This window comes from Narcine bancroftii, chromosome 5, assembly GCF_036971445.1.
Source record: "Narcine bancroftii isolate sNarBan1 chromosome 5, sNarBan1.hap1, whole genome shotgun sequence".
NCBI lineage: Eukaryota > Metazoa > Chordata > Chondrichthyes > Torpediniformes > Narcinidae > Narcine > Narcine bancroftii.
This window is the reverse complement of record NC_091473.1, coordinates 196,637,072-196,708,278: the sequence shown is the minus strand read 5'-3', so window position 1 is coordinate 196,708,278 and position 71,207 is coordinate 196,637,072.

Genomic DNA, 71,207 nt, shown 5'->3' with positions numbered 1-71,207 from the left:
GAAACAGAACTGCAAACCCAGGCCCACCTTAGGTCTCAGGACTCCAGTTAAAAAAGGAGCAGGCAGCAGGAATCAGAACAGCAATGAAAGGCCCACCTCAGGGCTCAGGTCTCAGGTCTCCAGGAAAACAAAGAGCAGGCAGAAGGAAACAGAATAACAATGCCAGGCCTGCCTCAGGGCTCAGGTCTCCAGGAAAACAAAGAGCAGGCAGAAGGAAACAGAATAACAATGACAGGCCCGTCTCAGGGCTCAGGACTCCAGGCAAAGAAGGAGCAGGCAGCAGGAAACAGAACTGCAATGCCAGGCCCGTCTCAGGGCTCAAGACTCCAGGCAAACAAGGAGCACGCAGCAGGAAACAGAACTGCAAACCCAGGCCCACCTTAGGTTCAGGACTCCAGTTAAAGAAGGAGCAGGCAGCAGGAATAAGAAGAGCAATGCCAGGCCCACCTCAGGGCTCAGGTCTCCAGGAAAACAAAGAGCAGGCAGAAGGAAACGGAATAACAATGCCAGGCCTGCCTCAGGGCTCAGGACTCCAGGCAAACAAGTAGCAGGCAGCAGGAAACATAACGGTAATGCCAGGCCCACATCAGGTCTTAGGACTCCAGTCAAACAAGGAGCAGGCGGCAGTAAGCAGAACAGCAATGCGAGGCCCACCTCAGGGCTGAGGACTCCAGGCAAACAAGGAGCAGGCATCAGGAAACAGAACAGCAATGCCAGGCCCACCTCAGGGATCGGGACTCCAGGCAAATAAGGAGCAGGCAACAGGAAAGAAAACATCAAAGCCACGCCCACCTCAGGTCTCAGGACTTCAGGGAAACAAGGAGCAGGCAGCAGGAAGCAGAACAGCAATGCCAGGCCCACCTCAGGTCTGAGGATTCCAGGCAAACATGGAGCAGGCAGCAGGAAACAGATCAGCAATGCCAGGCCCACCTCAGGGATCAGGACTACAGGCAAAGAAGGAGCAGGCAGCAGGAAACAGTACTGCAATGCGAGGCCCACCTCAGGGCTCAGGTCTCCAGGCAAACAAAGTGCAGGAAGCAGGAAACAGAACTGTAATGCGAGGCCCACCTCAGGTCTCAGGTCTCCAGGCAAACAAAGTGCAGGCAGCAGGAAACAGAACAGCAATGGCATGCCACCTCAGGGCTCAGGACTCCGGCAAACAAGGAGCAGGGAGCAGGAAACAGACAGCAATGCCAGGCTCACTTGAGGGCTCAGGAATCCAGGCCAACAAAGTGCAGGCAGCAGGAAACACAACAGCAATGCCAGTCCCACCTCAGGGATCAGGACTCCAGGCTAACAAGGAACACGCAGCAGAAAACAGAACAGCTATGCCAGGCCGACCTTAGGGCTCAAGACTCCAGTCAAACTAGGAGCAGGCAGCAGGAAACAGAACTGCAATGCAAGGCCCGTCTCAGGGGTCAGGACTCCAGGCAAAGAATAGCAGGCACCAGGAAACAGAACTGCAATGCCAGGCCCGTCTCAGAGCTCAAGACTCCAGGCAAACAAGGAGCACGCAGCAGGAAACAGAACTTCAAACCCAGGCCCACCTTAGGTCTCAGGACTCCAGTTAAAGAAGGAGCAGGCAGCAGGAAACAGAACAGCAATGCCAGGCCTGCCTCATGGCTCAGGACTCCAGGCAAACAAGGAGCAGGCAGCAGGAATCGGAAGAGCAATGCCAGGCCCACCTCAGGGCTCAGTTCTCCAGGCAGATGAGGAGCAGGCAGCAGGAAACATAACTGTAATGCCAGGCACACCTCAGGTCTCAGGACTCCAGGAAAACAAGGAGCAGGCAGCAGGAAGCAGAATAACAATGCCAGGCCTGCCTCATGGCTCAGGAGTCCAGGAAAACAAGGAGCAGGCAGCAGGAATCAGAACAGCAATGCCAGGCCCGACTCAGGGCTTAGGTCTTCAGGCAAACATAGAGCAGGTAGAAGGAAACAGAATAAAAATGCCAGGCCTTCCTCAGGGCTCAGGACTCCAGGCAAACAAGTAGCACGCAGCAGGAAACAGAACTGTAAACCCAGGCCCACCTTAGGTCTCAGGACTCCAGTTAAAGAAGGAGCAGGCAGCAGGAAACAGAACAGCAATGCCAGGCCTGCCTCATTGCTCAGGACTCCAGGCAAACAAGGAGCAGGCAGCAGGTTCAGAAAAGCAATGCCAGGCCCAACTCAGGGCCCTCTACTCCAGGCAAACAAGGAGCAGGCAGCAGGAAACAGAACAACAATGCCAGGCCCACCGCAGGGCTCAGGACTCCAGAAAACAAAGATTAGGCAGCAGGAAGCAGAACAACAATGCCAGGCCCACCTCAGGGCTTGGGACTCCAGGCAAACAAGGAGCAGGCAGCAGGAATCAGAACAGCAATGCCAGGCCCACCTCAGGGCTCGGGACTCCAGGCAAACAAGGAGCACGCAGCAGGAAACATAACAACAACGCGAGGCCCACCACAGGGCTCAGGACTCCGGAAAGCAAAGAGTAGACAGCAGGAAGCAGAACAGCAATGCCAGGCCCACCTCAGGGCTGAGGATTCCAGGCAAACATGGAGCAGGCAGCAGGAAACAGAACAGCAATGCCAGGCCCACCTCAGTGATCAGGACTACAGGCAAAGAAGGAGCAGGCAGCAGGAAACAGAACTGCAATGCGAGGCACACCTCAGGGCTCAGGTCTCCAGGCAAACAAAGTGCAGGAAGCAGGAAACAGAACAGCTATTCCAGTCCGACCTCAGGGCTCAGGACTCCAGTCACACAAGGAACAGGCAGCAGGAAACAGAACTGCAATGCCAGGCCCACCTTAGGTATCAGGACTCCACTTAAAGAAGGAGCAGGCAGCAGGAAACAGAACAGCAATGCCAGGCCTGCCTCATGGCTCCGGACTCCAGGCAAACAAGGAGCAGGCAGCAGGAATCAGAACAGGAATGCCAGGCCTACCTCAGGGCTCAGGTCTCCAGGTCAATGAGGAACAGGCAGCAGGAAACATAACAGTAATGCCAGGCCCACCTCAGGGCACTGGACTCCAGGCAAACAAGGAGCAGGCAGCAGGAAACAGAACAACAATGCCAGGCTCACTTGAGGGCTCAGGAATCCAGGCCAACAAAGTGCAGGCAGCAAGATACAACAGCAATGCCAGGCCTGCCTCAGGGCTCAGGGATCTAGACAAACAAGGAGCAGGCATTAGGAAACAGAACAGGATCGCCAGGCCCACCTCAGGGCTGAGGACTCCAGGCAAACATGGAGCAGGCAGCAGGAAACACAACAGCAATGCCAGGCCCACCTCAGGGCTCAGGACTCCAGGCTAGCAAGGAACAGGCAGCAGGAAACAGAACAGCTATGCCAGGCCGACCTCAGGGCTAAAGACTCCAGTCAAACAAGGAGCAGGCAGCAGGAAACAGAACTGCAATGCAAGGCCCGTCTCAGGGTTCAGGACTCCAGGCAAAGAAGGAGCAGGAGCAGGAAACAGAACTGCAATGCCAGGCCCGTCTCAGGGCTCAAGACTCCAGGCAAACAAGGAGCACGCAGCAGGAAACAGAACTGCAAACCCAGGCCCACCTTAGGTCTCAGGACTCCAGTTAAAGAAGGAGCAGGCAGCAGGAATCAAAACAGCAATGAAAGGCCCACCTCAGGGCTCAGGTCTCCAGGAAAACAAAGAGCAGGCAGAAGCAAACAGAATAACAATGCCAGGCCTGCCTCAGGGCTCAGGTCTGCAGGAAAACAAAGAGCAGGCGGAAGGAAACAGAATAACAATGCCAGGCCTGCCTCAGGGCTCAGGACTCCAGGCAAACAAGTAGGACGCATCAGGAATCAGAAATGCAATGCAAGGCCCGTCTCAGGGCTCAGGACTCCAGGCAAAGAAGGAGCAGGCAGCAGGAAACAGAAATGCAATGCCAGGCCCGTCTCAGGGCTCAGGACTCCAGGCAAAGAAGGAGCAGGCAGCAGGAAACAGAACTGCAATGCCAGGCCCGTCTCAGGGCTCAAGACTCCAGGCAAACAAGGAGCACGCACCAGGAAACAGAACTGCAAACCCAGGCACACCTTAGGTTCAGGACTCCAGTTAAAGAAGGAGCAGGCAGCAGGAAAGAGAACAGCAATGCCAGGCCTGCCTCATAGTTCAGGTCTCCAGGAAAACAAAGAGCAGGCAGAAGGAAACAGAATAACAATGCCAGGCCTGCCTCAGGGCTCAGCACTCCAGGCAAACAAGTAGCACGCATCAGGAATCAGAACAGCAATGCCAGGCCCACCTCAGGTCTCAGGTCTCCAGGCAGACAAGGAGCAGGCAGCAGGAAACATAACGGTAATGCCATGCCCACATCAGGTCTTAGGACTCCAGTCAAACAAGGAGCAGGCAGCAGTAAGCAGAACAGCAATGCCAGGCCCATCTCAGGGCTGTGACTCCAGGCAAACAAGGAGCAGGCAGCAGGAAACAGAACAGCAATGCCAGGCCCACCTCAGGGATCGGGACTCCAGGCAAATAAGGAGCAGGCAACAGGAAAGAAAACATCAAAGCCACGCCCACCTCAGGTCTCAGGACTCCAGGGAAACAAGGAGCAGGCAGCAGGAAGCAGAACAGCAATGCCAGGCCCACCTCAGGTCTGAGGATTCCAGGCAAACATGGAGCAGGCAGCAGGAAACATAACGGTAATGCCAGGCCCACATCAGGTCTTAGGACTCCAGTCAAACAAGGAGCAGGCAGCAGTAAGCAGAACAGCAATGCCAGGCCCACCTCAGGGCTGTGACTCCAGGCAAACAAGGAGCAGGCAGCAGGAAACAGAACAGCAATGCCAGGCCCACCTCAGGGATCGGGACTCCAGGCAAATAAGGAGCAGGCAACAGGAAAGAAAACATCAAAGCCACGCCCACCTCAGGTCTCAGGACTCCAGGCAAACAAGGAGCAGGCAGCAGGAAGCAGAACAGCAATGCCAGGCCCACCTCAGGTCTGAGGATTCCAGGCAAACATGGAGCAGGCAGCAGGAAACAGAACAGCAATGCCAGGCCCACCTCATGGATCAGGACTACAGGCAAAGAAGGAGCAGGCAGCAGGAAACAGTACTGCAATGCGAGGCCCACCTCAGGGCTCAGGTCTCCAGGCAAACAAAGTGCAGGAAGCAGGAAACAGAACTGTAATGCGAGGCCCACCTCAGGTCTCAGGTCTCCAGGCAAACAAAGTGCAGGCAGCAGGAAACAGAACAGCAATGGCATGCCACCTCAGGGCTCAAGACTCCGGCAAACAAGGAGCAGGGTGCAGGAAACAGACAGCAACGCCAGGCTCACTTGAGGGCTCAGGAATCCAGGCCAACAAAGTGCAGGCAGCAGGAAACACAACAGCAATGCCAGTCCCACCTCAGGGCTCAGGACTCCAGGCTAACAAGGAACACGCAGCAGGAAACAGAACAGCTATGCCAGGCCGACCTTAGGGCTCAAGACTCCAGTCAAACTAGGAGCAGGCAGCAGGAAACAGAACTGCAATGCAAGGCCCGTCTCAGGGGTCAGGACTCCAGGCAAAGAATAGCAGGCACCAGGAAACAGAACTGCAATGCCAGGCCCGTCTCAGAGCTCAAGACTCCAGGCAAACAAGGAGCACGCAGCAGGAAACAGAACTTCAAACCCAGGCCCACCTTAGGTCTCAGGACTCCAGTTAAAGAAGGAGCAGGCAGCAGGAAACAGAACAGCAATGCCAGGCCTGCCTCATGGCTCAGGACTCCAGGCAAACAAGGAGCAGGCAGCAGGAATCGGAAGAGCAATGCCAGGCCCACCTCAGGGCTCAGGTCTCCAGGCAGATGAGGAGCAGGCAGCAGGAAACATAACTGTAATGCCAGGCACACCTCAGGTCTCAGGACTCCAGGAAAACAAGGAGCAGGCAGCAGGAAGCAGAATAACAATGCCAGGCCTGCCTCATGGCTCAGGAGTCCAGGAAAACAAGGAGCAGGCAGCAGGAATCAGAACAGCAATGCCAGGCCCGACTCAGGGCTTAGGTCTTCAGGCAAACATAGAGCAGGTAGAAGGAAACAGAATAAAAATGCCAGTCCTTCCTCAGGGCTCAGGACTCCAGGCAAACAAGTAGCACGCAGCAGGAAACAGAACTGTAAACCCAGGCCCACCTTAGGTCTCAGGACTCCAGTTAAAGAAGGAGCAGGCAGCAGGAAACAGAACAGCAATGCCAGGCCTGCCTCATTGCTCAGGACTCCAGGCAAACAAGGAGCAGGCAGCAGGTTCAGAAAAGCAATGCCAGGCCCAACTCAGAGCCCTCTACTCCAGGCAAACAAGGAGCAGGCAGCAGGAAACAGAACAACAATGCCAGGCCCACCGCAGGGCTCAGGACTCCGGAAAACAAAGATTAGGCAGCAGGAAGCAGAACAACAATGCCAGGCCCACCTCAGGGCTTGGGACTCCAGGCAAACAAGGAGCAGGCAGCAGGAATCAGAACAGCAATGCCAGGCCCACCTCAGGGCTCGGGACTCCAGGCAAACAAGGAGCACGCAGCAGGAAACATAACAACAACGCGAGGCCCACCACAGGGCTCAGGACTCCGGAAAGCAAAGAGTAGACAGCAGGAAGCAGAACAGCAATGCCAGGCCCACCTCAGGGCTGAGGATTCCAGGCAAACATGGAGCAGGCAGCAGGAAACAGAACAGCAATGCCAGGCCCACCTCAGTGATCAGGACTACAGGCAAAGAAGGAGCAGGCAGCAGGAAACAGAACTGCAATGCGAGGCACACCTCAGGGCTCAGGTCTCCAGGCAAACAAAGTGCAGGAAGCAGGAAACAGAACAGCTATTCCAGTCCGACCTCAGGGCTCAGGACTCCAGTCACACAAGGAACAGGCAGCAGGAAACAGAACTGCAATGCCAGGCCCACCTTAGGTATCAGGACTCCACTTAAAGAAGGAGCAGGCAGCAGGAAACAGAACAGCAATGCCAGGCCTGCCTCATGGCTCCGGACTCCAGGCAAACAAGGAGCAGGCAGCAGGAATCAGAACAGGAATGCCAGGCCTACCTCAGGGCTCAGGTCTCCAGGTCAATGAGGAACAGGCAGCAGGAAACATAACAGTAATGCCAGGCCCACCTCAGGGCACTGGACTCCAGGCAAACAAGGAGCAGGCAGCAGGAAACAGAACAACAATGCCAGGCTCACTTGAGGGCTCAGGAATCCAGGCCAACAAAGTGCAGGCAGCAAGATACAACAGCAATGCCAGGCCTGCCTCAGGGCTCAGGGATCTAGACAAACAAGGAGCAGGCATTAGGAAACAGAACAGGATCGCCAGGCCCACCTCAGGGCTGAGGACTCCAGGCAAACATGGAGCAGGCAGCAGGAAACACAACAGCAATGCCAGGCCCACCTCAGGTCTCAGGACTCCAGGCTAGCAAGGAACAGGCAGCAGGAAACAGAACAGCTATGCCAGGCCGACCTCAGGGCTAAAGACTCCAGTCAAACAAGGAGCAGGCAGCAGGAAACAGAACTGCAATGCAAGGCCCGTCTCAGGGTTCAGGACTCCAGGCAAAGAAGGAGCAGGAGCAGGAAACAGAACTGCAATGCCAGGCCCGTCTCAGGGCTCAAGACTCCAGGCAAACAAGGAGCACGCAGCAGGAAACAGAACTGCAAACCCAGGCCCACCTTAGGTCTCAGGACTCCAGTTAAAGAAGGAGCAGGCAGCAGGAATCAAAACAGCAATGAAAGGCCCACCTCAGGGCTCAGGTCTCCAGGAAAACAAAGAGCAGGCAGAAGCAAACAGAATAACAATGCCAGGCCTGCCTCAGGGCTCAGGTCTGCAGGAAAACAAAGAGCAGGCGGAAGGAAACAGAATAACAATGCCAGGCCTGCCTCAGGGCTCAGGACTCCAGGCAAACAAGTAGGACGCATCAGGAATCAGAAATGCAATGCAAGGCCCGTCTCAGGGCTCAGGACTCCAGGCAAAGAAGGAGCAGGCAGCAGGAAACAGAAATGCAATGCCAGGCCCGTCTCAGGGCTCAGGACTCCAGGCAAAGAAGGAGCAGGCAGCAGGAAACAGAACTGCAATGCCAGGCCCGTCTCAGGGCTCAAGACTCCAGGCAAACAAGGAGCACGCACCAGGAAACAGAACTGCAAACCCAGGCACACCTTAGGTTCAGGACTCCAGTTAAAGAAGGAGCAGGCAGCAGGAAAGAGAACAGCAATGCCAGGCCTGCCTCATAGTTCAGGTCTCCAGGAAAACAAAGAGCAGGCAGAAGGAAACAGAATAACAATGCCAGGCCTGCCTCAGGGCTCAGCACTCCAGGCAAACAAGTAGCACGCATCAGGAATCAGAACAGCAATGCCAGGCCCACCTCAGGTCTCAGGTCTCCAGGCAGACAAGGAGCAGGCAGCAGGAAACATAACGGTAATGCCATGCCCACATCAGGTCTTAGGACTCCAGTCAAACAAGGAGCAGGCAGCAGTAAGCAGAACAGCAATGCCAGGCCCATCTCAGGGCTGTGACTCCAGGCAAACAAGGAGCAGGCAGCAGGAAACAGAACAGCAATGCCAGGCCCACCTCAGGGATCGGGACTCCAGGCAAATAAGGAGCAGGCAACAGGAAAGAAAACATCAAAGCCACGCCCACCTCAGGTCTCAGGACTCCAGGGAAACAAGGAGCAGGCAGCAGGAAGCAGAACAGCAATGCCAGGCCCACCTCAGGTCTGAGGATTCCAGGCAAACATGGAGCAGGCAGCAGGAAACATAACGGTAATGCCAGGCCCACATCAGGTCTTAGGACTCCAGTCAAACAAGGAGCAGGCAGCAGTAAGCAGAACAGCAATGCCAGGCCCACCTCAGGGCTGTGACTCCAGGCAAACAAGGAGCAGGCAGCAGGAAACAGAACAGCAATGCCAGGCCCACCTCAGGGATCGGGACTCCAGGCAAATAAGGAGCAGGCAACAGGAAAGAAAACATCAAAGCCACGCCCACCTCAGGTCTCAGGACTCCAGGCAAACAAGGAGCAGGCAGCAGGAAGCAGAACAGCAATGCCAGGCCCACCTCAGGTCTGAGGATTCCAGGCAAACATGGAGCAGGCAGCAGGAAACAGAACAGCAATGCCAGGCCCACCTCATGGATCAGGACTACAGGCAAAGAAGGAGCAGGCAGCAGGAAACAGTACTGCAATGCGAGGCCCACCTCAGGGCTCAGGTCTCCAGGCAAACAAAGTGCAGGAAGCAGGAAACAGAACTGTAATGCGAGGCCCACCTCAGGTCTCAGGTCTCCAGGCAAACAAAGTGCAGGCAGCAGGAAACAGAACAGCAATGGCATGCCACCTCAGGGCTCAAGACTCCGGCAAACAAGGAGCAGGGTGCAGGAAACAGACAGCAACGCCAGGCTCACTTGAGGGCTCAGGAATCCAGGCCAACAAAGTGCAGGCAGCAGGAAACACAACAGCAATGCCAGTCCCACCTCAGGGCTCAGGACTCCAGGCTAACAAGGAACACGCAGCAGGAAACAGAACAGCTATGCCAGGCCGACCTTAGGGCTCAAGACTCCAGTCAAACTAGGAGCAGGCAGCAGGAAACAGAACTGCAATGCAAGGCCCGTCTCAGGGGTCAGGACTCCAGGCAAAGAATAGCAGGCACCAGGAAACAGAACTGCAATGCCAGGCCCGTCTCAGAGCTCAAGACTCCAGGCAAACAAGGAGCACGCAGCAGGAAACAGAACTTCAAACCCAGGCCCACCTTAGGTCTCAGGACTCCAGTTAAAGAAGGAGCAGGCAGCAGGAAACAGAACAGCAATGCCAGGCCTGCCTCATGGCTCAGGACTCCAGGCAAACAAGGAGCAGGCAGCAGGAATCGGAAGAGCAATGCCAGGCCCACCTCAGGGCTCAGGTCTCCAGGCAGATGAGGAGCAGGCAGCAGGAAACATAACTGTAATGCCAGGCACACCTCAGGTCTCAGGACTCCAGGAAAACAAGGAGCAGGCAGCAGGAAGCAGAATAACAATGCCAGGCCTGCCTCATGGCTCAGGAGTCCAGGAAAACAAGGAGCAGGCAGCAGGAATCAGAACAGCAATGCCAGGCCCGACTCAGGGCTTAGGTCTTCAGGCAAACATAGAGCAGGTAGAAGGAAACAGAATAAAAATGCCAGTCCTTCCTCAGGGCTCAGGACTCCAGGCAAACAAGTAGCACGCAGCAGGAAACAGAACTGTAAACCCAGGCCCACCTTAGGTCTCAGGACTCCAGTTAAAGAAGGAGCAGGCAGCAGGAAACAGAACAGCAATGCCAGGCCTGCCTCATTGCTCAGGACTCCAGGCAAACAAGGAGCAGGCAGCAGGTTCAGAAAAGCAATGCCAGGCCCAACTCAGAGCCCTCTACTCCAGGCAAACAAGGAGCAGGCAGCAGGAAACAGAACAACAATGCCAGGCCCACCGCAGGGCTCAGGACTCCGGAAAACAAAGATTAGGCAGCAGGAAGCAGAACAACAATGCCAGGCCCACCTCAGGGCTTGGGACTCCAGGCAAACAAGGAGCAGGCAGCAGGAATCAGAACAGCAATGCCAGGCCCACCTCAGGGCTCGGGACTCCAGGCAAACAAGGAGCACGCAGCAGGAAACATAACAACAACGCGAGGCCCACCACAGGGCTCAGGACTCCGGAAAGCAAAGAGTAGACAGCAGGAAGCAGAACAGCAATGCCAGGCCCACCTCAGGGCTGAGGATTCCAGGCAAACATGGAGCAGGCAGCAGGAAACAGAACAGCAATGCCAGGCCCACCTCAGTGATCAGGACTACAGGCAAAGAAGGAGCAGGCAGCAGGAAACAGAACTGCAATGCGAGGCACACCTCAGGGCTCAGGTCTCCAGGCAAACAAAGTGCAGGAAGCAGGAAACAGAACAGCTATTCCAGTCCGACCTCAGGGCTCAGGACTCCAGTCACACAAGGAACAGGCAGCAGGAAACAGAACTGCAATGCCAGGCCCACCTTAGGTATCAGGACTCCACTTAAAGAAGGAGCAGGCAGCAGGAAACAGAACAGCAATGCCAGGCCTGCCTCATGGCTCCGGACTCCAGGCAAACAAGGAGCAGGCAGCAGGAATCAGAACAGGAATGCCAGGCCTACCTCAGGGCTCAGGTCTCCAGGTCAATGAGGAACAGGCAGCAGGAAACATAACAGTAATGCCAGGCCCACCTCAGGGCACTGGACTCCAGGCAAACAAGGAGCAGGCAGCAGGAAACAGAACAACAATGCCAGGCTCACTTGAGGGCTCAGGAATCCAGGCCAACAAAGTGCAGGCAGCAAGATACAACAGCAATGCCAGGCCTGCCTCAGGGCTCAGGGATCTAGACAAACAAGGAGCAGGCATTAGGAAACAGAACAGGATCGCCAGGCCCACCTCAGGGCTGAGGACTCCAGGCAAACATGGAGCAGGCAGCAGGAAACACAACAGCAATGCCAGGCCCACCTCAGGTCTCAGGACTCCAGGCTAGCAAGGAACAGGCAGCAGGAAACAGAACAGCTATGCCAGGCCGACCTCAGGGCTAAAGACTCCAGTCAAACAAGGAGCAGGCAGCAGGAAACAGAACTGCAATGCAAGGCCCGTCTCAGGGTTCAGGACTCCAGGCAAAGAAGGAGCAGGAGCAGGAAACAGAACTGCAATGCCAGGCCCGTCTCAGGGCTCAGGACTCCAGGCAAACAAGTAGGACGCATCAGGAATCAGAAATGCAATGCAAGGCCCGTCTCAGGGCTCAGGACTCCAGGCAAAGAAGGAGCAGGCAGCAGGAAACAGAAATGCAATGCCAGGCCCGTCTCAGGGCTCAGGACTCCAGGCAAAGAAGGAGCAGGCAGCAGGAAACAGAACTGCAATGCCAGGCCCGTCTCAGGGCTCAAGACTCCAGGCAAACAAGGAGCACGCACCAGGAAACAGAACTGCAAACCCAGGCACACCTTAGGTTCAGGACTCCAGTTAAAGAAGGAGCAGGCAGCAGGAAAGAGAACAGCAATGCCAGGCCTGCCTCATAGTTCAGGTCTCCAGGAAAACAAAGAGCAGGCAGAAGGAAACAGAATAACAATGCCAGGCCTGCCTCAGGGCTCAGCACTCCAGGCAAACAAGTAGCACGCATCAGGAATCAGAACAGCAATGCCAGGCCCACCTCAGGTCTCAGGTCTCCAGGCAGACAAGGAGCAGGCAGCAGGAAACATAACGGTAATGCCAGGCCCACATCAGGTCTTAGGACTCCAGTCAAACAAGGAGCAGCAGCAGTAAGCAGAACAGCAATGCCAGGCCCACCTCAGGGCTGTGACTCCAGGCAAACAAGGAGCAGGCAGCAGGAAACAGAACAGCAATGCCAGGCCCACCTCAGGGATCGGGACTCCAGGCAAATAAGGAGGAGGCAACAGGAAAGAAAACATCAAAGCCACGCCCACCTCAGGTCTCAGGACTCCAGGGAAACAAGGAGCAGGCAGCAGGAAGCAGAACAGCAATGCCAGGCCCACCTCAGGTCTGAGGATTCCAGGCAAACATGGAGCAGGCAGCAGGAAACATAACGGTAATGCCAGGCCCACATCAGGTCTTAGGACTCCAGTCAAACAAGGAGCAGGCAGCAGTAAGCAGAACAGCAATGCCAGGCCCACCTCAGGGCTGTGACTAAAGGCAAGCAAGGAGCAGGCAGCAGGAAACAGAACAGCAATGCCAGGCCCACCTCAGGGATCGGGACTCCAGGCAAATAAGGAGCAGGCAACAGGAAAGAAAACATCAAAGCCACGCCCACCTCAGGTCTCAGGACTCCAGGCAAACAAAGTGCAGGCAGCAGGAAACAGAACAGCAATGGCATGCCACCTCAGGGCTCAGGAATCCGGCAAACAAGGAGCAGGGAGCAGGAAACAGACAGCAATGCCAGGCTCACTTGAGGGCTCAGGAATCCAGGCCAACAAAGTGCAGGCAGTAAGATACAACAGCAATGCCAGGCCTTCCTCAGGGCTCAGGGATCTAGACAAACAAGGAGCAGGCATTAGGAAACAAAACTGGATCGCCAGGCCCACCTCAGGGCTGAGGACTCCAGGCAAACATGGAGCAGGCAGCAGGAAACACAACAGCAATGCCAGGCCCACCTCAGGTCTCAGGAGTCCAGGCTAACAAGGAACACGCAGCGGGAAACAGAACAGCTATGCCAGGCCGACCTCAGGGCTCAAGACTCCTATCAAACTAGGAGCAGGCAGCAGGAAACAGAACTGCAATGCAAGGCCCGTCTCAGGGGTCAGGACTCCAGGCAAAGAATAGCAGGCAGCAGGAAACATAACTGCAATGCTAGGCCCGTCTCAGGGCTCAAGACTCCAGGCAAACAAGGAGCACGCAGCAGGAAACACAACTGCAAACCCAGGCCCACCTTAGGTCTCAGGACTCCAGTTAAAGAAGGAGCAGGCAGCAGGAATCAGAAGAGCAATGCCAGGCCCACCTCAGGGCTCAGGTCTCCAGGAAAACAAAGAGCAGGCAGAAGGAAACAGAATAACAATGCCAGGCCTGCCTCAGGGCTCAGCACTCCAGGCAAACAAGTAGCACGCATCAGGAATCAGAACAGCAATGCCAGGCCCACCTCAGGTCTCAGGTCTCCAGGCAGACAAGGAGCAAGCAGCAGGAAACATAACGGTAATGCCAGGCCCACATCAGGTCTTAGGGCTCCAGTCAAACAAGGAGCAGGCAGCAGTAATCAGAACAGCAATGCCAGGCCCACCTCAGAGCTGAGGACTCCAGGCAAACAAGGAGCAGGCAGCAGGAAACAGAACAGCAATGCCAGGCCCACCTCAGGGATCGGGACTCCAGGCAAATAAGGAGCAGGCAACAGGAAAGGAAACATCAAAGCCACGCCCACCTCAGGTCTCAGGACTCCAGGCAAACAAGGAGCAGGCAGCAGGAAGCAGAACAGCAATGCCAGGCCCACCTCAGGGCTGAGGATTCCAGGCAAACATGGAGCAGGCAGCAGGAAACAGAACACCAATGCCAGGCCCACTTCAGGGATCAGGACTACAGGCAAAGGAGGAGCAGGCAGCAGGAAACAGAACTGCAATGCGAGGCCCACCTCAGGGCTCAGGTCTCCAGGCAAACAAAGTGCAGGAAGCAGGAAACAGAACTGTAATGCGAGGCCCACCTCAGGTCTCAGGTCTCCAGGCAAACAAAGTGCAGGCAGCAGGAAACAGAACAGCAATGGCATGCCACCTCAGGGCTCAGGAATCCGGCAAACAAGGAGCAGGGAGCAGGAAACAGACAGCAATGCCAGGCTCACTTGAGGGCTCAGGAATCCAGGCCAACAAAGTGCAGGCAGTAAGATACAACAGCAATGCCAGGCCTTCCTCAGGGCTCAGGGATCTAGACAAACAAGGAGCAGGCATTAGGAAACAAAACTGGATCGCCAGGCCCACCTCGGGGCTCAAGACTACTGTCAAACTAGGAGCAGGCAGCAGGAAACAAAACTGCAATGCAAGACCCGTCTCAGGGGTCAGGACTCCAGGCAAAGAATAGCAGGCAGCAGGAAACAGAACTGCAATGCCAGGCCCGTCTCAGGGCTCAAGACTCCAGGCAAACAGGAGCACGCAGCAGGAAACACAACTGCAAACCCAGGCCCACCTTAGGTCTCAGGACTCCAGTTAAACAAGGAGCAGGCAGCAGGAAACAGAACACCAATGCCAGGCCTGCCTCATGGCTCAGGACTCCAGGCAAACAAGGAGCAGGCAGCAGGAATCAGAAGAGCAATGCCAGGCCCACCTCAGGGCTCAGGACTCCAGTCAAACAAGGAGCAGGCAGCAGGAAACTGAACTGCAATGCAAGGCCCGTCTCAGGGCTCAGGACTCCAGGCAAAGAAGGTGCAGGCAGCAGGAAACAGAACTGCAATGCCAGGCCCGTCTCAGGGCTCAAGACTCCAGGCAAATAAGGAGCACGCAGCAGGAAACAGAACTGCAAACCCAGCCCCACCTCCTGGCTCAGGTCTCCAGGCAAACAAAGAGCAGGCAGAAGGAAACAGAATGACAATGCCAGGCCTGCCTCAGGGCTCAGGACTCCAGGCAAACAAGTAGCACGCAGCAGGAAACAGAACTGCAAACCCAGGCCCACCTTAGGTCTCAGGTCTCCATGTAAAGAAGGAGTAGGCAGCAGGAAAGAGAACAGCAATGCCAGGCCTGCCTCATGGTTCAGGACTCCAGGCAAATAAGGAGCAGGCAGCAGGAAAGAAAACATCAAAGCCACGCCCACCTCAGGTCTCAGGAGTCCAGGCAAACAAGGAGCAGGCAGCAGGAAGCAGAACAGCAATGCCAGGCCCACCTCAGGGCTGAGGACTCCAGGCAAACATGCAGCAGGCAGCAGGAAACATAACAGCAATGCCAGGCCCACCTCAGGGCTCAGGACTCCAGGCAAACAAGGAACAGGCAGCAGGAATCAGAACAGCAATGCCAGGCCCACCTCAGGGATCAGGACTACAGGCAAAGAAGGAGCAGGAAGCAGGAAACAGTAATGTAATGCGAGGCCCACCTCAGGTCTCACGTCTCCAGGCAAACAAAGTGCAGGCAGCAGGAAACAGAACAGCAATGGCATGCCACCTCAGGGCTCAGGACTCCGGCAAACAAGGAGCAGGGAGCAGGAAACAGAACAGCAATGCCAGGTCACTTGAGCGCTCAGGAATCCAGGCCAACAAAGTGCAGGCAGTAAGATACAACAGCAATGCCAGGCCCACCTCAGGGCTCAGGACTCCAGGCTAACAAGAAACAGGCAGCAGGAAACAGAACAGCTATGCCAGGCCGACCTCAGGGCTCAAGACTCCAGTCAAACAAGGAGCAGGCAGCAGGAAACAGAACTGCAATGCAAGGCCCGTCTCAGGGTTCAGGACTCCAGGCAAAGAAGGAGCAGGAGCAGGAAACAGAACTGCAATGCCAGGCCCGTCTCAGGCCTCAAGACTCCAGGCAAACAAGGAGCACGCAGCAGGAAACAGAACTGCAAACCCAGGCCCACCTTAGGTCTCAGGACTCCAGTTAAAGAAGGAGCAGGCAGCAGGAATCAGAACAGCAATGAAATGCCCACCTCAGGGCTCAGGTCTCCAGGAAAACAAAGAGCAGGCAGAAGCAAACAGAATAACAATGCCAGGCCTTCCTCAGGGCTCAGGTCTCCAGGAAAACAAAGAGCAGGCAGAAGGAAACAGAATAACAATGCCAGGCCTGCCTCAGGGCTCAGGACTCCAGGCAAACAAGTAGCACGCATCAGGAATCAGAAATGCAATGCAAGGCCCGTCTCAGGGCTCAGGACACCAGACAAAGAAGGAGCAGGCAGCAGGAAACAGAACTGCAATGCCAGGCCCGTCTCAGGGCTCAAGACTCCAGGCAAACAAGGAGCACGCAGCAGGAAACAGAACAGCAAACCCAGGCCCACCTTAGGTTCAGGACTCCAGTTAAAGAAGGAGCAGGCAGCAGGAAAGAGAACAGCAATGCCAGGCCTGCCTCATGGTTCAGGACTCCAGTTAAAGAAGGAGCAGGCAGCAGGAAACAGAACACCAATGCCAGGCCTGCCTCATGGCTCAGGACTCCAGGCAAACAAGGAGCAGGCAGCAGGAATCAGAAGAGCAATGCCAGGCCCACCTCAGGGCTCAGGTCTCCAGGCAGATGAGGAGCAGGCAGCAGGAAACATAACTGTAATGCCAGACCCACCTCAGGTCTCAGGACTCCAGGCAAAGAAGGAGCAGGCAGCAGGAAGCAGAATAACAATGCCAGGCCTGCCTCATTGCTCAGGAGTCCAGGAAAACAAGGAGCAGCAGCAGGAATCAGAACAGCAATGCCAGGCCCAACTCAGGGCTTAATCTTCAGGCAAACAAAGAGCAGGTAGAAGGAAACAAAATAAAAATGCCAGGCCTTCCTCAGGGCTCAGGACTCCAGGCAAACAAGGAGCAGCAGCAGGAATCAGAAAAGCAATGCCAGGCCCAACTCATGGCCCTCTACTCCAGGCAATCAAGGAACAGGCAGCAGGAAACAGAACAACAATGCCAGGCCCACCACAGGGCTCAGGACTCCGGAAAACAAAGATTAGGCAGCAGGAAGCAGAACAGCAATGCCAGGCCCACCTCAGGGCTGAGGATTCCAGTCAAGCATGGAGCAGGCAGCAGGAAACAGAACAGCAATGCGAGGCCCACCTCAGTGCTCAGGTCTCCAGGCAAACAAAGTGCAGGAAGCCAGAATCAGAACAGCTATGCCAGGCCGACCTCAGGGCTCAGGACTCCAGTCAAACAAGGAGCAGGCAGCAGGAAACTGAACTGCAATGCAAGGCCCGTCTCAGGGCTCAGGACTCCAGCCAAAGAAGGTGCAGGCAGCAGGAAACACAACTGCAATGCCAGGCCCGTCTCAGGGCTCAAGACTCCAGGCAAACAAGGAGCACGCAGCAGGAAACAGAACTGCAAACCCAGGCCCACCTTAGGTCTCAGGACTCCAGTTAAAGAAGGAGCAGGCAACAGGAAAGAGAACAGCAATGCCAGGCCTGCCTCATGGTTCAGGACTCCAGGAAAACAAGGAGCAGCCAGCAGGAATCAGAACAGCAATGCCAGGCCCACCTCAGGGCTTAATCTTCAGGCAAACAAAGAGCAGGTAGAAGGAAACAGAATAAAAATGCCAGGCCTTCCTCAGGGCTCAGGACTCCAGGCAAAAAAGTAGCACGCAGCAGGAAACAGAACAACTATGCCAGGCCGACCTCAGGGCTCAAGACACCAGACAAACTAGGAGCAGTCAGCAGGAAACAGAACTGCAATGAAAGGCCCGTCTCAGGGGTCAGGACTCCAGGCAAAGAATAGCAGGCAGCTGGAAACAGAACTGCAATGCCAGGCCCGTCTCAGGGCTCAAGACTCCAGGCAAACAAGGAGCATGCAGCAGGAAACAGAACTGCAAACCCAGGCCCACCTTAGGTCTCAGGACTCCAGTTAAAGAAGGAGCAGGCAGCAGGAATCAGAAGAGCAATGCGAGGCCCACCTCAGGGCTCAGGTCTCCAGGCAGATGAGGAGCAGGCAGCAGGAAACATAACTGTAATGCCAGGCACACCTCAGGTCTCAGAACTCCAGGCAAACAAGGAGCAGGCAGCTGGAAGCAGAATAACAATGCCAGGCCTGCCTCATGGCTCAGGAGTCCAGGAAAACAAGGAGCAGGCAGCAGGAATCAGAACAGCAATGCCAGGCCCAACTCAGGGCTTAGGTCTTCAGGCAAACAAAGATCAGGTAGAAGGAAACAGAATAAAAATGCCAGGCCTTCCTCAGGGCTCAGGACTCCAGGCAAACAAGTAGCACGCAGCAGGAAACAGAACTGTAAACCCCGGCCCACCTTAGGTCTCAGGACTCCAGTTAAAGAAGGAGAAGGCAGCAGGAAACAGAACAGCAATGCCAGGCCTGCCTCATTGCTCAGGACTCCAGGCAAACAAGGAGCAGGCAGCAGGTACAGAAAAGCAATGCCAGGCCCAACTCAGGGGCCTCTACTCCAGGCAAACAAGGAGCAGGCAGCAGGAAACAGAACAACAATGCCATGCCCACCACAGGGCTCAGGACTCCGGAAAACAAAGATTAGGCAGCAGGAAGCAGAACAGCAATGCCAGGCCCACCTCAGGGCTAAGGATTCCAGGCAAACATGGAGCAGGCAGCAGGATACAGAACAGCAATGCCAGGCCCACCTCAGGGATCAGGACTACAGGCAAAGAAGGAGCAGGCAGCAGGAAACAGAACTGCAATGCGAGGCCCACCTCAGGGCTCAGGTCTCCAGGCAAACAAAGTGCAGGAAGAAGGAAACAGAACAGCTATGCCAGGCTGACCTCAGGGCTCAGGACTCCAGTCAAACAAGGAGCAGGCAGCAGGAAACTGAACTGCAATGCAAGGCTCGTCTCAGGGCTCAGGACTCCAGGCAAAGAAGGAGCAGGCAGCAGGAAACAGAACTGCAATGCCAGGCCCGTCTCAGGGCTCAAGACTCCAGGCAAATATGGAGCACGCAGCAGGAAACAGAACTGCAAACCCAGGCCCACCTCAGGGCTCAGGTCTCCAGGCAAACAAAAAGCAGGCAGAAGGAAAGAGAATAACAATGCCAGGCCTGCCTCAGGGCTCAGGACTCCAGGCAAACAAGTAGGACGCAGCAGGAAACAGAACTGCAAACCCAGGCCCACCTTAGGTCTCAGGACTCCACGTAAAGAAGGAGCAGGCATCAGGAAAGAAAACAGCAATGCCAGGCCTGCCTCATGTTTCAGGACTCCAGGCAAATAAGGAGCAGGCAGCAGGAAAGAAAACATCAAAGCCACGCCCACCTCAGGTCTCAGGACTCCAGGCAAACAAGGAACAGGCAGCAGGAAACAGAACAGCAATGCCAGGCCCACCTCAGGGATCAGGATTATAGGCAAAGAAGGAGCAGGAAGCAGGAAACAGAACTGTAATGCGAGGCCCACCTCAGGTCTCAGGTCTCCAGGCAAACAAAGTGCAGGCAGCAGGAAACAGAACAGCAATGGCATGCCACCTCAGGGCTGAGGACTCCGGCAATCAAGGAGCAGGGAGCAGGAAACAGGAAACAGAACAGCAATGCCAGGCCCACCACAGGGCTGAGGACTCCAGGCAAACAAGGAGCAGGCAGCAGGAAACGAACTGCAAACACAGTCCCACCTTAGGTCTCAGGACTCCAGGCAGATAAGGAGCAGGAAGCAGGAAACAGAACAGCAATGCCAGGCCCACCTCAGAGATCACAACTCCAGTCAAGCAAGGATCTCGCAATAGGGAACAGAACAGCTATGCTAGGCCTACATCAGGGCCCAGGAGTCCAGACAAACATAGTGCAGGAAGCAGGAAGCAGGAAACAGAACAGCAATTCCAGGCCCACCTCAGGGCTGAGGACTCCGGCAAACAAGGAGCAGGGAGCAGGAAACAGAACAGCAATGCCAGGCCCACCACAGGGCTGAGGACTCCAGGCAAACAAGGAGCAGGCAGCAGGAAACGAACTGCAAACACAGTCCCACCTTAGGTCTCAGGACGCCAGCCAGATAAGGAGCAGGCAGCAGGAAGCAGAACAACAATGCCAGGCCCACCTCATGGCTGAGGACTCCAGGCATACATGGAGCAGGCAGCAGGAAACAGAACAGCAATGCCAGGCCCACCTCAGAGATCACAACTCCAGTCAAGCAAGGATCTCACAATAGGGAACAGAACAGCTATGCTAGGCCCACATCAGGGCCCAGGAGTCCAGACAAACATAGTGCAGGAAGCAGGAAACAGAACAGCAATTCCAGGCCCACCTCAGGGCTCAGGACCAGGCAAACAAGGAGAAGACAGCAGAAAATGGAACAGCAATGCCAGGCCTTCCTCAGGGCTCAGGACTCCAGACAAAGAATGACCAGGCAGCAGGAAGCAGAACAGCAATGCCAGGCCCACCTCAGGGCTGAGGACTCCAGGCACACAAAGTGCAGGCAGAAGGAAACAGAACAGCTATGCCAGGCCGACCTCAGGGCTCAGGACTCCAGGCAAACATGCATCAGGCAGCAGGAAACAGAACAGCTATTCCAGGCCGACCACAGGGCTCAAGACTCCAGTCAAACAAGGAGCAGGCAGCAGGAAACAGAACTGCAATGCCAGGCCCATCTCAGGGCTCAGGACTCCAGGCAAAGAAGGAGCAGGCAGCAGGCAACAGAACTGCAATTGCAGGCCCGTCTCAGGGCTCAAGACTCCAGGCAAACAAGGAGCACGCAGCAGGAAACAGAACTGCAAAGCCAGGCCCACCTTAGGTCTCAGGACTCCAGGCAGATGAGGAGCAGGCAGCAGGAAACATAACTGTAATGCCAGGCCCACCTCAGGTCTCAGGACTTCAGGCAAACAAGGAGCAAGCAGCAGGAAGCAGAATAACAATGCCAGGCCTGCCTCATGGTTCAGGACTCCAGGAAAACAAGGAGCAGGCAGCAGGAATCAGAACAGCAAAGCCAGGCCCACCTCAGGGCTCAGGACTCCAGACAAACAAGGAGCAGGCAGCAGGAAACAGAACTGCAATGCGAGGCCGACCTCAGGGCTCTGGATTACAGGCAAACAAAGTGCAGGCAGCAGGAAACAGAACAGCTATGCCAGGCCGACCTCAGGGCTCAGGACTCCAGGCAAACAAGGAACAGGCAGCAGGAAACAGAACAGCAATGCCAGGCCCACCTCAGGGATCAGGACTACAGGCAAAGAAGGAGCAGGCAGCAGGAAACAGAACTGCAATGCGAGGCACACCTCAGGGCCCAGGTCTCCAGGCAAACTATGTGCAGGCAGAAGGAAACAGAACAGCTATGCCAGGCCGACATCAGGGCTCAGGACTCCAGACAAACAAGGAGCAGGCAGCAGGAAACAGAACTGCAATGCGAGGCCCACCTCAGGGCTCCGGACTCCAGGCAAGGAAGGAGCAGGCAGCAGGAACAGAACAACAATGCCAGGGCTGCCTCAGGGCTCAGAACTCCAGGCAAACAAGGAGTAGGCAGCAGGAAACAGAACAGCAATGCCAGGCCCACCACAGGGCTCAGGACTCTATGCAAACAAGGAGCAGGCATCAGGAACCAGAACTGCAATGCCAGGCCATCCTCAGGGGTCAGGACTCCAGACAAACTAAGAGCAGGCAGCGGAAATAGAACAACAATGCCAGGGCTGCCTCAGGGCTCAGCACTCCAGGCAAACAAGGAGCAGGCAGCAGGAAACGAACTGCAAACACAGTCCCACCTTAGGTCTCAGGACTCCAGGCAGATAAGGAGCAGGAAGCAGGAAACATAACTGTAATGCCAGGCCCACCTCAGGTCTCAGGAATCCAGGCAAACAAGGAGCAAGCAGCAGGAAGCAGAATAACAATGCCAGGCCTGCCTCATGGTTCAGGACTCCAGGAAAACAAGGAGCAGGCAGCAGGAAACTGAACTGCAATGCAAGGCCCGTCTCAGGGCTCAGGACTCCAGCCAAAGAAGGTGCAGGCAGCAGGAAACACAACTGCAATGCCAGGCCCGTCTCAGGGCTCAAGACTCCAGGCAAACAAGGAGCACGCAGCAGGAAACAGAACTGCAAACCCAGGCCCACCTTAGGTCTCAGGACTCCAGTTAAAGAAGGAGCAGGCAACAGGAAAGAGAACAGCAATGCCAGGCCTGCCTCATGGTTCAGGACTCCAGGAAAACAAGGAGCAGCCAGCAGGAATCAGAGCAGCAATGCCAGGCCCACCTCAGGGCTTAATCTTCAGGCAAACAAAGAGCAGGTAGAAGGAAACAGAATAAAAATGCCAGGCCTTCCTCAGGGCTCAGGACTCCAGGCAAAAAAGTAGCACGCAGCAGGAAACAGAATAACTATGCCAGGCCGACCTCAGGGCTCAAGACTCCAGACAAACTAGGAGCAGTCAGCAGGAAACAGAACTGCAATGCAAGGCCCGTCTCAGGGGTCAGGACTCCAGGCAAAGAATAGCAGGCAGCTGGAAACAGAACTGCAATGCCAGGCCCGTCTCAGGGCTCAAGACTCCAGGCAAACAAGGAGCATGCAGCAGGAAACAGAACTGCAAACCCAGGCCCACCTTAGGTCTCAGGACTCCAGTTAAAGAAGGAGCAGGCAGCAGGAATCAGAAGAGCAATGCGAGGCCCACCTCAGGGCTCAGGTCTCCAGGCAGATGAGGAGCAGGCAGCAGGAAACATAACTGTAATGCCAGGCACACCTCAGGTCTCAGAACTCCAGGCAAACAAGGAGCAGGCAGCTGGAAGCAGAACAGCAATGCCAGGCCCAACTCAGGGCTTAGGTCTTCAGGCAAACAAAGATCAGGTAGAAGGAAACAGAATAAAAATGCCAGGCCTTCCTCAGGGCTCAGGACTCCAGGCAAACAAGTAGCACGCAGCAGGAAACAGAACTGTAAACCCCGGCCCACCTTAGGTCTCAGGACTCCAGTTAAAGAAGGAGAAGGCAGCAGGAAACAGAACAGCAATGCCAGGCCTGCCTCATTGCTCAGGACTCCAGGCAAACAAGGAGCAGGCAGCAGGTACAGAAAAGCAATGCCAGGCCCAACTCAGGGGCCTCTACTCCAGGCAAACAAGGAGCAGGCAGCAGGAAACAGAACAACAATGCCAGGCCCACCACAGGGCTCAGGACTCCGGAAAACAAAGATTAGGCAGCAGGAAGCAGAACAGCAATGCCAGGCCCACCTCAGGGCTAAGGATTCCAGGCAAACATGGAGCAGGCAGCAGGATACAGAACAGCAATGCCAGGCCCACCTCAGGGATCAGGACTACAGGCAAAGAAGGAGCAGGCAGCAGGAAACAGAACTGCAATGCGAGGCCCACCTCAGGGCTCAGGTCTCCAGGCAAACAAAGTGCAGGAAGAAGGAAACAGAACAGCTATGCCAGGCTGACCTCAGGGCTCAGGACTCCAGTCAAACAAGGAGCAGGCAGCAGGAAACTGAACTGCAATGCAAGGCTCGTCTCAGGGCTCAGGACTCCAGGCAAAGAAGGAGCAGGCAGCAGGAAACAGAACTGCAATGCCAGGCCCGTCTCAGGGCTCAAGACTCCAGGCAAATATGGAGCACGCAGCAGGAAACAGAACTGCAAACCCAGGCCCACCTCAGGGCTCAGGTCTCCAGGCAAACAAAAAGCAGGCAGAAGGAAAGAGAATAACAATGCCAGGCCTGCCTCAGGGCTCAGGACTCCAGGCAAACAAGTAGGACGCAGCAGGAAACAGAACTGCAAACCCAGGCCCACCTTAGGTCTCAGGACTCCACGTAAAGAAGGAGCAGGCAGCAGGAAAGAAAACAGCAATGCCAGGCCTGCCTCATGTTTCAGGACTCCAGGCAAATAAGGAGCAGGCAGCAGGAAAGAAAACATCAAAGCCACGCCCACCTCAGGTCTCAGGACTCCAGGCAAACAAGGAACAGGCAGCAGGAAACAGAACAGCAATGCCAGGCCCACCTCAGGGATCAGGATTATAGGCAAAGAAGGAGCAGGAAGCAGGAAACAGAACTGTAATGCGAGGCCCACCTCAGGTCTCAGGTCTCCAGGCAAACAAAGTGCAGGCAGCAGGAAACAGAACAGCAATGGCATGCCACCTCAGGGCTGAGGACTCCGGCAATCAAGGAGCAGGGAGCAGGAAACAGGAAACAGAACAGCAATGCCAGGCCCACCACAGGGCTGAGGACTCCAGGCAAACAAGGAGCAGGCAGCAGGAAACGAACTGCAAACACAGTCCCACCTTAGGTCTCAGGACTCCAGGCAGATAAGGAGCAGGAAGCAGGAAACATAACTGTAATGCCAGGCCCACCTCAGGTCTCAGGACTCCACGCAAACAAGGAGCAGGCAGCAGGAAGCAGAACAACAATGCCAGGCCCACCTCATGGCTGAGGACTCCAGGCATACATGGAGTAGGCAGCAGGAAACAGAACAGCAATGCCAGGCCCACCTCAGAGATCACAACTCCAGTCAAGCAAGGATCTCGCAATAGGGAACATAACAGCTATGCTAGGCCTACATCAGGGCCCAGGAGTCCAGACAAACATAGTGCAGGAAGCAGGAAGCAGGAAACAGAACAGCAATTCCAGGCCCACCTCAGGGCTGAGGACTCCGGCAAACAAGGAGCAGGGAGCAGGAAACAGAACAGCAATGCCAGGCCCACCACAGGGCTGAGGACTCCAGGCAAACAAGGAGCAGGCAGCAGGAAACGAACTGCAAACACAGTCCCACCTTAGGTCTCAGGACGCCAGGCAGATAAGGAGCAGGCAGCAGGAAGCAGAACAACAATGCCAGGCCCACCTCATGGCTGAGGACTCCAGGCATACATGGAGCAGGCAGCAGGAAACAGAACAGCAATGCCAGGCCCACCTCAGAGATCACAACTCCAGTCAAGCAAGGATCTCACAATAGGGAACAGAACAGCTATGCTAGGCCCACATCAGGGCCCAGGAGTCCAGACAAACATAGTGCAGGAAGCAGGAAACAGAACAGCAATTCCAGGCCCACCTCAGGGCTCAGGACCAGGCAAACAAGGAGAAGACAGCAGAAAATGGAACAGCAATGCCAGGCCTTCCTCAGGGCTCAGGACTCCAGACAAAGAATGACCAGGCAGCAGGAAGCAGAACAGCAATGCCAGGCCCACCTCAGGGCTGAGGATTCCAGGCACACAAAGTGCAGGCAGAAGGAAACAGAACAGCTATGCCAGGCCGACCTCAGGGCTCAGGACTCCAGGCAAACATGCAGCAGGCAGCAGGAAACAGAACAGCTATTCCAGGCCGACCACAGGGCTCAAGACTCCAGTCAAACAAGGAGCAGGCAGCAGGAAACAGAACTGCAATGCCAGGCCCATCTCAGGGCTCAGGACTCCAGGCAAAGAAGGAGCAGGCAGCAGGCAACAGAACTGCAATTGCAGGCCCGTCTCAGGGCTCAAGACTCCAGGCAAACAAGGAGCACGCAGCAGGAAACAGAACTGCAAAGCCAGGCCCACCTTAGGTCTCAGGACTCCAGGCAGATGAGGAGCAGGCAGCAGGAAACATAACTGTAATGCCAGGCCCACCTCAGGTCTCAGGACTTCAGGCAAACAAGGAGCAAGCAGCAGGAAGCAGAATAACAATGCCAGGCCTGCCTCATGGTTCAGGACTCCAGGAAAACAAGGAGCAGGCAGCAGGAATCAGAACAGCAAAGCCAGGCCCACCTCAGGGCTCAGGACTCCAGACAAACAAGGAGCAGGCAGCAGGAAACAGAACTGCAATGCGAGGCCGACCTCAGGGCTCTGGATTACAGGCAAACAAAGTGCAGGCAGCAGGAAACAGAACAGCTATGCCAGGCCGACCTCAGGGCTCAGGACTCCAGGCAAACAAGGAACAGGCAGCAGGAAACAGAACAGCAATGCCAGGCCCACCTCAGGGATCAGGACTACAGGCAAAGAAGGAGCAGGCAGCAGGAAACAGAACTGCAATGCGAGGCACACCTCAGGGCCCAGGTCTCCAGGCAAACTATGTGCAGGCAGAAGGAAACAGAACAGCTATGCCAGGCCGACATCAGGGCTCAGGACTCCAGACAAACAAGGAGCAGGCAGCAGGAAACAGAACTGCAATGCGAGGCCCACCTCAGGGCTCCGGACTCCAGGCAAGGAAGGAGCAGGCAGCAGGAACAGAACAACAATGCCAGGGCTGCCTCAGGGCTCAGAACTCCAGGCAAACAAGGAGTAGGCAGCAGGAAACAGAACAGCAATGCCAGGCCCACCACAGGGCTCAGGACTCTATGCAAACAAGGAGCAGGCATCAGGAACCAGAACTGCAATGCCAGGCCATCCTCAGGGGTCAGGACTCCAGACAAACTAAGAGCAGGCAGCGGAAATAGAACAACAATGCCAGGGCTGCCTCAGGGCTCAGCACTCCAGGCAAACAAGGAGCAGGCAGCAGGAAACGAACTGCAAACACAGTCCCACCTTAGGTCTCAGGACTCCAGGCAGATAAGGAGCAGGAAGCAGGAAACATAACTGTAATGCCAGGCCCACTTCAGGTCTCAGGACTCCACACAAACAAGGAGCAGGCAGCAGAAAGCAGAACAACAATGCCAGGCCCACCTCATGGCTGAGGACTCCAGGCATACATGGAGCAGGCAGCAGGAAACAGAACAGCAATTCCAGGCCCACCTCAGAGATCACAACTCCAGTCAAGCAAGGATCTCGCAATATGGAACAAAACAGCTATGCCAGGCCCACATCAGGGCCCAGGAGTCCAGACAAACATAGTGCAGGAAGCAGGAAACAGAACAACAATGCCAGGTCTGCCTCAGGGGCTCAGGACTCCAGTCAAACAAGGAGAAGGCAGCAGGAAACAGAACAGCAATGCGAGGCCCACCTCAGGGCTCAGGTCTCCAGGCAAACAAAGAGTAGGCAGCAGGAAAGGGAACAGCAATGCCAGGCCTGCCTCATGGCTCAGGACTCTATGCAAACAAGGAGCAGGCATCAGGAACCAGAACTGCAATGCCAGGCCATCCTCAGGGGTCAGGACTCCAGACAAACTAAGAGCAGGCAGCAGGAAACAGAACAACAATGCCAGGGCTGCCTCAGGGCTCAGGACTCCAGGGAAACAAGGAGCAGGCAGCAGGAAACGAACTGCAAACACAGTCCCTCCTTAGGTCTCAGGACTCAAGGCAGATAAGGAGCAGGAAGCAGGAAACATAACTGTAATGCCAGGCCCACCTCAGGTCTCTGGACTCCAGGCAAACAAGGAGCAGGCAGCAGGAAGCAGAACAACAATGCCAGGCCCACCTCAGGGATCAGGATTATAGGCAAAGAAGGAGCAGGAAGATGGAAACAGAACTGTAATGCGAGGCCCACCTCAGGTCTCAGGTCTCCAGGCAAACAAAGTGCAGGCAGCAGGAAACGGAACAGCAATGGCATGCCACCTCAGGGCTGAGGACTCCGGCAAACAAGGAGCAGGGAGCAGGAAACAGAACAGCAATGCCAGGCCCACCACAGGGCTGAGGACTCCAGGCAAACAAGGAGCAGGCAGCAGGAAACGAACTGCAAACACAGTCCCACCTTAGGTCTCAGGACTCCAGACAGATAAGGAGCAGGAAGCAGTAAACATAACTGTAATGCCAGGCCCACCTCAGGTCTCAGGACTCCACGCAAACAAGGAGCAGGCAGCAGGAATCAGAACAACAATGCCAGGCCCACCTCATGGCTGAGGACTCCAGGCATACATGGAGCAGGCAGCAGGAAACAGAACAGCAATGCCAGGCCCACCTCAGAGATCACAACTGCAGTCAAGCAAGAATCTCGCAATATGGAACAAAACAGCTATGCCAGGCCCACATCAGGGCCCAGGAGTCCAGACAAACATAGTGCAGGAAGCAGGAAACAGAACAACAATGCCAGGTCTGCCTCAGGGGCTCAGGACTCCAGTCAAACAAGGAGAAGGCAGCAGGAAACAGAACAGCAATGCGAGGCCCACCTCAGGGCTCAGGTCTCCAGGCAAACAAAGAGTAGGCAGCAGGAAGGGAACAGCAATGCCAGGCCTGCCTCATGGCTCAGGACTCTATGCAAACAAGGAGCAGGCATCAGGAACCAGAACTGCAATGCCAGGCCATCCTCAGGGGTCAGGACTCCAGACAAACTAAGAGCAGGCAGCAGGAAACAGAACAACAATGCCAGGGCTGCCTCAGGGCTCAGGACTCCAGGGAAACAAGGAGCAGGCAGCAGGAAACGAACTGCAAACACAGTCCCTCCTTAGGTCTCAGGACTCAAGGCAGATAAGGAGCAGGAAGCAGGAAACATAACTGTAATGCCAGGCCCACCTCAGGTCTCTGGACTCCAGGCAAACAAGGAGCAGGCAGCAGGAAGCAGAACAACAATGCCAGGCCCACATCAGGGCCCAGGAGTCCAGACAAACATAGTGCAGGAAGCAGGAAACAGAACAACAATGCCAGGTCTGCCTCTGGGCTCAGGACTCCAGTCAAACAAGGAGAAGGCAGCAGGAAACAGAACAGTAGTGCGAGGCCCACCTCAGGGCTCAGGAACAGGCAAACAAGGAGCAGGGAGCAGGAAATGGAACAGCAATCCCAGGCACAACTCAGGGCTCAGGACTCCAGGCAAACAAAGAGGAGGCACAGGAAACAGAACAGCAATGCCAGGCCCACCTCACGGCTCAGGACTCCAGGCAAAGAAGGAGCAGGCAGCAGGAAACAGAACAACAATGCCAGGCACTCCTCAGGGCTCAGGACTCCAGACAAACAGGGAGCAGGCAGCAGGAAGCAGAACAACAATGCCAGGCCCACCTCAGGGATCAGGACTACAGGCAAAGAAGGAGCAGGAAGCAGGAAACAGAACAGCAATGCCTGGCGCACCTCAGGGCTCGTGACTCCAGCAAACAAGGAGCAGGCAGCAGAAAACAGAACAGCAATACCAGGCTCACCTCAGGGCTCAGGACTCCAGAAAAACAAACTGCAGGCAGCATGAAACAACAGCAATGCCAGGCCTGCCTCTGGGCTCAGGACCCTATGTAAAAAAGGAGCAGGAATCAGGAACCAATGCCAGGCCCTCCTGTGTGGTCGGGACTCCAGACAAACTAAGAGCAGGCAGCAGGAAACGGAATAACAATGCCAGGCCCGTCTCAGGGCTCTGGACTCCAGGTAAAGAATGACCTGGTAGCACGAAGCAGAACAGCAATGCCAGGCCCACCTCAGGGCTCAGGACTCCAGGCAAACAAGGAACAGGCAGCAGGAAACAGAACAGCAATGCCAGGCCCACCTCAGGGATCAGGACTACAGGCAAAGAAGGAGCAGGCAGCAGGAAACAGAACTGCAATTGCAGGCCCGTCTCAGGGCTCAAGACTCCAGGCAAACAAGGAGCACGCAGCAGGAAACAGAACTGCAAAGCCAGGCCCACCTTAGGTCTCAGGACTCCAGGCAGATGAGGAGCAGGCAGCAGTAAACATAACTGTAATGCCAGGCCCACCTCAGGTCTCAGGACTCCAGGCAAACAAGGAGCAAGCAACAGGAAGCAGAATAACAATGCCAGGCCTGCCTCATGGTTCAGGACTCCAGGAAAACAAGGAGCAGGCAGCAGGAATCAGAACAGCAAAGCCAGGCCCACCTCAGGGCTCAGGACTCCAGACAAACAAGGAGCAGGCAGCAGGAAACAGAACTGCAATGCGAGGCCGACCTCAGGGCTCTGGATTACAGGAAAACAAAGTGCAGGCAGCAGGAAACAGAACAGCTATGCCAGGCCGACCTCAGGGCTCAGGACTCCAGGCAAACAAGGAACAGGCAGCAGGAAACAGAACAGCAATGCCAGGCCCACCTCAGGGATCAGGACTACAGGCAAAGAAGGAGCAGGCAGCAGGAAACAGAACTGCAATGCGAGGAACACCTCAGGGCCCAGGTCTCCAGGCAAACAATGTGCAGGCAGAAGGAAACAGAACAGCTATGCCAGGCCGACATCAGGGCTCAGGACTCCAGACAAACAAGGAGCAGGCAGCAGGAAACAGAACTGCAATGCGAGGCCCACCTCAGGGCTCCGGACTCCAGGCAAGGAAGGAGCAGGCAGCAGGAACAGAACAACAATGCCAGGGCTGCCTCAGGGCTCAGAACTCCAGGCAAACAAGGAGTAGGCAGCAGGAAACAGAACTGCAATGCGAGGCCCACCTCATGGCTGAGAACTCCAGGCATACATGGAGCAGGCAGCAGGAAACAGAACAGCAATTCCAGGCCCACCTCAGAGATCACAACTCCAGTCAAACAAGGATCTCGAAATATGGAACAAAACAGCTATGCCAGGCCCACATCAGGGCCCAGGAGTCCAGACAAACATAGTGCAGGAAGCAGGAAACAGAACAACAATGCCAGGTCTGCCTCAGGGGCTCAGGACTCCAGTCAAACAAGGAGAAGGCAGCAGGAAACAGAACAGCAATGCGAGGCCCACCTCAGGGCTCAGGTCTCCAGGCAAACAAAGAGTAGGCAGCAGGAAGGGAACAGCAATGCCAGGCCTGCCTCATGGCTCAGGACTCTATGCAAACAAGGAGCAGGCATCAGGAACCAGAACTGCAATGCCAGGCCATCCTCAGGGGTCAGGACTCCAGACAAACTAAGAGCAGGCAGCAGGAAACAGAACAACAATGCCAGGGCTGCCTCAGGGCTCAGGACTCCAGGGAAACAAGGAGCAGGCAGCAGGAAACGAACTGCAAACACAGTCCCTCCTTAGGTCTCAGGACTCAAGGCAGATAAGGAGCAGGAAGCAGGAAACATAACTGTAATGCCAGGCCCACCTAGGGTCTCTGGACTCCAGGCAAACAAGGAGCAGGCAGCAGAAAGCAGAACAACAATGCCAGGCCCACATCAGGGCCCAGGAGTCCAGACAAACATAGTGCAGGAAGCAGGAAACAGAACAACAATGCCAGGTCTGCCTCTGGGCTCAGGACTCCAGTCAAACAAGGAGAAGGCAGCAGGAAACAGAACAGCAGTGCGAGGCCCACCTCAGGGCTCAGGAACAGGCAAACAAGGAGCAGGGAGCAGGAAATGGAACAGCAATCCCAGGCACACCTCAGGGCTCAGGACTCCAGGCAAACAAAGAGGAGGCACAGGAAACAGAACAGCAATGCCAGGCCCACCTCAGGGCTCAGGACTCCAGACAAACAAGGAGCAGGCAGCAGGAAGCAGAACAACAATGCCAGGCCCACCTCAGGGATCAGGACTACAGGCAAAGAAGGAGCAGGAAGCAGGAAACAGAACAGCAATGCCTGGCGCACCTCAGGGCTCGTGACTCGAGCAAACAAGGAGCAGGCAGCAGGAAACAGAACAGCAATACCAGGCTCACCTCAGGGCTCAGGACTCCAGAAAAACAAACTGCAGGCAGCATGAAACAACAGCAATGCCAGGCCTGCCTCTGGGCTCAGGACCCTATGTAAAAAAGGAGCAGGAATCAGGAACCAATGCCAGGCCCTCCTGTGGGGTCGGGACTCCAGACAAACTAAGAGCAGGCAGCAGGAAACGGAATAACAATGCCAGGCCCGTCTCAGGGCTCTGGACTCCAGGTAAAGAATGACCTGGTAGCACGAAGCAGAACAGCAATGCCAGGCCCACCTCAGGGATCAGGACTACAGGCAAAGAAGGAGCAGGCAGCAGGAAACAGAACTGCAATGCCAGGCCCGTCTCAGGGCTCCGGACTCCAGGCAAAAAAGGAGCAGGCAGCAGGAAACAGAACTGCAAACCCAGGCCCACCTCCGGGCTCAGGACTCCAGGCAAACAAGGAATGGGCAGCAGGAAACAGAATAGCAATGCCAGGCCCACCTCAGGGATCAGGACTACAGGCAAATAAGGAGCAGGCAGCAGGAAAGAGAACTGCAATGCCAGGCCTGCCTCAGGGCTCAGGGCTCAGGGCTCAGGACTCAAGACAAAGAATGACCAGGCAGCAGGAAGCAGAACAGCAATGCCAGGCCCACCTCAGGGCTGAGGACTCCAGGCAAACAAAGTGCAGGCAGCAGGAAACAGGAAAACAATGCCAGGCCTGCCTCAGTGCTCAGGACTCCAGTTAAGCAAGGACAAGGCAATAGGAAACAGAAAAACAATGCCAGGCTTGCCTCAGTGTTCAGGACTCTAGGCAAACAAGGAGCAGGCAGCAGGAAACAGAACCACAATGCCAGGCCCACCTCAGGCTCAGGACTCCAGGCAAACAAGGAGCAGGCAGCAGGAAATAGAACAGCAATGGCATGCCACCTCAGGGCTGAGGACTCCAGTCAAAGAAGGAGCAGGCAGCAGGAAACAGAACCACAATGCCAGGCCCACCTCAGGCTCAGGACTCCAGGCAAACAAGGAGCAGGCAGCAGGAAATAGAACAGCAATGGCATGCCACCTCAGGGCTGAGGACTCCAGTCAAAGAAGGAGCAGGCAGCAGGAAACAGAACTGCAATGCCAGGCCTGTCTCAGGGCTCAAGACTCCAGGCAAATATGGAGCACGCAGCAGGAAACCGAACTGCAAACCCAGGCCCAACTCAGGGCTCAGGTCTCCAGGCAAACAAAAAGCAGGAAGAAGGAAAGAGAATAACAATGCCAGGCCTGCCTCAGGGCTCAGGACTCCAGGCAAACAAGTAGGACGTAGCAGGAAACAGAACTGCAAACCCAGCCCACCTTAGGTCTCAGGACTCCACGTAAAGAAGGAGCAGGCAGCAGGAAAGAAAACAGCAATGCCAGGCCTGCCTCATGTTTCAGCACTCCAGGCAAATAAGGAGCAGGCAGCAGGAAAGATAACATCAAAGCCACGCCCACCTCAGGTCTTAGGACTCCAGGCAAACAAGGAACAGGCAGCAGGAAACAGAACAGCAATGCCAGGCCCACCTCAGGGATCAGGACTCCAGGGAAACAAGGAGCAGGCAGCAGGAAACGAACTGCAAACACAGTCCCTCCTTAGGTCTCAGGACTCAAGGCAGATAAGGAGCAGGAAGCAGGAAACATAACTGTAATGCCAGGCCCACCTCAGGTCTCTGGACTCCAGGCAAACAAGGAGCAGGCAGCAGGAAGCAGAACAACAATGCCAGGCCCACATCAGGGCCCAGGAGTCCAGACAAACATAGTGCAGGAAGCAGGAAACAGAACAACAATGCCAGGTCTGCCTCAGGGGCTCAGGACTCCAGTCAAACAAGGAGAAGGCAGCAGGAAACAGAACAGCAATGCGAGGCCCACCTCAGGGCTCAGGTCTCCAGGCAAACAAAGAGTAGGCAGCAGGAAAGGGAACAGCAATGCCAGGCCTGCCTCATGGCTCAGGACTCTATGCAAACAAGGAGCAGGCATCAGGAACCAGAACTGCAATGCCAGGCCATCCTCAGGGGTCAGGACTCCAGACAAACTAAGAGCAGGCAGCAGGAAACAGAACAACAATGCCAGGGCTGCCTCAGGGCTCAGGACTCCAGGGAAACAAGGAGCAGGCAGCAGGAAACGAACTGCAAACACAGTCCCTCCTTAGGTCTCAGGACTCAAGGCAGATAAGGAGCAGGAAGCAGGAAACATAACTGTAATGCCAGGCCCACCTCAGGTCTCTGGACTCCAGGCAAACAAGGAGCAGGCAGCAGGAAGCAGAACAACAATGCCAGGCCCACCTCAGGGATCAGGATTATAGGCAAAGAAGGAGCAGGAAGATGGAAACAGAACTGTAATGCGAGGCCCACCTCAGGTCTCAGGTCTCCAGGCAAACAAAGTGCAGGCAGCAGGAAACGGAACAGCAATGGCATGCCACCTCAGGGCTGAGGACTCCGGCAAACAAGGAGCAGGGAGCAGGAAACAGAACAGCAATGCCAGGCCCACCACAGGGCTGAGGACTCCAGGCAAACAAGGAGCAGGCAGCAGGAAACGAACTGCAAACACAGTCCCACCTTAGGTCTCAGGACTCCAGACAGATAAGGAGCAGGAAGCAGTAAACATAACTGTAATGCCAGGCCCACCTCAGGTCTCAGGACTCCACGCAAACAAGGAGCAGGCAGCAGGAATCAGAACAACAATGCCAGGCCCACCTCATGGCTGAGGACTCCAGGCATACATGGAGCAGGCAGCAGGAAACAGAACAGCAATGCCAGGCCCACCTCAGAGATCACAACTGCAGTCAAGCAAGGATCTCGCAATATGGAACAAAACAGCTATGCCAGGCCCACATCAGGGCCCAGGAGTCCAGACAAACATAGTGCAGGAAGCAGGAAACAGAACAACAATGCCAGGTCTGCCTCAGGGGCTCAGGACTCCAGTCAAACAAGGAGAAGGCAGCAGGAAACAGAACAGCAATGCGAGGCCCACCTCAGGGCTCAGGTCTCCAGGCAAACAAAGAGTAGGCAGCAGGAAGGGAACAGCAATGCCAGGCCTGCCTCATGGCTCAGGACTCTATGCAAACAAGGAGCAGGCATCAGGAACCAGAACTGCAATGCCAGGCCATCCTCAGGGGTCAGGACTCCAGACAAACTAAGAGCAGGCAGCAGGAAACAGAACAACAATGCCAGGGCTGCCTCAGGGCTCAGGACTCCAGGGAAACAAGGAGCAGGCAGCAGGAAACGAACTGCAAACACAGTCCCTCCTTAGGTCTCAGGACTCAAGGCAGATAAGGAGCAGGAAGCAGGAAACATAACTGTAATGCCAGGCCCACCTCAGGTCTCTGGACTCCAGGCAAACAAGGAGCAGGCAGCAGGAAGCAGAACAACAATGCCAGGCCCACATCAGGGCCCAGGAGTCCAGACAAACATAGTGCAGGAAGCAGGAAACAGAACAACAATGCCAGGTCTGCCTCTGGGCTCAGGACTCCAGTCAAACAAGGAGAAGGCAGCAGGAAACAGAACAGTAGTGCGAGGCCCACCTCAGGGCTCAGGAACAGGCAAACAAGGAGCAGGGAGCAGGAAATGGAACAGCAATCCCAGGCACACCTCAGGGCTCAGGACTCCAGGCAAACAAAGAGGAGGCACAGGAAACAGAACAGCAATGCCAGGCCCACCTCACGGCTCAGGACTCCAGGCAAAGAAGGAGCAGGCAGCAGGAAACAGAACAACAATGCCAGGCACTCCTCAGGGCTCAGGACTCCAGACAAACAGGGAGCAGGCAGCAGGAAGCAGAACAACAATGCCAGGCCCACCTCAGGGATCAGGACTACAGGCAAAGAAGGAGCAGGAAGCAGGAAACAGAACAGCAATGCCTGGCGCACCTCAGGGCTCGTGACTCCAGCAAACAAGGAGCAGGCAGCAGAAAACAGAACAGCAATACCAGTCTCACCTCAGGGCTCAGGACTCCAGAAAAACAAACTGCAGGCAGCATGAAACAACAGCAATGCCAGGCCTGCCTCTGGGCTCAGGACCCTATGTAAAAAAGGAGCAGGAATCAGGAACCAATGCCAGGCCCTCCTGTGTGGTCGGGACTCCAGACAAACTAAGAGCAGGCAGCAGGAAACGGAATAACAATGCCAGGCCCGTCTCAGGGCTCTGGACTCCAGGTAAAGAATGACCTGGTAGCACGAAGCAGAACAGCAATGCCAGGCCCACCTCAGGGCTCAGGACTCCAGGCAAACAAGGAACAGGCAGCAGGAAACAGAACAGCAATGCCAGGCCCACCTCAGGGATCAGGACTACAGGCAAAGAAGGAGCAGGCAGCAGGAAACAGAACTGCAATTGCAGGCCCGTCTCAGGGCTCAAGACTCCAGGCAAACAAGGAGCACGCAGCAGGAAACAGAACTGCAAAGCCAGGCCCACCTTAGGTCTCAGGACTCCAGGCAGATGAGGAGCAGGCAGCAGTAAACATAACTGTAATGCCAGGCCCACCTCAGGTCTCAGGACTCCAGGCAAACAAGGAGCAAGCAGCAGGAAGCAGAATAACAATGCCAGGCCTGCCTCATGGTTCAGGACTCCAGGAAAACAAGGAGCAGGCAGCAGGAATCAGAACAGCAAAGCCAGGCCCACCTCAGGGCTCAGGACTCCAGACAAACAAGGAGCAGGCAGCAGGAAACAGAACTGCAATGCGAGGCCGACCTCAGGGCTCTGGATTACAGGAAAACAAAGTGCAGGCAGCAGGAAACAGAACAGCTATGCCAGGCCGACCTCAGGGCTCAGGACTCCAGGCAAACAAGGAACAGGCAGCAGGAAACAGAACAGCAATGCCAGGCCCACCTCAGGGATCAGGACTACAGGCAAAGAAGGAGCAGGCAGCAGGAAACAGAACTGCAATGCGAGGAACACCTCAGGGCCCAGGTCTCCAGGCAAACAATGTGCAGGCAGAAGGAAACAGAACAGCTATGCCAGGCCGACATCAGGGCTCAGGACTCCAGACAAACAAGGAGCAGGCAGCAGGAAACAGAACTGCAATGCGAGGCCCACCTCAGGGCTCCGGACTCCAGGCAAGGAAGGAGCAGGCAGCAGGAACAGAACAACAATGCCAGGGCTGCCTCAGGGCTCAGAACTCCAGGCAAACAAGGAGTAGGCAGCAGGAAACAGAACTGCAATGCGAGGCCCACCTCATGGCTGAGAACTCCAGGCATACATGGAGCAGGCAGCAGGAAACAGAACAGCAATTCCAGGCCCACCTCAGAGATCACAACTCCAGTCGAGCAAGGATCTCGAAATATGGAACAAAACAGCTATGCCAGGCCCACATCAGGGCCCAGGAGTCCAGACTAACATAGTGCAGGAAGCAGGAAACAGAACAACAATGCCAGGTCTGCCTCAGGGGCTCAGGACTCCAGTCAAACAAGGAGAAGGCAGCAGGAAACAGAACAGCAATGCGAGGCCCACCTCAGGGCTCAGGTCTCCAGGCAAACAAAGAGTAGGCAGCAGGAAGGGAACAGCAATGCCAGGCCTGCCTCATGGCTCAGGACTCTATGCAAACAAGGAGCAGGCATCAGGAACCAGAACTGCAATGCCAGGCCATCCTCAGGGGTCAGGACTCCAGACAAACTAAGAGCAGGCAGCAGGAAACAGAACAACAATGCCAGGGCTGCCTCAGGGCTCAGGACTCCAGGGAAACAAGGAGCAGGCAGCAGGAAACGAACTGCAAACACAGTCCCTCCTTAGGTCTCAGGACTCAAGGCAGATAAGGAGCAGGAAGCAGGAAACATAACTGTAATGCCAGGCCCAACTAGGGTCTCTGGACTCCAGGCAAACAAGGAGCAGGCAGCAGGAAGCAGAACAATAATGCCAGGCCCACATCAGGGCCCAGGAGTCCAGACAAACATAGTGCAGGAAGCAGGAAACAGAACAACAATGCCAGGTCTGCCTCTGGGCTCAGGACTCCAGTCAAACAAGGAGAAGGCAGCAGGAAACAGAACAGCAGTGCGAGGCCCACCTCAGGGCTCAGGAACAGGCAAACAAGGAGCAGGGAGCAGGAAATGGAACAGCAATCCCAGGCACACCTCAGGGCTCAGGACTCCAGGCAAACAAAGAGGAGGCACAGGAAACAGAACAGCAATGCCAGGCCCACCTCAGGGCTCAGGACTCCAGACAAACAAGGAGCAGGCAGCAGGAAGCAGAACAACAATGCCAGGCCCACCTCAGGGATCAGGACTACAGGCAAAGAAGGAGCAGGAAGCAGGAAACAGAACAGCAATGCCTGGCGCACCTCAGGGCTCGTGACTCGAGCAAACAAGGAGCAGGCAGCAGGAAACAGAACAGCAATACCAGGCTCACCTCAGGGCTCAGGACTCCAGAAAAACAAACTGCAGGCAGCATGAAACAACAGCAATGCCAGGCCTGCCTCTGGGCTCAGGACCCTATGTAAAAAAGGAGCAGGAATCAGGAACCAATGCCAGGCCCTCCTGTGGGGTCGGGACTCCAGACAAACTAAGAGCAGGCAGCAGGAAACGGAATAACAATGCAAGGCCCGTCTCAGGGCTCTGGACTCCAGGTAAAGAATGACCTGGTAGCACGAAGCAGAACAGCAATGCCAGGCCCACCTCAGGGATCAGGACTACAGGCAAAGAAGGAGCAGGCAGCAGGAAACAGAACTGCAATGCCAGGCCCGTCTCAGGGCTCCGGACTCCAGGCAAAAAAGGAGCAGGCAGCAGGAAACAGAACTGCAAACCCAGGCCCACCTCCGGGCTCAGGACTCCAGGCAAACAAGGAATAGGCAGCAGGAAACAGAATAGCAATGCCAGGCCCACCTCAGGGATCAGGACTACAGGCAAAGAAGGAGCAGGCAGCAGGAAATAGAACTGCAATGCCAGGCCTGCCTCAGGGCTCAGGGCTCAGGGCTCAGGACTCAAGACAAAGAATGACCAGGCAGCAGGAAGCAGAACAGCAATGCCAGGCCCACCTCAGGGCTGAGGACTCCAGGCAAACAAAGTGCAGGCAGCAGGAAACAGGAAAACAATGCCAGGCCTGCCTCAGTGCTCAGGACTCCAGTTAAGCAAGGACAAGGCAATAGGAAACAGAAAAACAATGCCAGGCTTGCCTCAGTGTTCAGGACTCTAGGCAAACAAGGAGCAGGCAGCAGGAAACAGAACCACAATGCCAGGCCCACCTCAGGCTCAGGACTCCAGGCAAACAAGGAGCAGGCAGCAGGAAATAGAACAGCAATGGCATGCCACCTCAGGGCTGAGGACTCCAGTCAAAGAAGGAGCAGGCAGCAGGAAACAGAACCACAATGCCAGGCCCACCTCAGGCTCAGGACTCCAGGCAAACAAGGAGCAGGCAGCAGGAAATAGAACAGCAATGGCATGCCACCTCAGGGCTGAGGACTCCAGTCAAAGAAGGAGCAGGCAGCAGGAAACAGAACTGCAATGCCAGGCCTGTCTCAGGGCTCAAGACTCCAGGCAAATATGGAGCACGCAGCAGGAAACCGAACTGCAAACCCAGGCCCAACTCAGGGCTCAGGTCTCCAGGCAAACAAAAAGCAGGAAGAAGGAAAGAGAATAACAATGCCAGGCCTGCCTCAGGGCTCAGGACTCCAGGCAAACAAGTAGGACGTAGCAGGAAACAGAACTGCAAACCCAGCCCACCTTAGGTCTCAGGACTCCACGTAAAGAAGGAGCAGGCAGCAGGAAAGAAAACAGCAATGCCAGGCCTGCCTCATGTTTCAGCACTCCAGGCAAATAAGGAGCAGGCAGCAGGAAAGATAACATCAAAGCCACGCCCACCTCAGGTCTTAGGACTCCAGGCAAACAAGGAACAGGCAGCAGGAAACAGAACAGCAATGCCAGGCCCACCTCAGGGATCAGGACTCCAGGGAAACAAGGAGCAGGCAGCAGGAAACGAACTGCAAACACAGTCCCTCCTTAGGTCTCAGGACTCAAGGCAGATAAGGAGCAGGAAGCAGGAAACATAACTGTAATGCCAGGCCCACCTCAGGTCTCTGGACTCCAGGCAAACAAGGAGCAGGCAGCAGGAAGCAGAACAACAATGCCAGGCCCACATCAGGGCCCAGGAGTCCAGACAAACATAGTGCAGGAAGCAGGAAACAGAACAACAATGCCAGGTCTGCCTCTGGGCTCAGGACTCCAGTCAAACAAGGAGAAGGCAGCAGGAAACAGAACAGTAGTGCGAGGCCCACCTCAGGGCTCAGGAACAGGCAAACAAGGAGCAGGGAGCAGGAAATGGAACAGCAATCCCAGCCACACCTCAGGGCTCAGGACTCCAGGCAAACAAAGAGGAGGCACAGGAAACAGAACAGCAATGCCAGGCCCACCTCACGGCTCAGGACTCCAGGCAAAGAAGGAGCAGGCAGCAGGAAACAGAACAACAATGCCAGGCCCTCCTCAGGGCTCAGGACTCCAGACAAACAGGGAGCAGGCAGCAGGAAGCAGAACAACAATGCCAGGCCCACCTCAGGGATCAGGACTACAGGCAAAGAAGGAGCAGGAAGCAGGAAACAGAACAGCAATGCCTGGCGCACCTCAGGGCTCGTGACTCCAGCAAACAAGGAGCAAGCAGCAGAAAACAGAACAGCAATACCAGGCTCACCTCAGGGCTCAGGACTCCAGAAAAACAAACTGCAGGCAGCATGAAACAACAGCAATGCCAGGCCTGCCTCTGGGCTCAGGACCCTATGTAAAAAAGGAGCAGGAATCAGGAACCAATGCCAGGCCCTCCTGTGTGGTCGGGACTCCAGACAAACTAAGAGCAGGCAGCAGGAAACGGAATAACAATGCCAGGCCCGTCTCAGGGCTCTGGACTCCAGGTAAAGAATGACCTGGTAGCACGAAGCAGAACAGCAATGCCAGGCCCACCTCAGGGCTCAGGACTCCAGGCAAACAAGGAACAGGCAGCAGGAAACAGAACAGCAATGCCAGGCCCACCTCAGGGATCAGGACTACAGGCAAAGAAGGAGCAGGCAGCAGGAAACAGAACTGCAATTGCAGGCCCGTCTCAGGGCTCAAGACTCCAGGCAAACAAGGAGCACGCAGCAGGAAACAGAACTGCAAAGCCAGGCCCACCTTAGGTCTCAGGACTCCAGGCAGATGAGGAGCAGGCAGCAGTAAACATAACTGTAATGCCAGGCCCACCTCAGGTCTCAGGACTCCAGGCAAACAAGGAGCAAGCAGCAGGAAGCAGAATAACAATGCCAGGCCTGCCTCATGGTTCAGGACTCCAGGAAAACAAGGAGCAGGCAGCAGGAATCAGAACAGCAAAGCCAGGCCCACCTCAGGGCTCAGGACTCCAGACAAACAAGGAGCAGGCAGCAGGAAACAGAACTGCAATGCGAGGCCGACCTCAGGGCTCTGGATTACAGGAAAACAAAGTGCAGGCAGCAGGAAACAGAACAGCTATGCCAGGCCGACCTCAGGGCTCAGGACTCCAGGCAAACAAGGAACAGGCAGCAGGAAACAGAACAGCAATGCCAGGCCCACCTCAGGGATCAGGACTACAGGCAAAGAAGGAGCAGGCAGCAGGAAACAGAACTGCAATGCGAGGAACACCTCAGGGCCCAGGTCTCCAGGCAAACAATGTGCAGGCAGAAGGAAACAGAACAGCTATGCCAGGCCGACATCAGGGCTCAGGACTCCAGACAAACAAGGAGCAGGCAGCAGGAAACAGAACTGCAATGCGAGGCCCACCTCAGGGCTCCGGACTCCAGGCAAGGAAGGAGCAGGCAGCAGGAACAGAACAACAATGCCAGGGCTGCCTCAGGGCTCAGAACTCCAGGCAAACAAGGAGTAGGCAGCAGGAAACAGAACTGCAATGCGAGGCCCACCTCATGGCTGAGGACTCCAGGCATACATGGAGCAGGCAGCAGGAAACAGAACAGCAATTCCAGGCCCACCTCAGAGATCACAACTGCAGTCAAGCAAGGATCTCGCAATATGGAACAAAACAGCTATGCCAGGCCCACATCAGGGCCCAGGAGTCCAGACAAACATAGTGCAGGAAGCAGGAAACAGAACAACAATGCCAGGTCTGCCTCAGGGGCTCAGGACTCCAGTCAAACAAGGAGAAGGCAGCAGGAAACAGAACAGCAATGCGAGGACCACCTCAGGGCTCAGGTCTCCAGGCAAACAAAGAGTAGGCAGCAGGAAGGGAACAGCAATGCCAGGCCTGCCTCATGGCTCAGGACTCTATGCAAACAAGGAGCAGGCATCAGGAACCAGAACTGCAATGCCAGGCCATCCTCAGGGGTCAGGACTCCAGACAAACTAAGAGCAGGCAGCAGGAAACAGAACAACAATGCCAGGGCTGCCTCAGGGCTCAGGACTCCAGGGAAACAAGGAGCAGGCAGCAGGAAACGAACTGCAAACACAGTCCCTCCTTAGGTCTCAGGACTCAAGGCAGATAAGGAGCAGGAAGCAGGAAACATAACTGTAATGCCAGGCCCACCTAGGGTCTCTGGACTCCAGGCAAACAAGGAGCAGGCAGCAGGAAGCAGAACAACAATGCCAGGCCCACATCAGGGCCCAGGAGTCCAGACAAACATAGTGCAGGAAGCAGGAAACAGAACAACAATGCCAGGTCTGCCTCTGGGCTCAGGACTCCAGTCAAACAAGGAGAAGGCAGCAGGAAACAGAACAGCAGTGCGAGGCCCACCTCAGGGCTCAGGAACAGGCAAACAAGGAGCAGGGAGCAGGAAATGGAACAGCAATCCCAGGCACACCTCAGGGCTCAGGACTCCAGGCAAACAAAGAGGAGGCACAGGAAACAGAACAGCAATGCCAGGCCCACCTCAGGGCTCAGGACTCCAGACAAACAAGGAGCAGGCAGCAGGAAGCAGAACAACAAGTCCAGGCCCACCTCAGGGATCAGGACTACAGGCAAAGAAGGAGCAGGAACCAGGAAACAGAACAGCAATGCCTGGCGCACCTCAGGGCTCGTGACTCGAGCAAACAAGGAGCAGGCAGCAGGAAACAGAACAGCAATACCAGGCTCACCTCAGGGCTCAGGACTCCAGAAAAACAAACTGCAGGCAGCATGAAACAACAGCAATGCCAGGCCTGCCTCTGGGCTAAGGACCCTATGTAAAAAAGGAGCAGGAATCAGGAACCAATGCCAGGCCCTCCTGTGGGGTCGGGACTCCAGACAAACTAAGAGCAGGCAGCAGGAAACGGAATAACAATGCCAGGCCCGTCTCAGGGCTCTGGACTCCAGGTAAAGAATGACCTGGTAGCACGAAGCAGAACAGCAATGCCAGGCCCACCTCAGGGATCAGGACTACAGGCAAAGAAGGAGCAGGCAGCAGGAAACAGAACTGCAATGCCAGGCCCGTCTCAGGGCTCCGGACTCCAGGCAAAAAAGGAGCAGGCAGCAGGAAACAGAACTGCAAACCCAGGCCCACCTCCGGGCTCAGGACTCCAGGCAAACAAGGAATAGGCAGCAGGAAACAGAATAGCAATGCCAGGCCCACCTCAGGGATCAGGACTACAGGCAAAGAAGGAGCAGGCAGCAGGAAAGAGAACTGCAATGCCAGGCCTGCCTCAGGGCTCAGGACTCAAGACAAAGAATGACCAGGCAGCAGGAAGCAGAACAGCAATGCCAGGCCCACCTCAGGGCTGAGGACTCCAGGCAAACAAAGTGCAGGCAGCAGGAAACAGGAAAACAATGCCAGGCCTGCCTCAGTGCTCAGGACTCCAGTTAAGCAAGGACAAGGCAATAGGAAACAGAAAAACAATGCCAGGCTTGCCTCAGTGTTCAGGACTCTAGGCAAACAAGGAGCAGGCAGCAGGAAACAGAACCACAATGCCAGGCCCACCTCAGGCTCAGGACTCCAGGCAAACAAGGAGCAGGCAGCAGGAAATAGAACAGCAATGGCATGCCACCTCAGGGCTGAGGACTCCAGTCAAAGAAGGAGCAGGCAGCAGGAAACAGAACTGCAATGCCAGGCCTGTCTCAGGGCTCAAGACTCCAGGCAAATATGGAGCACGCAGCAGGAAACCGAACTGCAAACCCAGGCCCAACTCAGGGCTCAGGTCTCCAGGCAAACAAAAAGCAGGCAGAAGGAAAGAGAATAACAATGCCAGGCCTGCCTCAGGGCTCAGGACTCCAGGCAAACAAGTAGGACGTAGCAGGAAACAGAACTGCAAACCCAGCCCACCTTAGGTCTCAGGACTCCACGTAAAGAAGGAGCAGGCAGCAGGAAAGAAAACAGCAATGCCAGGCCTGCCTCATGTTTCAGCACTCCAGGCAAATAAGGAGCAGGCAGCAGGAAAGATAACATCAAAGCCACGCCCACCTCAGGTCTCAGGACTCCAGGCAAACAAGGAACAGGCAGCAGGAAACAGAACAGCAATGCCAGGCCCACCTCAGGGATCAGGATTAGAGGCAAAGAAGGAGCAGGAAGCAGGAAGCAGGAAACAGAACTGTAATGCGAGGCCCACCTCAGGTCTCAGGTCTCCAGGCCAACAAAGTGCAGGCAGCAGGAAACAGAACAGCAATGGCATGCCACCTCAGGGCTGAGGACTCCGGCAAACAAGGAGCAGGGAGCAGGAAACAGAACAGCAATGCCAGGCCCACCACAGGGCTGAGGACTCCAGGCAAACAAGGAGCAGGCAGCAGGAAACGAACTGCAAACACAGTCCCACCTTAGGTCTCAGGACTCCAGGCAGATAAGGAGCAGGAAGCAGGAAACATAACTGTAATGCCAGGCCCACCTCAGGTCTCAGGACTCCACGCAAACAAGGAGCAGGCAGCAGGAAGCAGAACAACAATGCCAGGCCCACCTCATGGCTGAGGACTCCAGGCATACATGGAGCAGGCAGCAGGAAACAGAACAGCAATGCCAGGCCCACCTCAGAGATCACAACTCCAGTCAAGCAAGGATCTCGCAATAGGGAACAGAACAGCTATGCTCGGCCCACATCAGGGCCCAGGAGTCCAGACAAACATAGTGCAGGAAGCAGGAAACAGAACAGCAATTCCAGGCCCACCTCAGGGCTGAGGACTCCGGCAAACAAGGAGCAGGGAGCAGGAAACAGAACAGCAATGCCAGGCCCACCACAGGGCTGAGGACTCCAGGCAAACAAGGAGCAGGCAGCAGGAAACGAACTGCAAACACAGTCCCACCTTAGGTCTCAGGACTCCAGGCAGATAAGGAGCAGGCAGCAGGAAGCAGAACAACAATGCCAGGCCCACCTCATGGCTGAGGACTCCAGGCATACATGGAGCAGGCAGCAGGAAACAGAACAGCAATGCCAGGCCCACCTCAGAGATCACAACTCCAGTCAAGCAAGGATCTCGCAATAGGGAACAGAACAGCTACTCTAGGCCCACATCAGGGCCCAGGAGTCCAGACAAACATAGTGCAGGAAGCAGGAAACAGAACAGCAATTCCAGGCCCACCTCAGGGCTCAGGACCAGGCAAACAAGGAGAAGACAGCAGAAAATGGAACAGCAATGCCAGGCCTGCCTCAGGGGTCAGGACTCCAGACAAAGAATGACCAGGCAGCAGGAAGCAGAACAGCAATGCCAGGCCCACCTCAGGGCTCAGGACTCCAGACAAACAAGGAGCAGGCAGCAGGAAACAGAACTGCAATGCGAGGCCGACCTCAGGGCTCTGGATTACAGGCAAACAAAGTGCAGGCAGCAGGAAACAGAACAGCTATGCCAGGCCGACCTCAGGGCTCAGGACTCCAGGCAAACATGCAGCAGGCAGCAGGAAACAGAACAGCTATTCCAGGCCGACCACAGGGCTCAAGACTCCAGGCAAAGAAGGAGCAGGCAGCAGGCAACAGAACTGCAATTGCAGGCCCGTCTCAGGGCTCAAGACTCCAGGCAAACAAGGAGCACGCAGCAGGAAACAGAACTGCAAAGCCAGGCCCACCTTAGGTCTCAGGACTCCAGGCAGATGAGGAGCAGGCAGCAGTAAACATAACTGTAATGCCAGGCCCACCTCAGGTCTAAGTTCTCCAGGCAAACAAGGAGCAAGCAGCAGGAAGCAGAATAACAATGCCAGGCCTGCCTCATGGTTCAGGACTCCAGGAAAACAAGGAGCAGGCAGCAGGAATCAGAACAGCAAAGCCAGGCCCACCTCAGGGCTCAGGACTCCAGACAAACAAGGAGCAGGCAGCAGGAAACAAAACTGCAATGCGAGGCCGACCTCAGGGCTCTGGATTACAGGCAAACAAAGTGCAGGCAGCAGGAAACAGAACAGCTATGCCAGGCCGACCTCAGGGCTCAGGACTCCAGGCAAACAAGGAACAGGCAGCAGGAAACAGAACAGCAATGCCAGGCCCACCTCAGGGATCAGGACTACAGGCAAAGAAGGAGCAGGCAGCAGGAAACAGAACTGCAATTCCAGGCCCACCTCAGAGATCACAACTCCAGTCAAGCAAGGATCTCGCAATATGGAACAAAACAGCTATGCCAGGCCCACATCAGGGCCCAGGAGTCCAGACAAACAAGGAGCAGGCAGCAGGAAACAGAACTGCAATGCAAGGCCCACCTCAGGGGCTCAGGACTCCAGTCAAACAAGGAGAAGGCAGCAGGAAACAGAACAGCAATGCGAGGCCCACCTCAGGGCTCAGGTCTCCAGGCAAACAAAGAGTAGGCAGCAGGAAGGGAACAGCAATGCCAGGCCTGCCTCATGGCTCAGGACTCTATGCAAACAAGGAGCAGGCATCAGGAACCAGAACTGCAATGCCAGGCCATCCTCAGGGGTCAGGACTCCAGACAAACTAAGAGCAGGCAGCAGGAAACAGAACAACAATGCCAGGGCTGCCTCAGGGCTCAGGACTCCAGGGAAACAAGGAGCAGGCAGCAGGAAACGAACTGCAAACACAGTCCCTCCTTAGGTCTCAGGACTCAAGGCAGATAAGGAGCAGGAAGCAGGAAACATAACTGTAATGCCAGGCCCACCTCAGGTCTCTGGACTCCAGGCAAACAAGGAGCAGGCAGCAGGAAGCAGAACAACAATGCCAGGCCCACATCAGGGCCCAGGAGTCCAGACAAACATAGTGCAGGAAGCAGGAAACAGAACAACAATGCCAGGTCTGCCTCTGGGCTCAGGACTCCAGTCAAACAAGGAGAAGGCAGCAGGAAACAGAACAGCAGTGCGAGGCCCACCTCAGGGCTCAGGAACAGGCAAACAAGGAGCAGGGAGCAGGAAATGGAACAGCAATCCCAGGCACACCTCAGGGCTCAGGACTCCAGGCAAACAAAGAGGAGGCACAGGAAACAGAACAGCAATGCCAGGCCCACCTCACGGCTCAGGACTCCAGGCAAAGAAGGAGCAGGCAGCAGGAAACAGAACAACAATGCCAGGCCCTCCTCAGGGCTCAGGACTCCAGACAAACAAGGAGCAGGCAGCAGGAAGCAGAACAACAATGCCAGGCCCACCTCAGGGATCAGGACTACAGGCAAAGAAGGAGCAGGAAGCAGGAAACAGAACAGCGATGCCTGGCGCACCTCAGGGCTCGTGACTCCAGCAAACAAGGAGCAGGCAGCAGGAAACAGAACACCAATACCAGGCTCACCTCAGGGCTCAGGACTCCAGAAAAACAAACTGCAGGCAGCATGAAGAAACAGCAATGCCAGGCCTGCCTCTGGGCTCAGGACCCTATGTAAAAAAGGAGCAGGAATCAGGAACCAATGCCAGGCCCTCCTGTGGGGTCGGGACTCCAGACAAACTAAGAGCAGGCAGCAGGAAACGGAATAACAATGCCAGGCCCGTCTCAGGGCTCTGGACTCCAGGTAAAGAATGACCTGGTAGCACGAAGCAGAACAGCAATGCCAGGCCCACCTCAGGGATCAGGACTACAGGCAAAGAAGGAGCAGGCAGCAGGAAACAGAACTGCAATGCCAGGCCCGTCTCAGGGCTCCGGACTCCAGGCAAAAAAGGAGCAGGCAGCAGGAAACAGAACTGCAAACCCAGGCCCACCTCCGGGCTCAGGACTCCAGGCAAACAAGGAACAGGCAGCAGGAAACAGAATAGCAATGCCAGGCCCACCTCAGGGATCAGGACTACAGGCAAAGAAGGAGCAGGCAGCAGGAAAGAGAACTGCAATGCCAGGCCTGCCTCAGGGCTCAGGACTCAAGACAAAGAATGACCAGGCAGCAGGAAGCAGAACAGCAATGCCAGGCCCACCTCAGGTCTGAGGACTCCAGGCAAACAAAGTGCAGGCAGCAGGAAACAGGAAAACAATGCCAGGCCTGCCTCAGTGCTCAGGACTCCAGTTAAGCAAGGACAAGGCAATAGGAAACAAAAAAACAATGCCAGGCCTGCCTCAGTGTTCAGGACTCTAGGCAAACAAGGAGCAGGCAGCAGGAAAGAGAACTGCAATGCCAGGCCCACCTCAGGGCTCAGGTCTCCAGGCAAACAAAGTGCAGGAAGCAGGAAACAGAACAGCTATGCCAGGCTGACCTCAGGGCTCAGGACTCCAGTCAAACAAGGAGCAGGCAGCAGGAAACTGAACTGCAATGCAAGGCCCGTCTCAGGGCTCAGGACTCCAGGCAAAGAAGGAGCAGGCAGCAGGAAACAGAACTGCAATGCCAGGCCCGTCTCAGGGCTCAAGACTCCAGGCAAATATGGAGCACGCAGCAGGAAACAGAACTGCAAACCCAGGCACAACTCAGGGCTCAGGTCTCCAGCCAAACAAAAAGCAGGCAGAAGGAAAGAGAATAACAATGCCAGGCCTGCCTCAGGGCTCAGGACTCCAGGCAAACAAGTAGGACGCAGCAGGAAACAGAACTGCAAACCCAGCCCACCTTAGGTCTCAGGACTCCACGTAAAGAAGGAGCAGGCAGCAGGAAAGAAAACAGCAATGCCAGGCCTGCCTCATGTTTCAGCACTCCAGGCAAATAAGGAGCAGGCAGCAGGAAAGATAACATCAAAACCACGCCCACCTCAGGTCTCAGGACTCCAGGCAAACAAGGAACAGGCAGCAGGAAACAGATCAGCAATGCCAGGCCCACCTCAGGGATCAGGATTATAGGCAAAGAAGGAGCAGGAAGCAGGAAACAGAACTGTAATGCGAGGCCCACCTCAGGTCTCAGGTCTCCAGGCCAACAAAGTGCAGGCAGCAGGAAACAGAACAGCAATGGCATGCCACCTCAGGGCTGAGGACTCCGGCAAACAAGGAGCAGGGAGCAGGAAACAGAACAGCAATGCCAGGCCCACCACAGGGCTGAGGACTCCAGGCAAACAAGGAGCAGGCAGCAGGAAACGAACTGCAAACACAGTCCCACCTTAGGTCTCAGGACTCCAGGCAGATAAGGAGCAGGAAGCAGGAAACATAACTGTAATGCCAGGCCCACCTCAGGTCTCAGGACTCCACGCAAACAAGGAGCAGGCAGCAGGAAGCAGAACAACAATGCCAGGCCCACCTCATGGCTGAGGACTCCAGGCATACATGGAGCAGGCAGCAGGAAACAGAACAGCAATGCCAGGCCCACCTCAGAGATCACAACTCCAGTCAAGCAAGGATCTCGCAATAGGGAACAGAACAGCTATGCTCGGCCCACATCAGGGCCCAGGAGTCCAGACAAACATAGTGCAGGAAGCAGGAAACAGAACAGCAATTCCAGGCCCACCTCAGGGCTGAGGACTCCGGCAAACAAGGAGCAGGGAGCAGGAAACAGAACAGCAATGCCAGGCCCACCACAGGGCTGAGGACTCCAGGCAAACAAGGAGCAGGCAGCAGGAAACGAACTGCAAACACAGTCCCACCTTAGGTCTCAGGACTCCAGGCAGATAAGGAGCAGGCAGCAGGAAGCAGAACAACAATGCCAGGCCCACCTCATGGCTGAGGACTCCAGGCATACATGGAGCAGGCAGCAGGAAACAGAACAGCAATACCAGGCCCACCTCAGAGATCACAACTCCAGTCAAGCAAGGATCTCGCAATAGGGAACAGAACAGCTACGCTAGGCCCACATCAGGGCCCAGGAGTCCAGACAAACATAGTGCAGGAAGCAGGAAACAGAACAGCAATGCCAGGCCTGCCTCAGGGCTCAGGACTCCAGACAAAGAATGACCAGGCAGCAGGAAGCAGAACAGCAATGCCAGGCCCACCTCAGGGCTGAGGACTCCAGGCAAACAAAGTGCAGGCAGAAGGAAACAGAAAAACAATGCCAGGCCTGACTCAGGGTTCAGGCCTACAGGCAAAGAAGGAGCAGGCAGCAGGAAACAGAACTGAAATGCGAGGCACACCTCAGGGCTCAGGTCTCCAGGCAAACAAAGTGCAGGCAGAAGGAAACAGAACAGCTATGCCAGGCCGACCTCAGGGCTCAGGACTCCAGGCAAACATGCAGCAGGCAGCAGGAAACAGAACAGCTATTCCAGGCCGACCACAGGGCTCAAGACTCCAGGCAAACAAGGAGCAGGCAGCAGGAAACAGAACTGCAATGCCAGGCACACCTTAGGTCTCAGGACTCCAGGCAGATGAGGAGCAGGCAGATGAGGAGCAGGCAGCAGTAAACATAACTGTAATGCCAGGCCCACCTCAGGTCTCAGGAATCCAGGCAAACAAGGAGCAAGCAGCAGGAAGCAGAATAACAATGCCAGGCCTGCCTCATGGTTCAGGACTCCAGGAAAACAAGGAGCAGGCAGCAGGAATCAGAACAGCAAAGCCAGGCCCACCTCAGGGCTCAGGACTCCAGACAAACAAGGAGCAGGCAGCAGGAAACAGAACTGCAATGCGAGGCCGACCTCAGGGCTCTGGATTACAGGCAAACAAAGTGCAGGCAGCAGGAAACAGAACAGCTATGCCAGGCCGACCTCAGGGCTCAGGACTCCAGGCAAACAAGGAACAGGCAGCAGGAAACAGAACAGCAATGCCAGGCCCACCTCAGGGATCAGGACTACAGGCAAAGAAGGAGCAGGCAGCAGGAAACAGAACTGCAATGCGAGGCACACCTCAGGGCCCAGGTCTCCAGGCAAACAATGTGCAGGCAGAAGGAAACAGAACAGCTATGCCAGGCCGACATCAGGTCTCAGGACTCCAGACAAACAAGGAGCAGGCAGCAGGAAACAGAACTGCAATGCGAGGCCCACCTCAGGGCTCCGGACTCCAGGCAAGGAAGGAGCAGGCAGCAGGAACAGAACAACAATGCCAGGGCTGCCTCAGGGCTCAGAACTCCAGGCAAACAAGGAGTAGGCAGCTGGAAACAGAACAGCAATGCCAGGCCCACCACAGGGCTCAGGACTCTATGCAAACAAGGAGCAGGCATCAGGAACCAGAACTGCAATGCCAGGCCATCCTCAGGGGTCAGGACTCCAGACAAACTAAGAGCAGGCAGCAGGAAATAGAACAACAATGCCAGGGCTGCCTCAGGGCTCAGCACTCCAGGCAAACAAGGAGCAGGCAGCAGGAAACGAACTGCAAACACAGTCCCACCTTAGGTCTCAGGACTCCAGGCAGATAAGGAGCAGGAAGCAGGAAACATAAGTGTAATGCCAGGCCCACTTCAGGTCTCAGGACTCCACACAAACAAGGAGCAGGCAGCAGGAAGCAGAACAACAATGCCAGGCCCACCTCATGGCTGAGGACTCCAGGCATACATGGAGCAGGCAGCAGGAAACAGAACAGCAATTCCAGGCCCACCTCAGAGATCACAACTCCAGTCAAGCAAGGATCTCGCAATATGGAACAAAACAGCTATGCCAGGCCCACATCAGGGCCCAGGAGTCCAGACAAACAAGGAGCAGGCAGCAGGAAACAGAACTGCAATGCGAGGCCCACCTCAGGGGCTCAGGACTCCAGTCAAACAAGGAGAAGGCAGCAGGAAACAGAACAGCAATGCGAGGCCCACCTCAGGGCTCAGGTCTCCAGGCAAACAAAGAGTAGGCAGCAGGAAGGGAACAGCAATGCCAGGCCTGCCTCATGGCTCAGGACTCTATGCAAACAAGGAGCAGGCATCAGGAACCAGAACTGCAATGCCAGGCCATCCTCAGGGGTCAGGACTCCAGACAAACTAAGAGCAGGCAGCAGGAAACAGAACAACAATGCCAGGGCTGCCTCAGGGCTCAGGACTCCAGGGAAACAAGGAGCAGGCAGCAGGAAACGAACTGCAAACACAGTCCCTCCTTAGGTCTCAGGACTCAAGGCAGATAAGGAGCAGGAAGCAGGAAACATAACTGTAATGCCAGGCCCACCTCAGGTCTCTGGACTCCAGGCAAACAAGGAGCAGGCAGCAGGAAGCAGAACAACAATGCCAGGCCCACATCAGGGCCCAGGAGTCCAGACAAACATAGTGCAGGAAGCAGGAAACAGAACAACAATGCCAGGTCTGCCTCTGGGCTCAGGACTCCAGTCAAACAAGGAGAAGGCAGCAGGAAACAGAACAGCAGTGCGAGGCCCACCTCAGGGCTCAGGAACAGGCAAACAAGGAGCAGGGAGCAGGAAATGGAACAGCAATCCCAGGCACACCTCAGGGCTCAGGACTCCAGGCAAACAAAGAGGAGGCACAGGAAACAGAACAGCAATGCCAGGCCCACCTCACGGCTCAGGACTCCAGGCAAAGAAGGAGCAGGCAGCAGGAAACAGAACAACAATGCCAGGCCCTCCTCAGGGCTCAGGACTCCAGACAAACAGGGAGCAGGCAGCAGGAAGCAGAACAACAATGCCAGGCCCACCTCAGGGATCAGGACTACAGGCAAAGAAGGAGCAGGAAGCAGGAAACAGAACAGCAATGCCTGGCGCACCTCAGGGCTCGTGACTCCAGCAAACAAGGAGCAGGCAGCAGAAAACAGAACAGCAATACCAGGCTCACCTCAGGGCTCAGGACTCCAGAAAAACAAACTGCAGGCAGCATGAAACAACAGCAATGCCAGGCCTGCCTCTGGGCTCAGGACCCTATGTAAAAAAGGAGCAGGAATCAGGAACCAATGCCAGGCCCTCCTGTGGGGTCGGGACTCCAGACAAACTAAGAGCAGGCAGCAGGAAACGGAATAACAATGCCAGGCCCGTCTCAGGGCTCTGGACTCCAGGTAAAGAATGACCTGGTAGCACGAAGCAGAACAGCAATGCCAGGCCCACCTCAGGGATCAGGACTACAGGCAAAGAAGGAGCAGGCAGCAGGAAACAGAACTGCAATGCCAGGCCCGTCTCAGGGCTCCGGACTCCAGGCAAAAAAGGAGCAGGCAGCAGGAAACAGAACTGCAAACCCAGGCCCACCTCCGGGCTCAGGACTCCAGGCAAACAAGGAACAGGCAGCAGGAAACAGAATAGCAATGCCAGGCCCACCTCAGGGATCAGGACTACAGGCAAAGAAGGAGCAGGCAGCAGGAAAGAGAACTGCAATGCCAGGCCTGCCTCAGGGCTCAGGACTCAAGACAAAGAATGACCAGGCAGCAGGAAGCAGAACAGCAATGCCAGGCCCACCTCAGGGCTGAGGACTCCAGGCAAACAAAGTGCAGGCAGCAGGAAACAGGAAAACAATGCCAGGCCTGCCTCAGTGCTCAGGACTCCAGTTAAGCAAGGACAAGGCAATAGGAAACAAAAAAACAATGCCAGGCCTGCCTCAGTGTTCAGGACTCTAGGCAAACAAGGAGCAGGCAGCAGGAAATAGAACAGCAATGCCAGGCCCACCTCAGAGATCACGACTCCAGTCAAGCAAGGATCTCGCAATAGGGAACAGAACAGCTATGCCAGGCCCACATCAGGGCGCAGGAGTCCAAACCAACATAGTGCAGGAAGCAGGAAACAGAACAACAATGCCAGGTCTGCCTCAGGGCTCAGGACTCCAGTCAAACAAGGAGAAGGCAGCAGGAAACAGAACAGCAATGCGAGGCCCACCTCAGGGCTCAGGTCTCCAGGCAAACAAAGTGCAGGCAGCAGGAAACAGAACAGCTATGCCAGGCCGACATCAGGGCTCAGGACTCCAGTCAAACAAGGAGAAGGCAGCAGGAAACAGAACCGCAATGCCAGGCCCACCTCAGGGCTCAGGACTCCAGGCAAACAAAGAGGAGGCACAGGAAACAGAACAGCAATGCCAGGCCCACCTCACGGCTCAGGACTCCAGGCAAAGAAGGAGCAGGCAGCAGGAAACGGAACAACAATGCCAGGCTCTCCTCAGGGCTCAGGACTCCTGGCAAACAAGGAGCAGGCAGCAGGAAGCAGAACAACAATGCCAGGCCCTCCTCAGGGCTCAGGACTCCGGGCAAACAAGGAGCAGGCAGCAGGAAGCAGAACAACAATGCCAGGCACACCTCAGGGCTGAGGACTCCAGGCAAACAAAGTGCAGGCAGCAGGAAACAGAAAAACAATGCCAGGCCTGCCTCAGTGCTCAGGACTCCAGTTAAGCAAGGACAAGGCAATAGGAAACAGAACAGCAATGCCAGGCCCACATCAGGGCTCAGGAGTCCAGACAAACAAAGTGCAGGCAGCAGGAAACAGAACAGCGATTCCAGGCCCACCTCAGGGCTCAGGACCAGGCAAACAAGGAGAAGGCAGCAGAAAATGGAACAGCAATGCCAGGCCTGCCTCAGGGCTCAGGACTCCAGACAAAGAATGACCAGGCAGCAGGAAGCAGAATAGCAATGCCAGGCACACCTCAGTGCTGAGGACTCCAGGCAAACAAAGTGCAGGCGGAAGGAAACAGAAAAACAATGCCAGGCCTGCCTCAGGGTTCAGGACTCTAGGAAACAAGGAGCAGGCAGCAGGAAACAGAACCACAATGCCAGGCCCACCTCAGGCTCAGGACTCCAGGCAAACAAGGAGCAGGCAGCAGGAAATAGAACAGCAATGCCAGGCCCACCTCAGAGATCACGACTGCAGTCAAGCAAGGATCTCGCAATAGGGAACAGAACAGCTATGCCAGGCCCACATCAGGGCGCAGGAGTCCAAACCAACAGAGTGCAGGAAGCAGGAAACAGAACAACAATGCCAGGTCTGCCTCAGGGCTCAGGACTCCGGTCAAACAAGGAGAAGGCAGCAGGAAACAGAACAGCAATGCGAGGTCCACCTCAGGGCTCAGGTCTCCAGGCAAACAAAGTGCAGGCAGCAGGAAACAGAACAGCTATGCCAGGCCGACATCAGGGCTCAGGACTCCAGTCAAACAAGGAGATGGCAGCAGGAAACAGAACCGCAATGCCAGGCCCACCTCAGGGATCAGGAACAGGCAAACAAGGAGCAGGGAGCAGGAAATGGAACAGCAATCCCAGGCCCACCTCAGGGCTCAGGACTCCAGGCAAACAAAGAGGAGGCACAGGAAACAGAACAGCAATGCCAGGCCCACCTCACGGCTCAGGACTCCAGGCAAAGAAGGAGCAGGCAGCAGGAAACAGAACAACAATGCCAGGCTCTCCTCAGGGCTCAGGACTCCTGGCAAACAAGGAGCAGGCAGCAGGAAGCAGAACAACAATGCCAGGCCCTCCTCAGGGCTCAGGACTCCGGGCAAACAAGGAGCAGGCAGCAGGAAGCAGAACAACAATGCCAGGCACACCTCAGGGCTCAGGACTCTAGGCAAACAAAGAGGAGGCACAGGAAACAGAACAGCAATGCCAGGCCCACCTCACGGCTCAGGACTCCAGGCAAAGAAGGAGCAGGCAGCAGGAAACAGAACAGCTATTCCAGGCCGACCACAGGGCTCAAGACTCCAGTCAAACAAGGAGCAGGCAGCAGGAAACAGAACTGCAATGCCAGGCCCACCTTAGGTCTCAGGACTCCAGGCAGATGAGGAGCAGGCAGATGAGGAGCAGGCAGCAGTAAACATAACTGTAATGCCAGGCCCACCTCAGGTCTCAGGAATCCAGGAAAACAAGGAGCAAGCAGCAGGAAGCAGAATAACAATGCCAGGCCTGCCTCATGGTTCAGGACTCCAGGAAAACAAGGAGCAGGCAGCAGGAATCAGAACAGCAAAGCCAGGCCCACCTCAGGGCTCAGGACTCCAGACAAACAAGGAGCAGGCAGCAGGAAACAGAACTGCAATGCGAGGCCGACCTCAGGGCTCTGGATTACAGGCAAACAAAGTGCAGGCAGCAGGAAACAGAACAGCTATGCCAGGCCGACCTCAGGGCTCAGGACTCCAGGCAAACAAGGAACAGGCAGCAGGAAACAGAACAGCAATGCCAGGCCCACCTCAGGGATCAGGACTACAGGCAAAGAAGGAGCAGGCAGCAGGAAACAGAACTGCAATGCGAGGCACACCTCAGGGCCCAGGTCTCCAGGCAAACAATGTGCAGGCAGAAGGAAACAGAACAGCTATGCCAGGCCGACATCAGGTCTCAGGACTCCAGACAAACAAGGAGCAGGCAGCAGGAAACAGAACTGCAATGCGAGGCCCACCTCAGGGCTCCGGACTCCAGGCAAGGAAGGAGCAGGCAGCAGGAACAGAACAACAATGCCAGGGCTGCCTCAGGGCTCAGAACTCCAGGCAAACAAGGAGTAGGCAGCTGGAAACAGAACAGCAATGCCAGGCCCACCACAGGGCTCAGGACTCTATGCAAACAAGGAGCAGGCATCAGGAACCAGAACTGCAATGCCAGGCCATCCTCAGGGGTCAGGACTCCAGACAAACTAAGAGCAGGCAGCAGGAAATAGAACAACAATGCCAGGGCTGCCTCAGGGCTCAGCACTCCAGGCAAACAAGGAGCAGGCAGCAGGAAACGAACTGCAAACACAGTCCCACCTTAGGTCTCAGGACTCCAGGCAGATAAGGAGCAGGAAGCAGGAAACATAAGTGTAATGCCAGGCCCACTTCAGGTCTCAGGACTCCACACAAACAAGGAGCAGGCAGCAGGAAGCAGAACAACAATGCCAGGCCCACCTCATGGCTTAGGACTCCAGGCATACATGGAGCAGGCAGCAGGAAACAGAACAGCAATTCCAGGCCCACCTCAGAGATCACAACTCCAGTCAAGCAAGGATCTCGCAATATGGAACAAAACAGCTATGCCAGGCCCACATCAGGGCCCAGGAGTCCAGACAAACAAGGAGCAGGCAGCAGGAAACAGAACTGCAATGCGAGGCCCACCTCAGGGGCTCAGGACTCCAGTCAAACAAGGAGAAGGCAGCAGGAAACAGAACAGCAATGCGAGCCCCACCTCAGGGCTCAGGTCTCCAGGCAAACAAAGAGTAGGCAGCAGGAAGGGAACAGCAATGCCAGGCCTGCCTCATGGCTCAGGACTCTATGCAAACAAGGAGCAGGCATCAGGAACCAGAACTGCAATGCCAGGCCATCCTCAGGGGTCAGGACTCCAGACAAACTAAGAGCAGGCAGCAGGAAACAGAACAACAATGCCAGGGCTGCCTCAGGGCTCAGGACTCCAGGGAAACAAGGAGCAGGCAGCAGGAAACGAACTGCAAACACAGTCCCTCCTTAGGTCTCAGGACTCAAGGCAGATAAGGAGCAGGAAGCAGGAAACATAACTGTAATGCCAGGCCCACCTCAGGTCTCTGGACTCCAGGCAAACAAGGAGCAGGCAGCAGGAAGCAGAACAACAATGCCAGGCCCACATCAGGGCCCAGGAGTCCAGACAAACATAGTGCAGGAAGCAGGAAACAGAACAACAATGCCAGGTCTGCCTCTGGGCTCAGGACTCCAGTCAAACAGGGAGAAGGCAGCAGGAAACAGAACAGCAGTGCGAGGCCCACCTCAGGGCTCAGGAACAGGCAAACAAGGAGCAGGGAGCAGGAAATGGAACAGCAATCCCAGGCACACCTCAGGGCTCAGGACTCCAGGCAAACAAAGAGGAGGCACAGGAAACAGAACAGCAATGCCAGGCCCACCTCACGGCTCAGGACTCCAGGCAAAGAAGGAGCAGGCAGCAGGAAACAGAACAACAATGCCAGGCCCTCCTCAGGGCTCAGGACTCCAGACAAACAGGGAGCAGGCAGCAGGAAGCAGAACAACAATGCCAGGCCCACCTCAGGGATCAGGACTACAGGCAAAGAAGGAGCAGGAAGCAGGAAACAGAACAGCAATGCCTGGCGCACCTCAGGGCTCGTGACTCCAGCAAACAAGGAGCAGGCAGCAGAAAACAGAACAGCAATACCAGGCTCACCTCAGGGCTCAGGACTCCAGAAAAACAAACTGCAGGCAGCATGAAACAACAGCAATGCCAGGCCTGCCTCTGGGCTCAGGACCCTATGTAAAAAAGGAGCAGGAATCAGGAACCAATGCCAGGCCCTCCTGTGGGGTCGGGACTCCAGACAAACTAAGAGCAGGCAGCAGGAAACGGAATAACAATGCCAGGCCCGTCTCAGGGCTCTGGACTCCAGGTAAAGAATGACCTGGTAGCACGAAGCAGAACAGCAATGCCAGGCCCACCTCAGGGATCAGGACTACAGGCAAAGAAGGAGCAGGCAGCAGGAAACAGAACTGCAATGCCAGGCCCGTCTCAGGGCTCCGGACTCCAGGCAAAAGAGGAGCAGGCAGCAGGAAACAGAACTGCAAACCCAGGCCCACCTCCGGGCTCAGGACTCCAGGCAAACAAGGAACAGGCAGCAGGAAACAGAATAGCAATGCCAGGCCCACCTCAGGGATCAGGACTACAGGCAAAGAAGGAGCAGGCAGCAGGAAAGAGAACTGCAATGCCAGGCCTGCCTCAGGGCTCAGGACTCAAGACAAAGAATGACCAGGCAGCAGGAAGCAGAACAGCAATGCCAGGCCCACCTCAGGGCTGAGGACTCCAGGCAAACAAAGTGCAGGCAGCAGGAAACAGGAAAACAATGCCAGGCCTGCCTCAGTGCTCAGGACTCCAGTTAAGCAAGGACAAGGCAATAGGAAACAAAAAAACAATGCCAGGCCTGCCTCAGTGTTCAGGACTCTAGGCAAACAAGGAGCAGGCAGCAGGAAATAGAACAGCAATGCCAGGCCCACCTCAGAGATCACGACTCCAGTCAAGCAAGGATCTCGCAATAGGGAACAGAACAGCTATGCCAGGCCCACATCAGGGCGCAGGAGTCCAAACCAACATAGTGCAGGAAGCAGGAAACAGAACAACAATGCCAGGTCTGCCTCAGGGCTCAGGACTCCAGTCAAACAAGGAGAAGGCAGCAGGAAACAGAACAGCAATGCGAGGCCCACCTCAGGGCTCAGGTTTCCAGGCAAACAAAGTGCAGGCAGCAGGAAACAGAACAGCTATGCCAGGCCGACATCAGGGCTCAGGACTCCAGTCAAACAAGGAGAAGGCAGCAGGAAACAGAACCGCAATGCCAGGCCCACCTCAGGGCTCAGGACTCCAGGCAAACAAAGAGGAGGCACAGGAAACAGAACAGCAATGCCAGGCCCACCTCACGGCTCAGGACTCCAGGCAAAGAAGGAGCAGGCAGCAGGAAACGGAACAACAATGCCAGGCTCTCCTCAGGGCTCAGGACTCCTGGCAAACAAGGAGCAGGCAGCAGGAAGCAGAACAACAATGCCAGGCCCTCCTCAGGGCTCAGGACTCCGGGCAAACAAGGAGCAGGCAGCAGGAAGCAGAACAACAATGCCAGGCACACCTCAGGGCTGAGGACTCCAGGCAAACAAAGTGCAGGCAGCAGGAAACAGAAAAACAATGCCAGGCCTGCCTCAGTGCTCAGGACTCCAATTAAGCAAGGACAAGGCAATAGGAAACAGAACAGCAATGCCAGGCCCACATCAGGGCTCAGGAGTCCAGACAAACAAAGTGCAGGCAGCAGGAAACAGAACAGCGATTCCAGGCCCACCTCAGGGCTCAGGACCAGGCAAACAAGGAGAAGGCAGCAGAAAATGGAACAGCAATGCCAGGCCTGCCTCAGGGCTCAGGACTCCAGACAAAGAATGACCAGGCAGCAGGAAGCAGAATAGCAATGCCAGGCACACCTCAGTGCTGAGGACTCCAGGCAAACAAAGTGCAGGCGGAAGGAAACAGAAAAACAATGCCAGGCCTGCCTCAGGGTTCAGGACTCTAGGAAACAAGGAGCAGGCAGCAGGAAACAGAACCACAATGCCAGGCCCACCTCAGGCTCAGGACTCCAGGCAAACAAGGAGCAGGCAGCAGGAAATAGAACAGCAATGCCAGGCCCACCTCAGAGATCACGACTGCAGTCAAGCAAGGATCTCGCAATAGGGAACAGAACAGCTATGCCAGGCCCACATCAGGGCGCAGGAGTCCAAACCAACAGAGTGCAGGAAGCAGGAAACAGAACAACAATGCCAGGTCTGCCTCAGGGCTCAGGACTCCAGTCAAACAAGGAGAAGGCAGCAGGAAACAGAACAGCAATGCGAGGTCCACCTCAGAGCTCAGGTCTCCAGGCAAACAAAGTGCAGGCAGCAGGAAACAGAACAGCTATGCCAGGCCGACATCAGGGCTCAGGACTCCAGTCAAACAAGGAGATGGCAGCAGGAAACAGAACCGCAATGCCAGGCCCACCTCAGGGATCAGGAACAGGCAAACAAGGAGCAGGGAGCAGGAAATGGAACAGCAATCCCAGGCCCACCTCAGGGCTCAGGACTCCAGGCAAACAAAGAGGAGGCACAGGAAACAGAACAGCAATGCCAGGCCCACCTCACGGCTCAGGACTCCAGGCAAAGAAGGAGCAGGCAGCAGGAAACAGAACAACAATGCCAGGCTCTCCTCAGGGCTCAGGACTCCTGGCAAACAAGGAGCAGGCAGCAGGAAGCAGAACAACAATGCCAGGCCCTCCTCAGGGCTCAGGACTCCGGGCAAACAAGGAGCAGGCAGCAGGAAGCAGAACAACAATGCCAGGCACACCTCAGGGCTCAGGACTCCAGGCAAACAAAGAGGAGGCACAGGAAACAGAACAGCAATGCCAGGCCAACCTCACGGCTCAGGACTCCAGGCAAAGAAGGAGCAGGCAGCAGGAAACAGAACAGCTATTCCAGGCCGACCACAGGGCTCAAGACTCCAGTCAAACAAGGAGCAGGCAGCAGGAAACAGAACTGCAATGCCAGGCCCACCTTAGGTCTCAGGACTCCAGGCAGATGAGGAGCAGGCAGATGAGGAGCAGGCAGCAGTAAACATAACTGTAATGCCAGGCCCACCTCAGGTCTCAGGAATCCAGGCAAACAAGGAGCAAGCAGCAGGAAGCAGAATAACAATGCCAGGCCTGCCTCATGGTTCAGGACTCCAGGAAAACAAGGAGCAGGCAGCAGGAATCAGAACAGCAAAGCCAGGCCCACCTCAGGGCTCAGGACTCCAGACAAACAAGGAGCAGGCAGCAGGAAACAGAACTGCAATGCGAGGCCGACCTCAGGGCTCTGGATTACAGGCAAACAAAGTGCAGGCAGCAGGAAACAGAACAGCTATGCCAGGCCGACCTCAGGGCTCAGGACTCCAGGCAAACAAGGAACAGGCAGCAGGAAACAGAACAGCAATGCCAGGCCCACCTCAGGGATCAGGACTACAGGCAAAGAAGGAGCAGGAAGCAGGAAACAGAACAGCAATGCCTGGCGCACCTCAGGGCTCGTGACTCCAGCAAACAAGGAGCAGGCAGCAGGAAACAGAACAGCAGTGCGAGGCCCACCTCAGGGCTCAGGAACAGGCAAACAAGGAGCAGGGAGCAGGAAATGGAACAGCAATCCCAGGCACACCTCAGGGCTCAGGACTCCAGGCAAACAAAGAGGAGGCACAGGAAACAGAACAGCAATGCCAGGCCCACCTCACGGCTCAGGACTCCAGGCAAAGAAGGAGCAGGCAGCAGGAAACAGAACAACAATGCCAGGCCCTCCTCAGGGCTCAGGACTCCAGACAAACAGGGAGCAGGCAGCAGGAAGCAGAACAACAATGCCAGGCCCACCTCAGGGATCAGGACTACAGGCAAAGAAGGAGCAGGAAGCAGGAAACAGAACAGCAATGCCTGGCGCACCTCAGGGCTCGTGACTCCAGCAAACAAGGAGCAGGCAGCAGAAAACAGAACAGCAATACCAGGCTCACCTCAGGGCTCAGGACTCCAGAAAAACAAACTGCAGGCAGCATGAAACAACAGCAATGCCAGGCCTGCCTCTGGGCTCAGGACCCTATGTAAAAAAGGAGCAGGAATCAGGAACCAATGCCAGGCCCTCCTGTGGGGTCGGGACTCCAGACAAACTTAGAGCAGGCAGCAGGAAACGGAATAACAATGCCAGGCCCGTCTCAGGGCTCTGGACTCCAGGTAAAGAATGACCTGGTAGCACGAAGCAGAACAGCAATGCCAGGCCCACCTCAGGGATCAGGACTACAGGCAAAGAAGGAGCAGGCAGCAGGAAACAGAACTGCAATGCCAGGCCCGTCTCAGGGCTCCGGACTCCAGGCAAAAGAGGAGCAGGCAGCAGGAAACAGAACTGCAAACCCAGGCCCACCTCCGGGCTCAGGACTCCAGGCAAACAAGGAACAGGCAGCAGGAAACAGAATAGCAATGCCAGGCCCACCTCAGGGATCAGGACTACAGGCAAAGAAGGAGCAGGCAGCAGGAAAGAGAACTGCAATGCCAGGCCTGCCTCAGGGCTCAGGACTCAAGACAAAGAATGACCAGGCAGCAGGAAGCAGAACAGCAATGCCAGGCCCACCTCAGGGCTGAGGACTCCAGGCAAACAAAGTGCAGGCAGCAGGAAACAGGAAAACAATGCCAGGCCTGCCTCAGTGCTCAGGACTCCAGTTAAGCAAGGACAAGGCAATAGGAAACAAAAAAACAATGCCAGGCCTGCCTCAGTGTTCAGGACTCTAGGCAAACAAGGAGCAGGCAGCAGGAAATAGAACAGCAATGCCAGGCCCACCTCAGAGATCACGACTCCAGTCAAGCAAGGATCTCGCAATAGGGAACAGAACAGCTATGCCAGGCCCACATCAGGGCGCAGGAGTCCAAACCAACATAGTGCAGGAAGCAGGAAACAGAACAACAATGCCAGGTCTGCCTCAGGGCTCAGGACTCCAGTCAAACAAGGAGAAGGCAGCAGGAAACAGAACAGCAATGCGAGGCCCACCTCAGGGCTCAGGTTTCCAGGCAAACAAAGTGCAGGCAGCAGGAAACAGAACAGCTATGCCAGGCCGACATCAGGGCTCAGGACTCCAGTCAAACAAGGAGAAGGCAGCAGGAAACAGAACCGCAATGCCAGGCCCACCTCAGGGCTCAGGACTCCAGGCAAACAAAGAGGAGGCACAGGAAACAGAACAGCAATGCCAGGCCCACCTCACGGCTCAGGACTCCAGGCAAAGAAGGAGCAGGCAGCAGGAAACGGAACAACAATGCCAGGCTCTCCTCAGGGCTCAGGACTCCTGGCAAACAAGGAGCAGGCAGCAGGAAGCAGAACAACAATGCCAGGCCCTCCTCAGGGCTCAGGACTCCGGGCAAACAAGGAGCAGGCAGCAGGAAGCAGAACAACAATGCCAGGCACACCTCAGGGCTGAGGACTCCAGGCAAACAAAGTGCAGGCAGCAGGAAACAGAAAAACAATGCCAGGCCTGCCTCAGTGCTCAGGACTCCAATTAAGCAAGGACAAGGCAATAGGAAACAGAACAGCAATGCCAGGCCCACATCAGGGCTCAGGAGTCCAGACAAACAAAGTGCAGGCAGCAGGAAACAGAACAGCGATTCCAGGCCCACCTCAGGGCTCAGGACCAGGCAAACAAGGAGAAGGCAGCAGAAAATGGAACAGCAATGCCAGGCCTGCCTCAGGGCTCAGGACTCCAGACAAAGAATGACCAGGCAGCAGGAAGCAGAATAGCAATGCCAGGCACACCTCAGTGCTGAGGACTCCAGGCAAACAAAGTGCAGGCGGAAGGAAACAGAAAAACAATGCCAGGCCTGCCTCAGGGTTCAGGACTCTAGGAAACAAGGAGCAGGCAGCAGGAAACAGAACCACAATGCCAGGCCCACCTCAGGCTCAGGACTCCAGGCAAACAAGGAGCAGGCAGCAGGAAATAGAACAGCAATGCCAGGCCCACCTCAGAGATCACGACTGCAGTCAAGCAAGGATCTCGCAATAGGGAACAGAACAGCTATGCCAGGCCCACATCAGGGCGCAGGAGTCCAAACCAACAGAGTGCAGGAAGCAGGAAACAGAACAACAATGCCAGGTCTGCCTCAGGGCTCAGGACTCCAGTCAAACAAGGAGAAGGCAGCAGGAAACAGAACAGCAATGCGAGGTCCACCTCAGGGCTCAGGTCTCCAGGCAAACAAAGTGCAGGCAGCAGGAAACAGAACAGCTATGCCAGGCCGACATCAGGGCTCAGGACTCCAGTCAAACAAGGAGATGGCAGCAGGAAACAGAACCGCAATGCCAGGCCCACCTCAGGGATCAGGAACAGGCAAACAAGGAGCAGGGAGCAGGAAATGGAACAGCAATCCCAGGCCCACCTCAGGGCTCAGGACTCCAGGCAAACAAAGAGGAGGCACAGGAAACAGAACAGCAATGCCAGGCCCACCTCACGGCTCAGGACTCCAGGCAAAGAAGGAGCAGGCAGCAGGAAACAGAACAACAATGCCAGGCTCTCCTCAGGGCTCAGGACTCCTGGCAAACAAGGAGCAGGCAGCAGGAAGCAGAACAACAATGCCAGGCCCTCCTCAGGGCTCAGGACTCCGGGCAAACAAGGAGCAGGCAGCAGGAAGCAGAACAACAATGCCAGGCACACCTCAGGGCTCAGGACTCCAGGCAAACAAAGAGGAGGCACAGGAAACAGAACAGCAATGCCAGGCCCACCTCACGGCTCAGGACTCCAGGCAAAGAAGGAGCAGGCAGCAGGAAACAGAACAGCTATTCCAGGCCGACCACAGGGCTCAAGACTCCAGTCAAACAAGGAGCAGGCAGCAGGAAACAGAACTGCAATGCCAGGCCCACCTTAGGTCTCAGGACTCCAGGCAGATGAGGAGCAGGCAGATGAGGAGCAGGCAGCAGTAAACATAACTGTAATGCGAGGCACACCTCAGGGCCCAGGTCTCCAGGCAAACAATGTGCAGGCAGAAGGAAACAGAACAGCTATGCCAGGCCGACATCAGGTCTCAGGACTCCAGACAAACAAGGAGCAGGCAGCAGGAAACAGAACTGCAATGCGAGGCCCACCTCAGGGCTCCGGACTCCAGGCAAGGAAGGAGCAGGCAGCAGGAACAGAACAACAATGCCAGGGCTGCCTCAGGGCTCAGAACTCCAGGCAAACAAGGAGTAGGCAGCTGGAAACAGAACAGCAATGCCAGGCCCACCACAGGGCTCAGGACTCTATGCAAACAAGGAGCAGGCATCAGGAACCAGAACTGCAATGCCAGGCCATCCTCAGGGGTCAGGACTCCAGACAAACTAAGAGCAGGCAGCAGGAAATAGAACAACAATGCCAGGGCTGCCTCAGGGCTCAGCACTCCAGGCAAACAAGGAGCAGGCAGCAGGAAACGAACTGCAAACACAGTCCCACCTTAGGTCTCAGGACTCCAGGCAGATAAGGAGCAGGAAGCAGGAAACATAAGTGTAATGCCAGGCCCACTTCAGGTCTCAGGACTCCACACAAACAAGGAGCAGGCAGCAGGAAGCAGAACAACAATGCCAGGCCCACCTCATGGCTGAGGACTCCAGGCATACATGGAGCAGGCAGCAGGAAACAGAACAGCAATTCCAGGCCCACCTCAGAGATCACAACTCCAGTCAAGCAAGGATCTCGCAATATGGAACAAAACAGCTATGCCAGGCCCACATCAGGGCCCAGGAGTCCAGACAAACAAGGAGCAGGCAGCAGGAAACAGAACTGCAATGCGAGGCCCACCTCAGGGGCTCAGGACTCCAGTCAAACAAGGAGAAGGCAGCAGGAAACAGAACAGCAATGCGAGGCCCACCTCAGGGCTCAGGTCTCCAGGCAAACAAAGAGTAGGCAGCAGGAAGGGAACAGCAATGCCAGGCCTGCCTCATGGCTCAGGACTCTATGCAAACAAGGAGCAGGCATCAGGAACCAGAACTGCAATGCCAGGCCATCCTCAGGGGTCAGGACTCCAGACAAACTAAGAGCAGGCAGCAGGAAACAGAACAACAATGCCAGGGCTGCCTCAGGGCTCAGGACTCCAGGGAAACAAGGAGCAGGCAGCAGGAAACGAACTGCAAACACAGTCCCTCCTTAGGTCTCAGGACTCAAGGCAGATAAGGAGCAGGAAGCAGGAAACATAACTGTAATGCCAGGCCCACCTCAGGTCTCTGGACTCCAGGCAAACAAGGAGCAGGCAGCAGGAAGCAGAACAACAATGCCAGGCCCACATCAGGGCCCAGGAGTCCAGACAAACATAGTGCAGGAAGCAGGAAACAGAACAACAATGCCAGGTCTGCCTCTGGGCTCAGGACTCCAGTCAAACAGGGAGAAGGCAGCAGGAAACAGAACAGCAGTGCGAGGCCCACCTCAGGGCTCAGGAACAGGCAAACAAGGAGCAGGGAGCAGGAAATGGAACAGCAATCCCAGGCACACCTCAGGGCTCAGGACTCCAGGCAAACAAAGAGGAGGCACAGGAAACAGAACAGCAATGCCAGGCCCACCTCACGGCTCAGGACTCCAGGCAAAGAAGGAGCAGGCAGCAGGAAACAGAACAACAATGCCAGGCCCTCCTCAGGGCTCAGGACTCCAGACAAACAGGGAGCAGGCAGCAGGAAGCAGAACAACAATGCCAGGCCCACCTCAGGGATCAGGACTACAGGCAAAGAAGGAGCAGGAAGCAGGAAACAGAACAGCAATGCCTGGCGCACCTCAGGGCTCGTGACTCCAGCAAACAAGGAGCAGGCAGCAGAAAACAGAACAGCAATACCAGGCTCACCTCAGGGCTCAGGACTCCAGAAAAACAAACTGCAGGCAGCATGAAACAACAGCAATGCCAGGCCTGCCTCTGGGCTCAGGACCCTATGTAAAAAAGGAGCAGGAATCAGGAACCAATGCCAGGCCCTCCTGTGGGGTCGGGACTCCAGACAAACTAAGAGCAGGCAGCAGGAAACGGAATAACAATGCCAGGCCCGTCTCAGGGCTCTGGACTCCAGGTAAAGAATGACCTGGTAGCACGAAGCAGAACAGCAATGCCAGGCCCACCTCAGGGATCAGGACTACAGGCAAAGAAGGAGCAGGCAGCAGGAAACAGAACTGCAATGCCAGGCCCGTCTCAGGGCTCCGGACTCCAGGCAAAAGAGGAGCAGGCAGCAGGAAACAGAACTGCAAACCCAGGCCCACCTCCGGGCTCAGGACTCCAGGCAAACAAGGAACAGGCAGCAGGAAACAGAATAGCAATGCCAGGCCCACCTCAGGGATCAGGACTACAGGCAAAGAAGGAGCAGGCAGCAGGAAAGAGAACTGCAATGCCAGGCCTGCCTCAGGGCTCAGGACTCAAGACAAAGAATGACCAGGCAGCAGGAAGCAGAACAGCAATGCCAGGCCCACCTCAGGGCTGAGGACTCCAGGCAAACAAAGTGCAGGCAGCAGGAAACAGGAAAACAATGCCAGGCCTGCCTCAGTGCTCAGGACTCCAGTTAAGCAAGGACAAGGCAATAGGAAACAAAAAAACAATGCCAGGCCTGCCTCAGTGTTCAGGACTCTAGGCAAACAAGGAGCAGGCAGCAGGAAATAGAACAGCAATGCCAGGCCCACCTCAGAGATCACGACTCCAGTCAAGCAAGGATCTCGCAATAGGGAACAGAACAGCTATGCCAGGCCTACATCAGGGCGCAGGAGTCCAAACCAACATAGTGCAGGAAGCAGGAAACAGAACAACAATGCCAGGTCTGCCTCAGGGCTCAGGACTCCAGTCAAACAAGGAGAAGGCAGCAGGAAACAGAACAGCAATGCGAGGCCCACCTCAGGGCTCAGGTCTCCAGGCAAACAAAGTGCAGGCAGCAGGAAACAGAACAGCTATGCCAGGCCGACATCAGGGCTCAGGACTCCAGTCAAACAAGGAGAAGGCAGCAGGAAACAGAACCGCAATGCCAGGCCCACCTCAGGGCTCAGGACTCCAGGCAAACAAAGAGGAGGCACAGGAAACAGAACAGCAATGCCAGGCCCACCTCACGGCTCAGGACTCCAGGCAAAGAAGGAGCAGGCAGCAGGAAACGGAACAACAATGCAAGGCTCTCCTCAGGGCTCAGGACTCCTGGCAAACAAGGAGCAGGCAGCAGGAAGCAGAACAACAATGCCAGGCCCTCCTCAGGGCTCAGGACTCCGGGCAAACAAGGAGCAGGCAGCAGGAAGCAGAACAACAATGCCAGGCACACCTCAGGGCTGAGGACTCCAGGCAAACAAAGTGCAGGCAGCAGGAAACAGAAAAACAATGCCAGGCCTGCCTCAGTGCTCAGGACTCCAGTTAAGCAAGGACAAGGCAATAGGAAACAGAACAGCAATGCCAGGCCCACATCAGGGCTCAGGAGTCCAGACAAACAAAGTGCAGGCAGCAGGAAACAGAACAGCGATTCCAGGCCCACCTCAGGGCTCAGGACCAGGCAAACAAGGAGAAGGCAGCAGAAAATGGAACAGCAATGCCAGGCCTGCCTCAGGGCTCAGGACTCCAGACAAAGAATGACCAGGCAGCAGGAAGCAGAATAGCAATGCCAGGCACACCTCAGTGCTGAGGACTCCAGGCAAACAAAGTGCAGGCGGAAGGAAACAGAAAAACAATGCCAGGCCTGCCTCAGGGTTCAGGACTCTAGGAAACAAGGAGCAGGCAGCAGGAAACAGAACCACAATGCCAGGCCCACCTCAGGCTCAGGACTCCAGGCAAACAAGGAGCAGGCAGCAGGAAATAGAACAGCAATGCCAGGCCCACCTCAGAGATCACGACTGCAGTCAAGCAAGGATCTCGCAATAGGGAACAGAACAGCTATGCCAGGCCCACATCAGGGCGCAGGAGTCCAAACCAACAGAGTGCAGGAAGCAGGAAACAGAACAACAATGCCAGGTCTGCCTCAGGGCTCAGGACTCCAGTCAAACAAGGAGAAGGCAGCAGGAAACAGAACAGCAATGCGAGGTCCACCTCAGGGCTCAGGTCTCCAGGCAAACAAAGTGCAGGCAGCAGGAAACAGAACAGCTATGCCAGGCCGACATCAGGGCTCAGGACTCCAGTCAAACAAGGAGATGGCAGCAGGAAACAGAACCGCAATGCCAGGCCCACCTCAGGGATCAGGAACAGGCAAACAAGGAGCAGGGAGCAGGAAATGGAACAGCAATCCCAGGCCCACCTCAGGGCTCAGGACTCCAGGCAAACAAAGAGGAGGCACAGGAAACAGAACAGCAATGCCAGGCCCACCTCACGGCTCAGGACTCCAGGCAAAGAAGGAGCAGGCAGCAGGAAACAGAACAACAATGCCAGGCTCTCCTCAGGGCTCAGGACTCCTGGCAAACAAGGAGCAGGCAGCAGGAAGCAGAACAACAATGCCAGGCCCTCCTCAGGGCTCAGGACTCCGGGCAAACAAGGAGCAGGCAGCAGGAAGCAGAACAACAATGCCAGGCACACCTCAGGGCTCAGGACTCCAGGCAAACAAAGAGGAGGCACAGGAAACAGAACAGCAATGCCAGGCCCACCTCACGGCTCAGGACTCCAGGCAAAGAAGGAGCAGGCAGCAGGAAACAGAACAGCTATTCCAGGCCGACCACAGGGCTCAAGACTCCAGTCAAACAAGGAGCAGGCAGCAGGAAACAGAACTGCAATGCCAGGCCCACCTTAGGTCTCAGGACTCCAGGCAGATGAGGAGCAGGCAGAGGAGGAGCAGGCAGCAGTAAACATAACTGTAATGCCAGGCCCACCTCAGGTCTCAGGAATCCAGGCAAACAAGGAGCAAGCAGCAGGAAGCAGAATAACAATGCCAGGCCTGCCTCATGGTTCAGGACTCCAGGAAAACAAGGAGCAGGCAGCAGGAATCAGAACAGCAAAGCCAGGCCCACCTCAGGGCTCAGGACTCCAGACAAACAAGGAGCAGGCAGCAGGAAACAGAACTGCAATGCGAGGCCGACCTCAGGGCTCTGGATTACAGGCAAACAAAGTGCAGGCAGCAGGAAACAGAACAGCTATGCCAGGCCGACCTCAGGGCTCAGGACTCCAGGCAAACAAGGAACAGGCAGCAGGAAACAGAACAGCAATGCCAGGCCCACCTCAGGGATCAGGACTACAGGCAAAGAAGGAGCAGGCAGCAGGAAACAGAACTGCAATGCGAGGCACACCTCAGGGCCCAGGTCTCCAGGCAAACAATGTGCAGGCAGAAGGAAACAGAACAGCTATGCCAGGCCGACATCAGGTCTCAGGACTCCAGACAAACAAGGAGCAGGCAGCAGGAAACAGAACTGCAATGCGAGGCCCACCTCAGGGCTCCGGACTCCAGGCAAGGAAGGAGCAGGCAGCAGGAACAGAACAACAATGCCAGGGCTGCCTCAGGGCTCAGAACTCCAGGCAAACAAGGAGTAGGCAGCTGGAAACAGAACAGCAATGCCAGGCCCACCACAGGGCTCAGGACTCTATGCAAACAAGGAGCAGGCATCAGGAACCAGAACTGCAATGCCAGGCCATCCTCAGGGGTCAGGACTCCAGACAAACTAAGAGCAGGCAGCAGGAAATAGAACAACAATGCCAGGGCTGCCTCAGGGCTCAGCACTCCAGGCAAACAAGGAGCAGGCAGCAGGAAACGAACTGCAAACACAGTCCCACCTTAGGTCTCAGGACTCCAGGCAGATAAGGAGCAGGAAGCAGGAAACATAAGTGTAATGCCAGGCCCACTTCAGGTCTCAGGACTCCACACAAACAAGGAGCAGGCAGCAGGAAGCAGAACAACAATGCCAGGCCCACCTCATGGCTGAGGACTCCAGGCATACATGGAGCAGGCAGCAGGAAACAGAACAGCAATTCCAGGCCCACCTCAGAGATCACAACTCCAGTCAAGCAAGGATCTCGCAATATGGAACAAAACAGCTATGCCAGGCCCACATCAGGGCCCAGGAGTCCAGACAAACAAGGAGCAGGCAGCAGGAAACAGAACTGCAATGCGAGGCCCACCTCAGGGGCTCAGGACTCCAGTCAAACAAGGAGAAGGCAGCAGGAAACAGAACAGCAATGCGAGGCCCACCTCAGGGCTCAGGTCTCCAGGCAAACAAAGAGTAGGCAGCAGGAAGGGAACAGCAATTCCAGGCCTGCCTCATGGCTCAGGACTCTATGCAAACAAGGAGCAGGCATCAGGAACCAGAACTGCAATGCCAGGCCATCCTCAGGGGTCAGGACTCCAGACAAACTAAGAGCAGGCAGCAGGAAACAGAACAACAATGCCAGGGCTGCCTCAGGGCTCAGGACTCCAGGGAAACAAGGAGCAGGCAGCAGGAAACGAACTGCAAACACAGTCCCTCCTTAGGTCTCAGGACTCAAGGCAGATAAGGAGCAGGAAGCAGGAAACATAACTGTAATGCCAGGCCCACCTCAGGTCTCTGGACTCCAGGCAAACAAGGAGCAGGCAGCAGGAAGCAGAACAACAATGCCAGGCCCACATCAGGGCCCAGGAGTCCAGACAAACATAGTGCAGGAAGCAGGAAACAGAACAACAATGCCAGGTCTGCCTCTGGGCTCAGGACTCCAGTCAAACAAGGAGAAGGCAGCAGGAAACAGAACAGCAGTGCGAGGCCCACCTCAGGGCTCAGGAACAGGCAAACAAGGAGCAGGGAGCAGGAAATGGAACAGCAATCCCAGGCACACCTCAGGGCTCAGGACTCCAGGCAAACAAAGAGGAGGCACAGGAAACAGAACAGCAATGCCAGGCCCACCTCACGGCTCAGGACTCCAGGCAAAGAAGGAGCAGGCAGCAGGAAACAGAACAACAATGCCAGGCCCTCCTCAGGGCTCAGGACTCCAGACAAACAGGGAGCAGGCAGCAGGAAGCAGAACAACAATGCCAGGCCCACCTCAGGGATCAGGACTACAGGCAAAGAAGGAGCAGGAAGCAGGAAACAGAAGAGCAATGCCTGGCGCACCTCAGGGCTCGTGACTCCAGCAAACAAGGAGCAGGCAGCAGAAAACAGAACAGCAATACCAGGCTCACCTCAGGGCTCAGGACTCCAGAAAAACAAACTGCAGGCAGCATGAAACAACAGCAATGCCAGGCCTGCCTCTGGGCTCAGGACCCTATGTAAAAAAGGAGCA